Source organism: Wolffia australiana, chromosome 11 (genome assembly GCF_029677425.1).
Source record: "Wolffia australiana isolate 7733 chromosome 11, ASM2967742v1".
Classification (NCBI taxonomy): Eukaryota; Viridiplantae; Streptophyta; class Magnoliopsida; order Alismatales; family Araceae; genus Wolffia; species Wolffia australiana.
In genome coordinates, this window is record NC_135845.1 from 10,779,555 (window position 1) to 10,851,643 (window position 72,089).

The 72,089-nt window shown below is 38.9% G+C and overlaps 5 protein-coding genes and 1 long non-coding RNA gene across 8 annotated transcripts in view; 4 read left to right on the plus strand and 2 right to left on the minus strand.

The window, feature by feature from the left end:
- Positions 1 to 1,891, plus strand: part of LOC144709385 (uncharacterized) — a 5,383-nt gene extending 3,492 nt beyond the window's left edge. For 2 of the 3 annotated variants that reach the window (XM_078582933.1, XM_078582932.1), the window contains exons 3-7: positions 1 to 392; positions 472 to 645; positions 737 to 835; positions 913 to 1,059; positions 1,644 to 1,891. The exon at positions 1 to 392 is cut by the window's left edge. In XM_078582933.1, coding sequence (XP_078439059.1) covers positions 1 to 392; positions 472 to 645; positions 737 to 835; positions 913 to 1,059 — 812 coding nt within the window. In that variant the 3' untranslated portion in view covers positions 1,644 to 1,891. Of the gene's footprint in view, positions 393 to 471; positions 646 to 736; positions 836 to 912; positions 1,197 to 1,643 lie in introns of those variants that run through there. The other variant, XM_078582934.1, reaches the window with a different exon arrangement.
- An 11,581-nt stretch (positions 1,892 to 13,472) lies between these two features.
- Positions 13,473 to 14,965, plus strand: LOC144709075 (uncharacterized). Its single transcript, XM_078582479.1, is given in 3 exon segments — positions 13,473 to 13,604; positions 13,671 to 13,919; positions 14,957 to 14,965. Coding segments are annotated over 3 exon segments (390 nt in total).
- Positions 14,966 to 25,444: 10,479 nt separating this feature from the next.
- On the plus strand, positions 25,445 to 28,539 carry LOC144709704 (uncharacterized). Its single transcript, XR_013583093.1, has 3 exons — positions 25,445 to 25,773; positions 27,731 to 28,008; positions 28,486 to 28,539. It is a non-coding gene; the product is annotated as an uncharacterized LOC144709704 (long non-coding RNA).
- An 18,740-nt stretch (positions 28,540 to 47,279) lies between these two features.
- On the minus strand, positions 47,280 to 49,992 carry LOC144709652 (uncharacterized). Its single transcript, XM_078583247.1, has 5 exons — positions 49,725 to 49,992; positions 49,302 to 49,390; positions 49,079 to 49,188; positions 48,093 to 48,464; positions 47,280 to 47,755 (listed from the first exon to the last, which is right to left on the minus strand). Exons 2-5 carry the CDS (start codon positions 49,329 to 49,331, stop codon positions 47,341 to 47,343), a joined length of 927 nt encoding a protein of 308 aa, XP_078439373.1. The 5' UTR covers positions 49,332 to 49,390; positions 49,725 to 49,992; the 3' UTR covers positions 47,280 to 47,340.
- An 8,918-nt stretch (positions 49,993 to 58,910) lies between these two features.
- LOC144709219 (uncharacterized) lies at positions 58,911 to 66,064 on the minus strand. Its single transcript, XM_078582684.1, has 8 exons — positions 63,401 to 66,064; positions 62,173 to 62,562; positions 62,012 to 62,098; positions 61,209 to 61,279; positions 61,033 to 61,109; positions 60,805 to 60,952; positions 59,377 to 59,538; positions 58,911 to 59,202 (listed from the first exon to the last, which is right to left on the minus strand). Exons 1-8 carry the CDS (start codon positions 65,769 to 65,771, stop codon positions 59,017 to 59,019), a joined length of 3,492 nt encoding a protein of 1,163 aa, XP_078438810.1. The 5' UTR covers positions 65,772 to 66,064; the 3' UTR covers positions 58,911 to 59,016.
- Positions 66,065 to 70,965: 4,901 nt separating this feature from the next.
- Positions 70,966 to 72,089, plus strand: part of LOC144709677 (Radical SAM superfamily protein) — a 3,449-nt gene continuing 2,325 nt past the window's right edge. Inside the window, exons 1-5 of the mRNA XM_078583290.1 lie at positions 70,966 to 71,154; positions 71,250 to 71,314; positions 71,476 to 71,578; positions 71,852 to 71,949; positions 72,055 to 72,089. The exon at positions 72,055 to 72,089 is cut by the window's right edge and continues 96 nt beyond it. Coding sequence (XP_078439416.1) covers positions 71,007 to 71,154; positions 71,250 to 71,314; positions 71,476 to 71,578; positions 71,852 to 71,949; positions 72,055 to 72,089 — 449 coding nt within the window. The 5' untranslated portion in view covers positions 70,966 to 71,006. The remainder of the gene's footprint in view (positions 71,155 to 71,249; positions 71,315 to 71,475; positions 71,579 to 71,851; positions 71,950 to 72,054) is intronic.

Here is a 72,089-nt window from a genome sequence, read left to right on the forward strand (position 1 = left end):
CGCGGAAATGTAGCTGCAGATATTGGGCATTAAGGGGTATTCCTTGCCCCCATGCTATCGCTTGCATTCATTGGACCAAGGATGACCCTAAAAATTTTGTCTCCGACTGCTACAAGAGGGATATGTACCAGAGGGTGTATCATAATGGTATACCTCCGATGAATATGAGAAACATGTGGGACGAAGATGAGTTGACCTATGTATACCCTCCTCTTGTCAAGCGACAGCTTGGGAGGCCAAAGATGAGGAGAAGACGTGACACGATTGAGAATTTTAATCTTAATCGTCACGGATTCACGAGTAAAGGCATGCAGAAGCAGTGCTCTCTATGCCAAGGACTTGGTCACAATCGGAGGACGTGCAACCGAAGATGTAGTCAGGCTATAAACATGGTATGGAACGACTCTACCTTTATCCTCCTAGAATTTTAATCAACTGTGATAACTGAACATGTGTTAAACAAACATGCAGGGTTCACAGGACGTCATTGAAACTTCGCGCCTTGAGGTGGATGGTGGGGACCTCCAACTTCCTGAACTTAGCCAGCAGGTATTCCGACAGAATCCTAGCCCCATTACGCATGAAAGGGGAGAGGCTTCATCTTCCGCAACTAAAAATTTACGGAAAAGCGTCTGCAAGTTACTGGTATGATTCATTTTCTTTCATATGCATATATATATTCGGCGTACTTGTTCGTAAGTAGCCATATTCTAATCGGTTCTGTGTCCTCCTGTAGGGACGAAAGAAGCAAGTGGAACAAGTGCAAGGCGGGAACTCACTAGAACAACCAGTTTATGAGGCAATAATTGGAGCTAGTGGACCCATGTACAACTGCGTAAGTTTTTTTTTTCCCGTATGTAAGTTTGTTGTTTACATTAGTAACTAAATTGGGGCCCGTATCTCTCTACACAGACACCGGGTGTCCCGCGGAGGACCACATATTTGGGAAGTTACAGAGGCCAGTTTGTCACCATTGAACGAGGTGGGCGGGAGTGGCAAGAACAGTTCGGCAGTTCCTCCGGCATGAGCAGTTCAACCGCGGACAACGGCGACAAATAGGTTTGGAATATGAAAAATATAGTTCATTGTGTTTAGGAGAATCTAGATGCAGTGCAAATTAGATGCGGAAAAATATTCCAGAAATGTATTTCCATATCACAATCGTTACTTGCAGTTCAATTTCCACATTCCAGTGATTTTATGGCTTCACAATATCAAAGTTCAGAAGAAATTTAGATCAAATCAATCCATCAAATTGATATCTTTCCATCATACGTCCTATCTCGATCCAGAAGTCCTATTTCTCATCTATGGACATCAAAATTTTGTTGGGGAGACAGAGATTGTAGTCTCTCGATCTCGGTATCGATCTTCTCTTTCATTCAATAGTTGATGCGACAGGAATGCACCAACTATGGTTGTACACTATAGGTGTTTCTTATTCTATCTGACAAAGAATGCATATGATACATAAGGGTGGAAATTATCATAAAACGTGCGCAAGTTCTTTAGAATTTTATCCTTATCCCAAGGTAGGAGTTTCACATTCTAAACTCTCATGGAGAGGAATTGGAGAACTTTCGTTTTATTTCACACTTCTTAAGCCATTGACTGACTTACTTATGGTCAAATATTTTGTGCAGATGGATAAGGGAATAAAGGCACAAATGAAAGATATTTAAAAGCCAATTAATCTAAAGATCTTATGTGTGATTGAAGAGCACCATTTGCCTCAACGCTACGAGGTACCTGCACCAAAATAGCAGTAGCAATATTTCTAAATTTGTTTTGCTGCAGGATCAATGGAAATGGGTGATTGTATCTGAACGTTCTTCTTTTAAGAGAGAGAATGTGTAGTAGCAATAGCAATATTTCTAAAATTACTCGATAATTCAGGGACTTTTCAAGACAACTTTCTCTTTTAAACATTTTTCAACCAGTGGCCATTAAATTGACGGTCAACATTCAGCCTCGTCATCCATGATGACCACTTTTCTAGTTCACTTGAAATAAAGGCCGTGTTGCCACTCTTACAAAGGGCAATCATTTCGACCAAAGAGAACCGCAAGAAAGCATGCAAAAAATGATATATTTCGACACTCATTTGTACTAAAACATAAGGACCATTGACATATGGACATTCATGGCCGTCACGGCCGACGCCGTTCCCCATCCTGTGAAGCGCGTGAGAGAGCCTCTTCTCTGGGCTACCAGATGAACAACCTCTTCGGGCCCTTCGTAGGAGCAACCTCCTCCGCCTGCGTGCTCATTTTCCTGCTCATTCTGAGCTACGCCCGCTGGAAGAAGCTGATCGGCTAAAGCAAATCTTCACGACGCCAGGAAGGTCTTCCAACGGCTAAGGAACAAAGACTTCGTCTCCTGGAACACCATCCTCGCCGCCTGCGCGCAGCACGGGCTGGGAAGAGAAGCGGGGGATCTCCTGAAGAAGATGATACACGGCGGAATAACTCCAAACGAAGTCACCTTCCCCAACGCTTACACCCTCGCCAGTCTCGTCAAAGCTTGCGGAGCCACGGCAAACGCCCCCCCAGTTTGCACCCTCCACTGTTTCTGCGTTAAGTATGGATCTCCTGGAGGATATTCTCCTCCAGCCATTGCTTTGCAGGGCAGACGCTCGCCGAGACAATGACAAAATGCTCGGCACGTCACAGGATGCGGACGACCAGTGGCAATATAGACTACCAGACGAAGACAGATCGAGACAGCAGAGAGAGAGCGAGAGAGAGAGACAGAGAGAGCGACAGAGAGAGAGAGAGAGAGAGAGAGAGAGAGAGAGAGAGAGAGAGAGAGAGAGAGAGAGAGAGAGAGAGAGAGAGAGAGAGAGAGAGAGAGCGGAGAAGAGAGAGAGATCGCCGAGAGAGAGAGAGAGAGAACGCGGAGAACAGAGAGATAGCGCAGTTATCCCGTTCTACCCCCGCGTTTCCCGACGATGACGTGGCGTCCGGCTAGGATGCCACGTCTATTACGATCAGCCCTCTTGGATGCCGCGTCGGACGCCACGTCAACGTCGGGAAATATTGAGGATAGATCGCGGACATTTCAAAAAACCGGGATAGATCGCGGACGTCTTAAAAACCGTGGGATAGATCATGGTTAAATGATAGATAACGGACGTTTTAAAAAACCTGGGATAGAATGCGTACGTTTTTAGAAACCTGGGATATGTGAGACAATTTGCCCCAATTTAAATGCCTCTACATTAGCCAAATGTCCTGAATCGTGCTACTCTCAAAGGATTGAGTTTGAAAATTTATATCAATTTCATATATTCTTCAAAAATTACCATATTATGTATGTCTATTTTTCTGTTATAATTCCATTTTCACCTTGAATTCACTGAAAGCCAATGGGTAGGTCGAAGTCAATTTTTTCTATTGTCCGTTGATTTTGTTCTTATTTGAAACTTAAATTACTAGATGATATTATTTATAGTACTCATTCTAAAAATCAAATTTCCATCATTAAATTTAATGAATTGACTTGGTCACCGCATAGGCATGAATTGGCTTGCTCATTTCTTTCATCTGATTTAAAATTTGATTTTGATATTTTTATTCATATAGCTTAGAGTACTACATATATTTAATTACATAAATATTATTTTAATCCTTACCTCATTGATCATCTGGTTGGACCTAGTTTGACCAGACCATTTTAAAAGTCAACCCTAGCTTTGTGTGGATTTGACCCATACTCATCAGTGTAGTTGACTTTGTACATTGCAGTGAGTTCATTTTTATTTTTGATGAGCATATTATTTGTTAAAATGACTTCATATATATGAAGAAGGAAGATAATGCATGTTTAACAAGAATAAGATGAATATGAAATAGAGTGGTAGATAGAGGCGTAGACGAGTCTAGTGAAAATGAGGGAGTGAGACGGAGGAAGCTGTAGGAAGTGATGACAGAAAGTGAAGATAAATGAGGAAATAAGGTGAAGAAAGGTTTAAGTTAGGATTAAAGATGTAGAGATGGTGTGGTGGCAATGATGGAGATGATGGGATGAGATATAGTGAAACTGGTGAAATGAAATATGAAGAAGAAACATAATGGATCTAACTTAATATATGTGCTGCAGATGAATCAAACTTACCATAGGTCCTCATGTTATGGCAGGACTACAGTAACTTTCTGATGTAGACAAGCCTCACCACTTGTCGCTTGGTTTTCTCCAAGCACTCATGACACCAAGGGAATCTTGATGTATCTTAAAAACCTGACTCTCTTTCTATCAGCCTCTATAAGAAGAAGGCGAGTTCAAATAGATTTTTTACAAAAATAAGGGCCTCATCATATAGATCCAATCATGTGGATGGAAATAAGAGAGAGACAAAGGTTACCTTAAAATTTTATCTCAATTGACATTCTAAATCATTAGATAGCAATGTTTAAAGCTCGATGATTCATGGCTGTTGATTTCATCTAATATTTCTCTTTCGTCATCCTCTCCGCTTCTGTCACATCACTTCTAGGGTTTATTCTTTAAACATCACAAAGATTATTCAATGGTTATCCATGATTTTAAGATGCCATTCTCTGGAAAAGCTCATGACGTGTTACATGTCCTTGCATACAAAAGGATTTTTTTGATTTAGACTATTAAGGAGATGTGACATGGCAAAGCATCATCATGTGTGACATCCCTCCTCTTTTCTGCAAACCACTTGTGAATATATGTGGGATGCATACACATGGTGTCACATGTCCATGTGGCCATCCTCTACTCGAGCCACGTGGTCATCACCGTGATTGTTGACCCTTCAATGAAAAAAATCATATATTTTTATTATTTAAATGAAATTTAACGTTGACCCTTCAAAATTATATTTCTATGAGTTTAATCCTGTCTTTTTCTATTGGGACACGTCATCACCTACAATTAGAAAATTAAAGTGTTGGTAATGACTGGCCATTATGGCACCCTGAATTGTGATGCCGTAATGCACCTAGTCACATTGATTGGTTGCATTAGTTATTCACACTTTCTTTGCCGTAATTGCAAAGAAAGTGTTATTTCTTTGCCATTCAATCAATCAAACGGTAGGACATCACATGACTAAATGTTAAAGCATAAAATAAATTCATAGTAAATTATATAAGTTTGAAAATGTATACAATATATTTTCTGATCAATAAAAACATTACTTTCTTGAATTTACTGTCAAAATATTAGGAAAAATCATATTCTAACTCAAACAATTATTATGTTTATAGTATCATGTTAGATAAACCCCTAAAGCTGTCCAAAAATCTAAAACATTTGAAACAACATCATTAAAAAATTAATCATTTTAGCCTTCATAACACATGTATAAGTACTTTAATGCATACAAACATTTAAATATGGGCATATTAATCCACTATGACCTAGGAGTTCATATTCTTCGAATTCCAACAGTCCTAGATCAATAGTTGCAAGAAGATTACAGATATAATCAAGGGGTCAAGATAAATCATTTACCCTTTGTATAGGAGGAGAAAGCTCAAACAAAATGATGCCGTGGAATCCTTGGAAGAGTAGTGTAATATCATAGAAGAAGTTTTCAATAATTTTGCAATGCATGAGTATTAAACTGGGATGACCGATAAGGGTTTGATAATAGACCAGCCCAGTTCATCCTAGGAGTCCCTGAGATGAGGGAATACACATAAATTAATGAAAAAAAGGTTCCGTGAATGGGTTTTTACAGTCATTTGTATCTTCTAGGGCACAAGGGGTAGCTTGGCACCCCACTGGCTAGAAATCAACCTATAGGTTATATGTGTGATGCAGATAAACGATTAATCTCTAGGGTTGCTAACTCAATTGATGAATCTCCCTAGTGGATCACACACAAATAGTCTTTTGGACATCCAAATATATACTTATGGCTTGATGGCTTTTATAAAAAATTCTTGTTAAGCAGGAATAAGAGAAGGACCTTAAAGAAATTCATGAGGGATAGAAGCTCTTAGTTGATCCACCCTTCTTGTTCTTCTCCCTTCTCCACTTTGTTCCTCTCAACTCCCAATGCATCCACCAAGAACATTTCTTCCCTTAAGCGTAAGCGTCAAACTGAAGATTGTAAGGCATTTCCACTACATAATAAAAATTGGAATTAGATCTTGGAAATGATCGACTCCAACTCATTATAATTTGACTTTCTTTCAAAACCTCCTATTCCTATGGATCAGAAGCATCCAGCAGCGCCAAGCCAGAAGGACTAAGGGAACTCGTTAGAATCAATTTCACAGAAGCGACTTTAGGTGTGAATTTACGAGCAGATAAAAAAAACTGCAAGAAAGAACCTACTCCCAGTTGGCCAGCATCAAAACAGGAGCTTATCCCAATGACACTACTAATATGCAATCAGAATGCTGTAACAATGATGACGGAGTGATCACATTTCTCATCAAGATGAAGAATGTATATTAATTTGTCCGAGATCATGTTGATAATTCTAGAGGTTAGATACATGAACATATATGTGAACATATGATTTGATCATTGATTTTGTAAGGGTGTTGTAATTCCATTTACTATTTTTGATGCATGAGTTGTTTGAGTCTGGTCTCAATCAAACACCTATAAATCATCACCTTTTATCCAGTCAGTTGTCTTTAGTGCATTGTTCTACATTAACGAGGGCTCACCCTTACAACCTCTGAATATAATCTTTGACATCTTATATCTCTGAGTCCTACTCTGCTCGGAACATAAATCCACCATATGAATCATCATGGACATTGGCTTCATATCTTCATGTTGTCTTCACAACTAGGACATCTATACAGTCTTGTGTGTGGTATGTGTGTGTGATTAACTATCTTAGATAGTCAAACCAACAGCACAATCTTATCAGTGAACTACACTTAGGGACACCTACATCAGGTCCATCTAGGTTTCTCCACATATTACACTTGGTCATCAAACCATATAAAAATTGAACATAACAAATTTATTGTGATGCAAAATTTAATTTTTTTGAATTATGTTATATAAACATGAATATCGACTTAAAATTTTAGAATTAATAACATAAATGAATTTTACTATTTATTGAAGCTATTTTTTTCGAAACAAGGCTCTTAAGTTATTATATTTAATAAATATTTGAATATAAATTAAATAATTCTATAAACTACAAATAGTTTTTTAATTTAATTCATTTGAGTGAATAACATTATCATATGTTATTACCTAAAGTTTCATAATTTTATTTGATATATTATGCCCTTAACTAATTTATTTCTGAAATATTGAATTTAATAACTTATACAAAAAAGTATTTGAATATACTATATCTATATATGATATTAAAGATAAGAAAGATGTATAGTAGTAAATCTGCATAGGAGTCAAATGTGGGATATGGGTTCAAATCCTAAATCCTGTAATATTTCAAAGATTAAACTCTTTAGTGAGTCGATCAGATCTGATCAGATCAATTTGAATTGACTCTCTCATCTGATAAAATGATAAATGAACTGTTAATTGTATGCCTTTTATACGACTTTATACTCATTCATGATTAGCTTAGCATATTATACCATATTTATCTGAATATTCATACATCACTAGGAATTTTTCAATTTCTGTGCATTATGGGCACTTTTAGCTAACTCTTTGTTACTTCTTTGAAATTAAGGAATTTTTACAAATGAATATTTTCTAGCTCCATTGTGTAGAAATTTTCAGGGACTAACTGGCATAATTACCATTGGGCCGGAGCATTTCTTGAGTTAACTTAGAGGATGAAAAAGCCTAAAGAAGTCAAACATTGTTTTGGGCTTTCAAATGTTAATCGTAAGGAGTGTCTAGGCCATAGTCTTATGCATACATTTAAATTGAAATCACTGATTGAAAGAGGACAAAATGAAATTAGAAGGAGAAGCCACCAACCAATGGGAAAAATGAGGGCAAAATGCCAAAGAAATATAATAGAAAACCATGGAGAGGTATTTTAGTACTTATCCTAAATGTATAAATACTATTTTCCCCTTAATTTACCTCATTCTGGACGTCCTTTAGCAAGTGGCCAGCCAGCAGGACGAGGCCTTGTCTAGGATCTAGGTTGTTAAACCTACTTAATGTAATTTTTTTGACGTTTTCATGCAATCTCTTTTCTTGTTTGCATTGGAAAACACCTGATCCTAGCAAAGTATAAGGATCCAAATGTGAGAGGAATCATTGAGGGATCAGGAGGCATGCATTAATGTTGGTAAAACTTAGATTTCTATTTTCATATCATTTTCCCCTTTGATCTCCCATTTTCTCACTTCAAACACCTTTTCCCTTCTTTCTCTCTCAATAATTGCCCATTTCTCTCTCTAAATCTTTATCCTTGTTTTTTTTCCATAATGTTTCATGAAAAATATCAATTTTGTTTCAGCTTCAAAATCTATTCCCCACACCTCCCACACCATTTCAGTTTTTCTCTCTATCGCTTCATTTCAACTACTTCTTCTCTCTAAATCAATCCCTTTCTCTTTCTAGACCCTCAGCTAAATCTATTTGTTATCTCTCTAAAAAATGTCATTTAAATCATCCAGATCTATGGATTTCTTCTCACCGCTATTCCTTGGGACATCAATTTTTATATGGTTTGATGACCAAGTGTAATATGTGGAGAAACCTAGATGGACCTGATGTAGGTGTCCCTAAGTGTAGTTCACTGATAAGATTGGGCTGTTGGTTTGACTATCTAAGATAGTTAATCACACACACATATACCACACACAAGACTGTATAGATGTCCTAGTTAATCCAGGCCTCCCTTGCAGTAGGCCAGCCACATGCGCACCCATCTACCCACCAGTATGTGGGGAGAGCAGTGGGGCACCCAAAGGACCATATGGTGCTCGCTCTTTAGGACTTAGCCAAATTTTGGCTAAATCCAAAACAAGGTGAACTTTCCTGGACTGGGCTATCCAGCCCAACGGCTCATCCCCAACTGCCCACCACTAGACATCGCTCCGAGTGGCAAAAAAGGTAAAAGCGGATTTTTTATTTCTTTAAAATTTTAAAAAAAGGAAAAAATCTCTAAAAAAAGTTTATTCAAATCTGGTGATTCTAACCTCAAATTTAATTTATAAAAATTAACTAAGTTCCATATTTGTCATTTTTAGTGATAAAACAATTCTTAAAATGTATAAAAACCAAAAATATCTCAAATGTCATGAAAATTCTGAAATTTGAAGTGCTGCCTCCTTCTGGATTAGCGTCTTGCTTTCCGTCAGATAATATATAGTACTCAAGTGTAATTTTTATATAATATATTTGTTTAAGTCAAAATTGAAACAATGACCTAAAACTTTAAATTTGGACTTATCATTATTCTATTCAGATCGATATAAAATAGACCTCCAAAGTTGGGCCCCTTTAGGGGAAAACAGCACCCCAGAAATATATTTAAAAAAACATGAACATGTCATTTTTAACAATTGATCGCATTATCCTCCGAGCGATCAACAAAAGAGGAGGGTATTGCTATGAGCTCCCAGCGATTAACAAATTGGGAGGGATTAACTGTCTCAGAGAAAGCTTTTACAATAGATTTATAAGGGTGTGTAGTAAGGGAAATGGATTCATAGGAATAGGGATGAGAAAGGTGTTGATTGACTTGATGTTTCAGAGAAAGTGCATGACATTAAATATAAATAGAATCAATTCAGAAGGGCGTATTCTAATATGAGGAGGTTCTATTCTACTAATAATGATAATATCATCCATGACTTTTGGGACACATTTTATAAGGATATAGTTAAAAAGTTACCATATATTGTAGAAAAAGATAGATTTAATACACAAGTTTATAAGAAACTGAATGAATTCAAGAAGAATAAAATAAGTGATAAATTGAATGAGTCGGATTTAATCGAATTACAAATGGAGATTGAAGATATAACTATAAAATGCGATGAAAATACTATACTTACGGAAACTCCTAATTTAATCAAATGATTGATAGGTAAGAACCTTATAACGCTAAATACTATTGGAGAAAACAAATTCCTAAAGAACTTTATTATAGCACTATTGTTCAGTTTGGTGAATATACGCTAGAAGCTACCCTTATATATGCCCTAGGAGTTGCCTTCCACAGTATTCAAGAGCAAGTTGTGAGGGTGTCTACATTGTTGGGACTCAGATATAATTGTTATAACACAGACTAGTATAATTGATAAGAATAAAATGACAAGTAGTCGAGTCGATAGTAGAAAGGTGATATCAGTCATTAAAAAGGTAAAGAATTTGAAATAGGTAGAAGATTTCTTGATTTGATGATTGAAAGAAAATTGATCTCTCTTGAGTCCATTTCAGCTGATGATAATAAACCTGTAGTGAAAAAGAAAGGAAAGGCTTTTATAGAATAACATTTATTCATTGTATGCAACTTTGACTGTAGTATTCTTCCATTGAAACTCAATCTTCCAATGGTTTGCAAGCAGGAAGATTGGGAAAATCCATCTGAATATGATAATTATTTTCTATTTGAATTTGATAAAGAAATAAGTAAGCCTTTTGTGTTATCGGACCTGAAAGGTGGTTACCTAAGCAGTCCTTATACATTACGGTCTTCTATCATCCCATAACCTAACAGTCCTTCTATCATCCAATATAGAATTAGATGATTCTAAGTATAAGGAAATGTGCTCCATATTGAATGGGCTTCAGAACCAAGGATTTCAGATAAATAAAAAGGTATTGGAGTTCATTAAGAAGAATTGTCCCACTTTCGAAAAAATGGGTCTTCTTGTGCCTGGAATACTAGCCCGCGTGTACCTGAAAGAAGCCTTCGATCTTCTGAAGAAATCTTTTTACCAGAATAAGGCTATAAAGGGTACTTGTCGCCTTCATGCTCTCTTAAAAGAATTATCTATTAGGGTGCAAAAAATCTAGGTATGAGGATTTTATAATCATGCTAGTGTCTGCATACGAGGATTATGTCTTTTATCTGCCTGCATTTATGGAGTTCTGTGGTAGAGCTTTAACAGTCTTTTCCAACAATCTTCAAGAGGTAGAAGGGGGAAAAGAGTCGGTAGAGGACATAGTAGCCTCTTCAGCAGCCTTTAAGTATAAGAAAGTCTATCTTTATGATGATGCTCTTCAATGGTATAAGGAAAATCAGAGTTTGATCTATGCTTCTGATGAGAATTTAATAAAATTTGTGAAGGGTGCTAGCGATCCATTTCAGTTCATAGCCAACATCCTGTGTGACGATGTATTTCAAGAATATAATAAAATACCAATAACGGAAGATGCCTCTGCAAGTGCCTATCAGATCATGAGTTACTTATTACAAAGAAATGGCTATGAGAACTAATCTTATTCCTCACCCTGATGGTAAAATACAAGATGTACCTATTTGCACCAGGATTTAATGGAATTTATTCATCATCAAAAAAATGATAAGGAAAAGAAAGACATCATTGAATCTAAGTTAGATAGAAAGCTCATTAAGCTAATTTTTATGCCATTGATCCACGGGGAGACATTGATCGGCGTAGAAAAAGATATTAGGATAACATATGGGCAATTACTAAGTAGAAAGAATACCTGTAACCTTGCTAAACTTAGTGATGAATTTTGGATCCGTAAATATCAAGACATAGTCAATTTAATGAAATTGATTAAAATAGTTAGTTGGTTTTGTTCTGCAAAGGATAGAGCTCTTTTCTATAGTATACCTTTTTTCACTACAAAACAGGATTATATGGCTTTCAAAAAAGAAAGTATAAGTGTTTATGAGCGGAGTACAAAAAAGAGACGAAAAGCTACTTTAAGTATACCAACCACGATACGGGATAAGCAAAAAACACTATCAGCAATATTCGCAAACTTCATTCATCAAAAGGATGCATACATAGCCATGAAAGTGGTACAATCATTATTGAATCAGCACGTTGATATCTATACCGTACACGATGATTTTATTACAACACCTTACGTAAAAGTAGTACCTTATATCTATACCAAGTTCTTTATTAATATGGGTCATCAAATTAAAATCATTAATCATTTTATTAATTAAAATCTTATTATTCCAGAAGAAGGAAAAAACATAACTAATGAGTCTATACATTGACATCTGATTATCTTAAACATTTCTTTAATACCATTTCACCAGATAAAGATAAAAAGAAATGGAGTATAGTAGTATCAAAATTTATTAACTGTTACAAGAACGATGTTGATTCTGTGTGCGGTAACCAAGTGACTGATTCTGATGAGCCTTATAATGCTGTGAAGTGGAATCAATTTAAGAAATTTCTAGAGAACAAAAATCACAATTACAGCGTGCATTACTGATAACACCCTAATTTCAGTCTTTACTTCAAGCAACTTAGCACAATTTATGCATTTAACAATATTAAAAACACTTTTTATCATATATTTACATGAAAACAATGTTTTAAAATGATTTCTGATTTTTCCCTAAATTTTTGTTAATTTTATGAATTGTAAGGGATTTATTTGAGCTTGAAATAATTATTTTAAATGAAAATGGCAGGTTTAAAATTTAATCTCGATGTTAATTGTTATGGGGATAAATTACTGAATTTTCCAGAATTTTCTGGAATTTTTTAGGCTTTTTTGGGATTTATTTAAGCGAGAAATGAATTTTTCAAGAGGAAAAGGATATACTTATAAGGTGAAAATGAGTTTTAAACCAATTTTTACTCTTCCAGGGGCTTTTTGTAATTATGAGTTGCAATTATATCCCTAATGACAGCTCTCGGTAGTGGCATAGACACATTATGTAAATTTGGTAGGGACTTAAGTGAAAATGAGCATGGTATTTTTGTGATTTTAGGAAACATCAGAGGACAGAGAATGCGCAAGGCACATATACGCAATTACTTTTGGGTGGCGTCATGCGGCAATTTCTTGTTTTTAAGAAGGACGTTAATGCAAAATCGCTAGAGAAATTTTTGGGCGGTCGACGTGGCCTCAATTCGGCCGTCGGATTAGAATCCAACATCGCTTGATGATGGGCACCACCGGGAGGTAAGTTCACCGCCCGCGTGGCGCGTACAATGCGCTCACACGGGCGGTGATGTGGCGTTCTGTGATTGGTTTGCACAGTGACAGGAATGCACCTTACATGCATTGCACAATGTACCAAGCCGCTTTTTCTGATCTTTTCCTCTTTGTTTTTATTCTTCGCTAGGGGATACGTGGCGCTCAGAGATCAAACCCGAAAAAAGGAATTCAAAATGTGCCCACCAATGAGAAGACGACACATCATGGCGTGTTTCAAAAGAAAATATTTAAATAAATGGATTTAAATCCAACGGTTAAAATTGGTTTAAATTCATTTATTAATAACTTTTGATCCTGAAGTCCAATTGAGATGATTTTTTATGGATTTTCTCATCTTGATCCCCTCTTTCTATCTATTTAGTTGGATCATTCAGATCAGGCCTACATTGATGGATAAAAATTAATTACTAATTAGGGGTAAAATGATTCTTGTAACCGTCACCTGTAATCCGCGCAGGTGTGTCCGCACCCCCTGAAGTGGACGAGAAAGAAAGGATTTCTCGGAGTTATTGCGGAACCAGACCCAGGAGTTTACTTTCCCGTATGAGCATTCGGTACATGTATAAGTCCGTGGAAGAGTCAAAGGTTCCGATTTAAGGAAAACTCCCCCCTAATCTTAGATGGGTCGTCTGAGGGTTCGGCGCGGTTCATTGCTGTGCTTACACACTAGGCTACCCTTCTCCGAAAGCTCCGCGAGACCACCTATCACTAGTCTTCGGCCGGGAGGGGTTTATGGCACAAAAAGGCCGGGACGCTGGCTCCCGCAGAGGGAAGCCCAACGAATGTCAGATGCAAAGCCCCGCACCTCATTAAGATCATATTGGCATACTCTCCCAAAAAAGAAAGAGCAGACCCCATTGAAGACGAGAGTGAGGGGGTCATTTTTGATGGTTCTCTATTGCAGCTGCAAGACAGAGAGGAGCTCCAGCTTGGATCAACCTGTTTGGTACTTTTTCATTCTTTGTATTTGAATTTTTAGTGTATTTTGGATGTTGTTAGTTGAATCTCTTAATCGTTCATCCTGATTTTTGTCCAAACTTCTAAATGGCTTGGCTTGAGCGGCATGTACAAGCCCTGACTAGGATTGAGAGGATAAATTGAGAGATTTACCTATCTATTCCAAGTGCATAACAAGAAAACTATAAAAAAAACAAATAAAAGGGTTATTTTTATAGGAAATTAAACTTCGCATTTGATCATCAAGTAGAGTAGTCATTCCTGAATTATCAAACCTACAAACAAACCAAAAAAAAATCTAAATTTTCTTCTTAATCTCTTTAATTGAATTCTTGATCCTTTCCATTAGATCAATTAATTCAATTTAGAGCCCCTTATTTCTTCTACTCCTCTCATCTATTCTACCCCCCTTTTCGAATTTCTCCTCTAATTAGGGTAATTTTATCTCTGTGAATATTAAATTAACCCCTATTAGGTTCAAATTATTCAAGAAGAACATCAATTGGATTCCTTACAAGCTTCCCTTGGACGATACTCGTACTTATCACTACACATCTTAAGTAGGTTTTTATAAATTTTATTGTATAACCTAAAATTGACAATGACGAGGGTTTAAAATGTTATAAAATGCAGCCCTATTTTTGGCCTATCAATTACTAAAAGAAAGAGATACTAGGGAGTTATAGATGCGGTGCCTCTTAAGTAACTTAGTGCTATCTATATTGGATAATGAAATCGATAATGAACTACCTATGAAAGAATTAACCTTTTTTTCAATTGCAAGTAAATAATGATACATTAGTCAGAATATTAGGATTTGTTAAAATGAATGAAACAAGGGGAATAGGTCTACTCTATTTTGTATTAACAGATTTGTATTTAGAAGAAATGGACATCTTTTTTATATGACGTAATAGCTAAATCTGGATTAAACAGCTTTTTGGTGTAGATTCCTTAATACGATTATTCTAGGGTTTACAGAAAACTGTCCCCAAGTTAAATCAAATATTGAGATTAGACTGTGTTCTTCCTCATGGGGATTGACTGCTAAAGTGCATGCTGGAAGACGAGGAGGTTGAACTCTTAGGCCGTGGCGTGGTATGTTATTTATTAATATGGAGGGGCACCTATAGTGGGAAAGGCCCAAAAATATCATTAATTTGTAATGAAAATGGGTCTATGATTTGGGTGTGTCTGCTTATCATGTGTACGTGTGTATTTGAAGATATTATGTGACGTAGGACGACTACGGGTAGGCGAGGAAGGGCGGGACGACAGGACTAAGGGTAGGATGGGTGTGAGGGATAAAACAATCCAGAAATTCACGGTCGGCTTCGGACTTTAAAACCGATGAAAAATCTGGTGGTGCAGCTCCGACCCTTATCGAGGGCAGGAGTACTGTCTTCCCCCACCGCGACGATGCCTAAGCACCGAAATCAATAAGTCGGATTCGCGTCGCGAGGAAACACTCGAGAGGGAGGTAGAAGAAGCGGAGAATCCAAACCAATTCAGATTCCGACGGCGGTGAAACTTCCCGAGAAAGCACTAGACGGAGAACACTTCGACACCAAAGAGTTCAGGCGTACCTCGGCACCGTAGTGCGTGAAGAGGTTGTGGGCAATTCTGATCGTGATGAAGCTGGGCGAATCCGAGCGTTGAACGGCCCACTGAATGACGATGTGGCTGGACGTTCCGGGCATTGAACGGCCCTGGCTGAGTGCGGTTGTCGTGGGCAAAGCGTCAAGCATGGGCGAACACCCGCGCGCGCGAAGCGCATGCGGCTCGAAGCGCGGACGGCGCTCAGATGGCTCGAAGTGCGAATGGCGGGCGGGAGGCGCACGGATGGCGCACGGGCTGCGTGCAAGGGCGTGCGGACGTGCGCGGGCATGCGCGGGCGGCGCGCGGATGTGCGCGAGCCTGCGTGGGCAGTGCGTGGGCAGCGCGCTGGCGCGTCGTGGCGGCGCGCGGGCGCAGCGCGGGCGAAGCGCACGGGCGCAGCGGGGCGCGCGTGACGGCGCGGGCGGCGCGCGACGGCGCGGGCGCGCGCGGACGTCGCGGGCGGCGCGCGACGCAGGCGCGGCGCGCGGGCGGCCTGAGTGTCTCCTTGGCGGGGCAACCCTTGCAGCCTTGGGCGAGAGAGGGAGAGGGTGAGAGAAAGAGAGAGAAGAGGGGAGGCTGACGTCGCAAGGCCGCGGCCGTGACGGCAGCGGCGGCGATGACGGCGGCTGGGATTTGAAGGTGGAGGAGAGGGGAGGCTGGAATTAAACAAAAACTGAATTCTTGAATTATGACTGCCTAAGAGTTTCTTGAAAACAATGGCCTTTATATAGGCCTTGGAGGAAAGAGAAAATGACGAGAAAACAAAGACGTGCGCCGTGTCACGCCAAAGGGCAGTTTTGGATCTGCGTTTGGCGTCGTGTCATGATGCGCGTGGGGACGTGCACGGGTGGAGACGTGGTGGTCGACGGTTGCGGCGTGTTGACTCCTGTGTTGACTCCTGTTGACTGTGGTGGGTTGACTTTCGTTGATCGCGGTGACGTGTTTGACGCTGAAGTGTTGGCGTCCTCGCCATCATTATGGCAGATTATGTTCACCAATAAATGGGATCTTGGTCTATTTAAATCATAGATGTATTCTCCACTCTCATTTTTTTTATTCAATTGATTCATAGAAGAAAAAGGTAGAAGGAGGAGCTTGTGGTCATGCCACCCCGGATGTAGCCTACCCTCATTAGTCTTTCGTTGAGGATTTAGGCGAAGTGGGTTAACAAAAGTCACGATCGGTAGGTTGAAAGCCAGATGCTAGGGCACGCTGGTTCAGATCCAGCTCGTGACAAGAGCATGGCTATAGAGAGGGATGAACTCATCAGATAGCTGTCAGCTAGTCTTGCACTTCCTTATTCACTCTTGAACTACATGAATGCGCTTCAGAAGAGGGTTTAGGTTGATGGTGTGCTACTAGCCTAGTCTCTCCCATAGGAGGTTACCCTATGGGGCTCAACCTAGGCTTCAGAAGAGGGTTTAGGTTGATGGTGTGACAGGACCTCAAGGGAGAGTCTCTCCCACAAGAGGAAGACGCAACCCTCTTAAAGGCACAACCCCCACTTCCAAGCAACTCCTTAGCTCCGTTCATGCTACCCTTGGGGGGCATCGCTCAATTTAGCAAAGAGAAGGAAATCAGAGTGATGAAAGGGGCTAGTCCACCTTGTCGATCTTTCGGATTCAGTCTGAGTGGGGCTGTTCATTACAGTCTATTTTGAGCATTCGTCGGATTTTATTTATATCACTTGAAAGCATTTGTCGGATTAAGTTAAAGGCTAGATTTATCAGGGCTTCTTCTTAGTCAATAGCTCATATTTAAGAATAGTATCAGCATCTTGAGTTCCTAAGTCAACAACATTTCTAGAGCGTGTGCCTACCCAGTCCTCATTTGCATCATAGACATTATCTCTTTTCGAATTCTGTGGTAGTCCTAGTCTTATGTTTATATTTATCTTTCCAATCCATAGTTTTTTCCAATCTATTTGGAAATTAACTTCAGCGGATATATGCTTCGTTATAGATGGATCTGCATATTGCTTTTTAGCCCAGTCCGCTGTGATTAAATCTTTAGCAGGCCCCTTGTGTTTAAGAATAGTTCCCTCATCTTCTATTTTCAACATGCAGCTTTTAGGTGCTAAGAAGATACCTTTCTTGATATGCTTTTCTAGTTTAAACTTAACCAATTTGGTGGAAGAGACTAAATCGTCAGAAAGAGGATTTCATAGAACTATGGAGTCAGTATCAGTATAATAACAGTCTGATCTAGATATGTGTGGATACATATGAATACGAGCACGAGCTGTGATAGCAGCAACGAAGTGAACGGTCAACATCTTAGGAGCTTTCCAGTCATTGTCATCTATAGAGTAACAATTGGTAATGGAGTTAACAATATAGTAATGATCAGTAAGCTTCTCTGTAGATTGAATGTATCTTTTATCATCAATTCCTCGTATTATTTTTTATTGCACATCTCCATTACAGTACTTTCAGGATTTAAGTCTACCATAGAGCGAGTTCATTAGTATTTTATAAATATATGTCATTGGTGCATCACCTCTTTTCTTAGCACCGAGTCTGCTTTTATATAGGTCTGAGACGATACCTTCGAAAGGACTAGGTTTTTTCTCAAACAAATAGCCCCTAAGAGGAATTATATCGTAACCTAAATTACATGCGAACTTCAACTCTTCGCTATAAAAGACTCCAATGAATCTACCTGTAGGAAAGATTAAAGTACCAAACTTGTCCTTATATGGCATGAACGGATGTTCTATAGTACTTGGACATACAGCATAGGCTTCAACAAATCCAAATAAGTTCTCCAAATCAGACTCTTCCAAATTATTATGCCAGACAACGATCCCTGAAGGCATCGGATAGATTTCATAATATAAGGATAGAGAGATTTCACATCATAATAGTAAATATTTTCACCATATGGCTTATATACATCGACATGCCCTCCATAATAGCCTCATCTAATAAAGGTGTCTTTGTTTTTAGTAGGTATATTGATATGAAAGATTTTATCATCACAATATTTCTTATGAAAGATTTTAACGGAAAGGGCTGAGACTGTCATCACATCCTCGATATCAATCTCATTATTAGACCAATAAATATCTTGAGCATTTTTCATCACACCTCCTAAGATAAGAAATTCCTGACGAAGATTGTTAACTATAGCCTCTCTATGATCCTTAATATTATCGACACTCAAAGAAGAATATGGGATAGAACCTTTATAGCCTAATTCAGGGCATAAAGTTTTAGACAACGAGTCAAGAGTGCTAGTAAGCAATGTGTAAGTATCTCTAAAATGGATTAATAAATTATTGCCAACATAGACTTTCAACTCGTACAGTTTATGATTCCTCACCAAGGTTTTGATTTTATACTTATCACCACGATCCGTATCATAATTCATAATAAAAATGCCATCAAATCTTAAAAAATTGTGAAAATAAAAAGTGTGAAATTCCCTATTTGATTTCACATATTGTTCCAAATTAAGGATAAAATCAGATAACATTTTCTCACTCCTTTCTTCAAGCTTGCGATAAAAAAATATGTGATCCTCACTAAAGAATGTATTAATCGAATAGCAAGGGATGGAAGTCAGATCATCACCAGGATTCACGACTAAGTAACCCGCTGCATAAGGGACATGAAGGTCATCCAACATTACAGTCTCTATATTGGCAACAATGAAAGGACTACATTTATGTTTATATTCGGCTTTAAGTGCGTTTATCTTATATGATATACGACACTTTTTATACTTAAGTGATTTAACATCAGGTAGACTAGCATTTCTAATATCAGAATACATAACTTTGATAATATCTCCAATCAAATTATCATATATAGTAGTAATAGGAAAAAAGTCTGATTTAAGAGGTTTGGTTTTATCAAATTCATAGGGTATATTTATGAAGATACCTTTGATCACTGCATTCTGATATTTTTTGCCGTATAACCTCACATGTTGTTCATCATTAAAATAGATCAAATTAAAATAGAACATTACCTAAAGTTTCATACAATGGAATAGCCTTCCCTAAAGTACATATTTAATCAATATTAGGTAATTTCATGATATAACCGATAGTAAATTTGACGTACTTAGACTCAATATTGTAAGCGTACTGCTCTAGTAAGAGTAGAAAGCCATATGTGAGCACTTCAAAATCTGTAATTTGAGGGTAGGGTTCTATGAAGTGCATGTAGGCATATATCTTACCAGGAAAGCAATTCTTCCATCTTGAAGTCCCAATAGAATTTAGTAATCGTTCCTAGTAACCATAATTTTGGATAGTCGAATAGGCCCTTCTGAATTGATTTCTATTTAAATTTAATGTCATGCACTTTCTCTGCAACATCAAGTCAATCAACACCTTTCTCAGCCCTATTCCTATGTATTCATTTTCCTTCTTGCTACACACCCTTATAAATCTATTGTAAAATCTTTCTTTGCAATAGTTAATCCGTCCCCACTTGTTAATCGCTGGGAGTGCATAGCGATACCCTCCTCTTTTGTTGATCGCTCAGAGGTTAATGCGATTAATTGTGAAAAATGACATGCTCATGTTTTTTTTTTTTAATATATTTCTGGGGAGCTATTTTCCCCTAAAGGGGCCCAACTTTGGAGGTGTATTTTAACCCTGTTTAACCCTGTTTAACCCTGTTTAAAACTGAATCATCTAATCAACATGGTTATATAATCATCTCAGTCAACCCAATCTGGTTGAAGACCTGCCCTTAGATGATTGATTCTGAGCTGATCCATGGCCGCCATCATGCAACAGAGGTGTCTGTCTTGGGGTTTGAACCAATCTACATGGACGTTGGTGTTTTCTCAGTGCAGGAGTGCTTGGATTGTATGAGCACCTTTTATCATTATTGGTTTAAACCTGGCTCCAATACCACTATTGGGTTCTATTGACTTGATTGATCATCTAAAGAAGATATACACAGGGAAAGCATTGAAATTGAATCATATTTAAGTCATAAAATCTAATATGATCACATCACCTTAAATGGAACAAATTCTGATCTCAATCTACGCTCTGGAAGAGTCTCTCCAAGCAATTTATGTTTCCGGCCTCTAGATGTATCCACACAATTGATGCAATGATGGATCTTCCCTTTAACTTGTAAAATCCTCCTTGAAGATCTGGTAGATCTTCTCACCATTTATTCACACTTGAGGAAGTGAGATTCTAAGAAGGTGAGAAAAAAGGGGGGAGTCACATCTGGGTAAGATGGGCACCTAAAATGGATTTACCCCTCCACTTATACTTAATATGAATCCTTTCATGAAGCGCTTATAATTTAAGAATATCTGCCGACTTCCATACAAATAAATGAAAATGTAAAAATACATAAAAATATATTTAATATATTAATATATCAATACATATTTAAATATTATCTGCCTTTTTTCTTTATTTCAAATATATTAACTCAGACAATGTGGTTGTAAAGTTGTGGCCCTTGACTTTGAATTTAAAAGTATGTTTGAACATATAAATTTTAAATATCTCTTTGGTTACACCATACGGTAGTATGTACAATCTTACATCATCTATTTAAGTAAACCTCTTCATCTACTTACTAATTCATTTTAATGAATTAGTAAAGAGAAATTATTGATAAAAGAGTGAATTCTACGGGTGGGCAACCTGCGCAGCAGGCGAGGGCACCTTCAACCAGAGTTGGATAGGCATAGGATCACGCACGGAGGGTACAAGGGTGGTCCTTCTTCGACGACGGCGGTGGTGGCTGCAAGAGGCGGCGGCAGCGGCGACGGCTCGGGAGGGGATCACTAAGGCAAACTTTCTTTTTGAAGAAGAAGACTTCAATTCAAAAGAAAATTCACCAAGTGTTTCTTACTACATTGGCCTATGTATAGGCCTTGGAGGAAAGCAAAAATAACATAAAAAAATAACTGTCAAGTCGACGTAGGTGACGTGTCAACTTGTCACGTCACAGGGTGGCTCTACAGTTGGTGTTGATGACGTGTCATGATGCGGGACATCTCGTGTGTAAGTGGAGGTGCGTCTGATGCCGTTGTGTTGACGTGGTTGCCATCAGGACAGTTCTGCAGTTGGCGTTGACGACGTGTCATGACGCGGAACATCTCCTGCGTAAGTGGGGTGCATCCGATGCCGGTGTGTTGACGTAGTCACCATCAGGACAGTTCTACAGTTGGTGTTGATGACGAGTCATGATGCGGGATGTCTCAGGTGACGATGGAGGCGCGTCCAAAGATGATCATTCAGGGAATTCTCTTTTCCTATGGGTTTTCTCAAAATATTATGAAAATGAAATACAATAAGAGCTTATAAATAATTTCCATAAAACATTGAATAAATTAATTTCCATCCTCAATATTCAAATGTTTAGGGCACGTTCAAGATTTAGGTCTGGTATCATCAGTATAGGAGGATTTCACACGATTTGATGGAGGTGATCAGATGAATACCTGGTTAAAAGTGACTATTTGTAAGGTTAAATCTTTAACTAGTGCCATTTTGGTATAGATGTGAGTTATCTTAACCAGTGAGCGCTAAGGCTAGTTCTCTTAAAGTTGTGAGTTATTCTTGGTATATTGAGTAACTAATAAGCCACCAGGTGGGAGAATAAATGATCTAACACTCTCTACAAATAAAGTTTGTGTTACATTTTTTTGTTGAGAATAACTTACCTCAAGTAAATTTTTTAATCTTGACATGGGGTTTGAGGCACAATATTAAATCTCTTCCAGGAATAACAAAAAACTATTGAGAAACTTGGGGATAGGTTCCTCTCAAAAGTGTTTTAAGTGATTCCAAATTTATTCATAGGATATGACCAAATTGAAAAAATGCTCAGAATTTTATCTTTAATTTATATTTGGTGGTGAAAAATTATGTGTTCCCATGCATCAACAACAGAACTTCAGTTATTTGTGAATGATCTTAATGGCAAAAAAAGTTTTTTATCAATACTGGCACCTGATTAATTTATCTAAAATATACCCTAATTCATGATGTAAAAAACTTTTTAATTCTCTACATTCATTTTCACCCATTTTCTGCTTGGGTTAATATTATAAATGTAAATCATGGGAATAATAAGCCAGTGAACATGTTCAAACTATAAATCAATGAGATATTTATTGGGAGGATATATTTGAAACACAGTTGAGAGACTAATATTCAGAGATATCTTTGAAGAACATATTAGGCGTATGTTTCCTTCTTGAGGTAAAATACTGTAAAATCCTAAATGGATCTAAGGTAAATCATACAAACCGGTGTATCGATTTGAATTTATTTACTATTTATAGTGTTTTGAAGATCAGTTTGTTATTGGCGTTGTGTCTAGAAAATATATCAATTTTTAAAAACTTAGATATTTCTCGAAGTCTATGAGTAAGATAACTTATCTTCCTGTATCTTAATCTTGGTGGACATAAGAAGTTAAAGTAGTTGTTATTTGGTGGAAAGATGTAGCCACCGACCTACAGTTATCCTTAAACTTAAGTGCTTGGTGGAGAACAAGCGAAAGATCCTTTAGAGAATATTTATTTAAATAGAAAACTGTGATATGTGCATGTCATGAAACCACACAAAATTATTATTACATATTCACTTGAATTTACTGCATGCTAGATTCAACACAAGTTACTTTATAATTTACATCAGATTATCTAATCCTCGAGATAATTTCACTCAAATATCATGTCAGAAAGAAAGATCATAAGTGAGATAATATGCTTCCATGTCATGTCGACATAATTTGTGAGCTGATGGGAAATGAGCTACTTGTGCCAGAATGAATAAAGCAAAGCTAATGAGAAATGGGCGAAACTCTATCATGCTGCCTTTTATTGTTCCGTTTGGTCATTCAGGACCTGTTATTTTAATACTTTAAGTCATTATTCATGATAACTATAATTTAATTGCTTAAAGGATAACCAGTTTTTCTAATAATGCCTGAGGGTACCGGATTAGGTTTTTCTCTTCAATCAATTTATCCAAATTAAATATTGGAACAATATTTAATTATAAAATTATAATTAAATAATTCTTTTTCAATGAATGGATTTATTTTTCATTATAAAAAGCCATGCTCCACATGCAAAACTTTGGTCAATGCGTCTGGCATGCCCACGGAATGGCACCAAATCCAAGTTATTTTCCCAGATCAAAGTCAACGCTCTAATACGAGCTCTGGCCCACCCTACACAAAGAATTGGTGAGATCCAACGTGCGCACTACGCGTCTCTCTCTATAAAACAACGCTTTGTCCGTTGCCAAGCTTTTAAAATTGTTAACTTGTTGAAATATATATACACATATATAAATATATGTCCTGTTCCGCTCTCTAGCTGTTTCTCTCTCTACATCTATTTCGCTCTCTTTCTCTCTCTCTCTTCCTGTTCCAATCCTTCTGTTTCTCTCTCTATCTCCCTCTCTCTTTCTTCCTCGCTCTCTCTTGTCCAACTCTCTTCCTAGCTCCCTCAATCTCTCTCTTTCTCTCTCTTGTCCAACTCTCTATCTTCCTCGTTCTCTCAATCTCTCTCTTCTCCAACTCTCTATCTTCCTCGCTCTTCCAATCTCTCTCTCTCTCTTGTCCAACTCTCTTCCTCGCTCTCTCAATCTCTCTCTTGTCCAACTCTCTATCTTCCTGGCTCTCTCAATCTCCTTTCTCTTGTCCAACTCTCTCTCTATCTTCCTTGCTCTCTCAATCTCCCTCTCTCTCTTGTCCAACTCTATCTCTCTATTTTCCTCTGTCTCGTGTCCCACACACTCTATCTCCCTCTCTGTCTTGTCCCACGCTCACCCTCCATTTTCCACTGTTGTCCCACACTCCATCTAACTTTTTCTCTCTCTGTCGCTCTCTCTCTTTCTCTCTATCTCCCTCTTTCTCTCTCTGCTACTCTCTCTCTGCGGCGCTCTCCTCTCTCTACCTCCCGTTTTCTATCTTTCTCCCTCATTTCTCTATCGCTCTCTCTATCTCCCTCTTTCCCTCTGTGTCATTCTCTCTCCTTCTATCTCCCTCATTCTCTCTGTCGCTCTCTCCCAATCTCCCTCTTTCTCTCTCTGTTACTCAGTTTATCTCCTTTTTTCTCTATCTATCTCGCTCTTTCTCTCTCTGTTACTCTTTTTAGCTCCTTCTCTCTCTATCTATCTCCCTCTTTCTCTCTCTATCGCTCTCTCTCTTTCCATCTATGTCTCTCTCTCTCTGTCGAACTCTCTCTTTCCACCTCTGTCTCTCTCTCTCTGTCGAAGTCTCTCTTGCCATCTCTGTCTCTCTCTCTCTCTCTCTGTCGAACTCTCTCTTTCCATCTCTGTCTCTCTCTCTCTCTCTGTCGAACTCTCTCTTTCCATCTCTGTCTCTCTCTCTCTGTCGAACTCTCTCTTTCCATCTCTGTCTCTCTCTCTCTGTCGAACTCTCTCTTTCCATCTCTGTCTCTCTCTGTCGAACTCTCTCTTTCCATCTCTGTCTCTCTCTCTCTGTCGAACTCTCTCTTTCCATCTCTGTCTCTCTCTCTCTCTCTGTCGAACTCTCTCTTTCCATCTCTATCTCTCTCTCTCTGTCGCTTTCGCTCTTCTATCTCCCACTGTCTCTCTATCTTCCTCTCTCTCACTCTCTGTCCCTCTGTTTCTCTCTCTCTCACTCTCTCTATCTTCCTCGCTCTAACTCTCCGTCCCCTCTCTTTCTCTCTCTCTCACTCTCTCTCTATCTTCCTCTCTTTCACTCTCTCTTCCTCTCTTTCTCTCTTTCTCTCTGTCGCTCTATTTTTCTATCTCTCTCACTCTCCCTTTCTCTATCAATAAGATTACACGACCTCTCTCCACAACTAATTACAATATTGTCTACCCTGGAAAGTCGTCGTTGGCGGTATCCTTCTCCTCGAGGAATCAAACAAACTCACCACAGAGGAGGATAATCATCCTGATTTTCCGACTACAGTCTGATAACTTCAGCCACCGGATAACTTTCCAACCTCGTTGCTGCCAAAAGGAACGAGAAGATCAGTGGGAACTTGTATTCCAGACGACAAAGCGAGCACCTCATGGAGTTGCCAACTCCTCCGCCGGCAATTGAGATTCTTCCTAGCCATGAATTTCATCCAATTCCCAGGTCTGAATTGGGCTCATTCCCTTCCTCTGATCTTGATAGAGGGAAGCAGGAATCAACGATCGATATCTCTCACTTCGGCGTTCGGGTAACAGTCTTTTCTCTCGTCTCTACGCATTTACTTGGTGGGATTTTCTTTCTTTCGCTGTCTGGGCAAATATCGAAGCAATGGATCTTGTCAGCGGAATGAACTACAGAGTTCATCGAGAGTTCATCCACTTACGGGTATATGTTTAATGTATGCGAGTTCAAATCCATATTCAATTTATCTCTCCGACCTGAAGAAGAGATTTTCTTGCATTTATATGATGATCCGATGAGTTGCCTGTAGCTCTTTATTAAGATTCGTTTGTACTCGGGTAATTCGTCGTGTTTTGGTTTGCAATTTAAGATTTGCGTTTGAAAAGACGTTTGCATCGCCATGGGAATACTGTTACCGATGAGCGCTTGAAGTCGTTTCATTTTCCTTCGTCTAGTTTTCTTCTTTCATCATTCATCGGTTAAGTCCGTTACTTTTAACGCCGAACGAATTTCTATATTCCAAGGATAAAGCTTTCAACATGCCGTAGAAAGAAACGCTTGCATGTCATTAAAATAAACGATGACCTCTTCGGTAGCATATCTTCGGTAAGAATTTTTTCAGAGAACTGGTTCATATTTTTTCTTTGAAACTGATGTTGAATTCCAAAATTCTCTCTCTCGTAAAGGATGTTGAAATTCACATGAGCTTGTATATGTTTTATTTGGGAAGGAGATCTGAACTTGGAGAAGCTCCTTTGATTTTCCTTTGAGTGGAGCGTAGGGAACAAAATCCTGATTGAGACCTGTATATTGTAGAAAAAATCTTGCTTTTTACGCGTGCGAAGTGTTGATGATCAAAATATGTATCCAACCAAGCTCAAGAATCTACCAAGAGTATAGGGATGAGAGTAAATAAAACCCGCACACTGATTGGAGAGAACAACCTTCTTGAATGGGATGATAAATGTTCACAATAGAGGTCCAAAATAGCTGGTACAAAAGGAGAAAAGAGAACAAGTTTATCAAAGGGACTGACCAATAAGAAGATACACACTTGGTATCCCCTTCCCACAAAAGCCTCTTTGCAAGGCGTTATAATGTCTCCAACTCTTCTCCAACTCTCCAATTAGCTAGGCTTGAACCCTCCAAGGTTGCTCACATGATACTCTCAAGAATTACTTCCAGAATTCCTCTAGACTTCCACCTCAAGATGAGGCAGATACGTCATTTTAGAGAGCTCCTCGGAAGCTTCAAGAGAGCTCCCTCTCCAGAGGATTTCCACTATTTCCAAGAACATATATTAAGAACCACAAGCTTCTAGAAGAATCCATTAGTTTCTAGAATAGTCTAGAGGATTGCATAAAACTCTAGAAACATCTAGAAGGCTCTTGAAGAATCTCAAAGGTTCTCTAAGCATCTATTATATCTTAGAAGAGTCTATAAAAATCTAGATCATTAAGGAAGCTTCTAGAACATGAGAGTTAAAAAGTCAACCCTCACATGATGAATTCAACTGCATCAAATATTTACTACCCAATAGAACATTATTTTTTTCATTCAACTTCCCATACTAAATATGGCCTCAAGCGGCTACAAATCCAGCGCCTACAATGGGGATCCCTTGCAACAAAAAAAAACTCAGAAGGCCCCAACTAAAATGTTTAAACTATCGGTATAGAATCACATGAGGTGATTAATAACACCCTTTTCATTGAAATGTGTGGTCACTTTAAATTTACACTTTGCATGTAAGTGATGAGACATACTAGTGGATTTTATTTTACAAAATGAAACATAAATTTTCTCACACTATATATTAGGTTTTATCTCTGTGGTAGTGTCCTTGTTCCTTAGACATGCAACATCCCCCAATTAGTAAATTATTTATTCACAGATGGTTTTCCTGATTAAAAAAGTTACCGTCAGAAAATAGAAGTAGAATGAACATAATTAGTCAGCCTTAACTTCTGCCTCATTTACAATATCCTATTCATGTTGACCAAGAAAGCTAAGTTTTATGGCAGGAAAATGAGTATACTGGACTGGAATCATCAAAGCCTCTTCTCAATGGAAGCGGAGTCCCCCATGAGACTCTTACGATAGATAAATAATTGATAATACAGTGAAAAAATATGCTGATATTATCCTTCTTGCTGTTGAAGGTTTCATTTCAAGATTATCACTGCTTGAGAGTAGAACCCAGAACATCGAACATGGCTTGAATGAACTGAAAGCATCAATTGTGTCCATACATGTCCGAAAAAATGGCAAGCTTCCACAATTGGGCTATGTTCTACCGGAGGTATCCCTTGCCTGTTTCAATGCTTCATTTTAGGCTGAATGTTTTTTACTTTAGCATAATATATTCAATTTCTATGAGCAATATAAGGTCATTTTCTCTCAGACTTCTTTTGTCTATTTTTTCCCCATCATTCTATTGGTCATTCAAGTTCATGGGTTACCGTCTACTTCTACTTTTTTCTCCCCTCGCATTTAATTATTGCTTTAGCCAGTTTTCACGAGCTGCTCTTGCTTCAACGGTTTGTCAATTCCCTTAAACAAATGAATGGATGACAATACTTGTGCTGATATTAATCTCCTTCATCTTCATTGTGGTAAATATTTCATATATTGTTCTACATTTCGATATTTTTTATAGAAATATGCATGCTAAGATTCCTTGCATCCTAATATATTTTGTGTTTTAACTTTGTTCACCTTTCCCCACATTAAAGTGTCAAATATTATCTCCTTATGACATAAAATTCTCAATGTTCAGTTCAAGACTGGATCTCAAGTTATCCCAAACAAAGAAGAGATATGTGAAACTCAGAACCTAAAGTCAAAGTTACCAAAAGCAGTAGATGATTCCCATATTTTAGACAAAAGTCTCTTGCCCAGTTCTCTACACCACCTCAGCTCCCAGCTCAGCCCTCATCCAAAGCTCATATGCTAGCTCACTCAGCAGCTCTTTCTGATCTTCCAACTCCAAATGCTCCTCCACGAACACATGCCCACCAAAATGCACCAGTTAGGTTGTCTGATGCACAACCACCCCAAATCTCATGTTTTCATTGCCCTAACCAAGCCCTTCGAGATTCGCCAAATCAACACTATTCTCAACCACTACAGTTACACAATATGCTAACTAAGCCTTACACTGTGTCATCTCAACAAACCCAAATGCATCATGAGCTGCCACCAGCAATGCCAACTCAATACTACCCAACTCCACCACAACAAACCTATAAGCCAATTAAATTGGCACCAGCCATCACAGCTAAGCACTATCCACCCCATCAGCAAACTCTAACACCACAAGAGCTTCCACTTCCACCTCAGCACCACATCCCAACCGAGCTATCACTCAGCACGCCAACCAAGTACTATCCACTTCCATCTCAGCAGACTCAAACTCCACCTCTTCTATCCTCAAACTTGCCATTTCACCGTTACCCCACTGGACCCTACCATGGCAGACAACCACCATTTCAGGAAGCTTATGCTCTGCCTCCTGTAGCTCAGCCAATCAACCTATCGTCTTAAACGTAGATCAGGCATGGGTTGCCCATCATGCTTGTGGGTCTGGCCTAATTCACTCTCCAGGTATGCAGTAATTTCCTGAACTCTTCAGAAAACAACAGTTTCTGACGCATCCCATGTTCTCCCACAGGTCCAGAAAATGGACCATAAAGGAAGATGGTTTCAGTTGTGGACATGGTGGCTACCATGGCTACCAGATTACATGTCATGAAAGAATTTATTTAAGTGTATTTTGACATTATAATTTCATGAGTATTTATGGCTCAATATATTCATTCTCAAAATATATATGTGCGTAAAAATGTGCGCTTATTTTTTAAATATATGAGTCTATTTAAGTATCGTTTCATTATTTTTGTGCATCTACGCAAGCCATTAAGGCTTGAGAAAATACCAAGGGATCTATGAAGGAAATGTGTTGAAATTTCTAAAATATTGATTAGACAGCTAAGTAATTAGTATAGAGACTCGATTAAAAAACTAATCAAAAGCATTTTATTGCATCTCTATCTATGAAAATCTATTGTAGTCAGTGATGCATTAATGAACTATTTTCTACATTCACATATTCTCAGAAGAAATAAATATTTTGGAATATCATGGTTCTTTTCCATCATAATCAATCATTCATTCATTCATTGTGTAGATATCATAATATCTACAGTGCTATTTTTATTTATTATGTTCTTTTAGATTTGGTTAATGTTATGGTAATAAAATAAAAATACTTTTACATATTACCTGATGTATCACATTTAGTTTATATTCATCGTAATTATGATGCATGTCACTACAAACCCAGCAAAGTAGAATGTTGGAAATTTTTATTTAATCATGTCATAAGTGTTTTATGTTCAAGTGTTTTGAAATGTTTTCACACCGGGCATATTTGACTTCATACTTCTGCCCCTTCAAATGGGATGACTAAAAGGAGAGAGCATATAAGGGAATTTATTTTCCTCTCTCTCTTATCTCTCCATCCTTTATTACAACTCATGTATAGAGCCTTACATCTGTACTGGATATTTCCCTGTCCTATAACCTCTGGTACTATCTCCCTTTCAAGAATATTCACCCCCAACACTAGCCCATAAACTAAATCTTCAAGTTTAACCACAAAGAATTATCTTTCAGTCATAGAGCATCAACACCTCAACAATCAAAATAGAGTATCCTATTTGTTCACCCCAAAAGCCTTAAAGGAGATTAATCACATTCTTCTAAATGTATTATTTGAAATAAATATATGAAATACTGAATCAGATTTCCTAAAAAAATGATTTCCTGATCAAATAAAACGCACCTATTAGACATCCTCTAATCAATATTAATGGGTCTTTTTTAATCCAATCCGTAAAGTACATAGGATTCACATATGCAGAAACCTCTCATTTCATCACAAAAATCCACCCAATAAAACTTTCTAATTTATTCTAAAATAAGTTTATATTTCATTTTCAGGCAAAATAAATAATTACAACCAATTTAATCTAATTTTATCAAAATTCAACCATCCTCACATTTTTCTCTTATTTATAAAAACTTATTTTATCTAAATGTGATCTATGAAGCTAAATATGATATATTATTCACTTAAACAAGAAATAATAAATATTTAATCTTATAAGTTAATATTTCACCAATATATCTCAAAACATATTTCATAATCTGACAATATGAACTTAAAAAACAAGTATATCTAAGCATTTTATGCTTAAAAGTTCTCCTCAATTTAGAGTCACTTTGTCCTTCAATAATCACTTCAATACAACATTTTGAAGTCCTGAAATATTTACAATTGAAACTTAAATGTATGTTAATTCATCTTGAAGTTTTAAAACTCAATTTAAATATTTACACATTTTGAATCTGTTTTAAAAAATTTTAGTCATTTTCTTTTACTTGATTTATGATATTTTTTAGTTCCTGATGTATTTTAAGTACCTTGAATTTTAAGTCAATCAGATATATTCTCTACTGTTTTCTTCCAATACCTGATTTGGGGTATTTGTTTGGAGGTTGTAATGTATCTGATCTGTTAACTTTCATGTCTAATGTTAAATATTATTAAGAGGGATAAATTAATCTGCATTGTTTTATTAACTTTTCTTATTGCCTCATTATTTTTTCATTCCTTCAATAAACTTGTCGTTGTCTTTTGATCATGTAGCAAAGAATTTCATCAAACATGAAATTGAGCATACAGGTAGGTATCTATCTTATGAAAATTGTGATAATACTGAAACTGTGAAAATAGAATATTCAAATTCAAGGAAAAATATCAAAGAACATATTTATTTTACTTTGATATATTCAATGCATGAATATAGAATCACAAAATGATTCTAAAAATATCTTCCAGGGAATATTTTTTCTCTCTTACTTTATGAAAACAGCTGATTCACAATTTTTTTTGCTATATGATCAAAAGACAACGACGAGTTTATTTGTGCCTACACTTTTTCAGGGAAGGAATGTAGAGGCCTTATTATTTTCTTAAGATACACATACACATATATTGTAGTAACGTTTAAATCTTAGGTAAAATATGATGAGGCAGTGCTGAAGATATTTCATGAAAATGGTTTGGGTATTTCAGTGAAAATGCCCAATTTCATGTTTGATGAGAATATATAGTCTCACATGACCATATGTGATGGAAATATGCTGAAATACCCAGTTGTGTATTCGATGTTCCATTCAATATTTATTGATAAAACATATATTCATTTAATGCATGTGTGATGCTTATAATGAAGTCCATGAATATATGCAATGACTAAGTGATTTAATATTAGATCATAATACATAAATCACTAGTCTTTAAACATGTGTTCTAACTATTCAAAATTCAAAGGATAGTCAAGAAGGACATTGAAATATATAGGTATAAAATTGCCTAATCATATGCTCATATGGTGGGTATGACCAATCTAGTAACCAATGGAGTGGAGACAGTAAGAAACAAAATAGTGGTTTCTCTTTGGGAAAATATTTAACTAAATTGATCTATATGAATCTCTCAATGGTATTATACCTAACTATAAGTCAGGTTGATCAGTGTCATGTTTTAATAACCGGTCATCAGACCTGACACTTAAGACATCTTGTCAATTGACGGGTGTATTTGGCAATGACCCAATACTTCCTAATCATGGAATTGAAAATTTTCTTAGCTCAGATTTGCAAGAGGTTAATGAAGGAGATTGAGTCGTCAAGATGAGATCATCCACCCTTTGTATAGGAAGAGACATCTCAGGAAGATAATGTGATGAAGTCCTTCACCAAGGTAGTGGAATATCACAATATGAATGTATTATTGCTAAATGGGATTCTTGATTAGGTTTTGACAATTGACCATAAACTTTCATCTTAATGGGAGTCAAGATAATGATGGTTTACACATACACTAGAACTGATGATAGTAAGCTTCAATGAGAGTTTTGGTATACGCTTTGTATCTTCTATAGTGCACGGACGTGAAAGGGATGTTTTATTCATCCAGCATGAAAACATTGTCCCGTCTGCAAGACCAGACGAGGGACGGTCAGAGTAGGATTCTTTTTTTCGTCCCTCCTCAGAGAGAGGGACAAAAAAAATCATCCTACTCTCTGTCTCTCTCTCTCTCTTTTTCTCTCTGTTTCTTGTCTCTTGCTGGAGTATTTTTCTCTCTATCTCACTCTCCATCTCTTTTTAGCTCTTTTTGTCTGTGCCTCTGTGATTGTATCTCCATTTTCCTCTCTCTATGTCTATCTTTCTCTCCTCGTATATCTATTTTTCTCTCTATATATATCTTTATAAACTTATATTTCTCTCTCTTTATCATGGTCTTGCTTTCGTCCGCAATGGTTTTATGTGCTACATTCAGAGCAAAATAAAAATTTAAATGGTTAAATATTTAGTAATGGAAAATTGTACACATTTGTTTCACAGATATTGTAAATGTCCATATGGCCCAATATGAGAATGCACGTACGCATAATTGACGTAAAATGAGAGTTTTTGTGGGGGAAAAGTTACTCGTTCATCCAGCACATCAGAGAAGGACGAGACATAGGCGAGTTCATGAAGAATCTAAGGCAAAATGTACTCTTAGTTGTCCATCCTACTCGCACAATTTTTTCTTCACCGTGACGTAGAATGGTGGTGTTGAAATTGTATTGTCATCTCTCAAAGTTTGAGGCAGTTATAGACGACACATGAAAAACAGCATATCTGCAGAAAAGAAAATTGTTTAATTTTTTTTTGTTGAAAGAAAATCCATGTATAAGGCCCAACGTGTTGAGTTCGGGGTTACAACGAGTGCCTGCTCATTGATTAGACACATAAAATAGTAATAAAAACTACAAAAGAGTACAATTAAGGAATTTATGAGGGATTTTATGAAAAATATCCAAAAGATACAAGGGGGAACACATTTTCAATGGTCCATGTGGACCAGGCCTGGGAATGTGTGCTAACTTACCATCTACGGTAAGAGAGACATTGTGGATGTTAGCAAACATATCCAACAATTTTCCTTGCACTTCTCTATACATCCTTTTCAGTGTCGCTTTCATAATATGTGCACCCGGGACCTCCCCAACCACTTGGGTTCCATAGAACCATAGTCTTTGGAATGACTTCTTCTTGACGAATTTCTCAGTCTACTCCATGGTGAGGCTGCATAGATACAACTCGTTTGATTGTAAGTCATATTAGAGAAGAGTTCTCTACTTTGTCGGGCCTCCCTTGACGCCATCCTGTAATTTACAATGGGTCTCTAGATGTCTCCAAAAGATGTTTATGCTCTTTTCATTATTCCTCCTGATGACGACTTTATGGGTGGTGTTTTGCACTGGACAAAACATACACTAGTACTCATCCAGGCCAACTTCAACAAATCGATCTAAAATTTTGGACCGATTGCATCTTTTGCTTTGAGATGAGACGTTGTCATCAACCTCTTATTGGTTTCTAGAGGCCTAGATCTGGATGAAGAAATCAAAATGATCCGCAGTGGAAGACTTAAGCAAAATCAAATGGCATTGATAAAATTATTGAAATGAAGTACCTTTGCATGGATTATCCGTGATTTCTTGGATCCAAGAACGAGACGAGTCGAGTCGCTCAAATGTGCAACCTCTATACGTATCCACGTGGTCCTTGGCACATCGGATCTCCTCCTTCTCTTGACAAGCCCCGCCCAATATCTGTTGTTGTCCTTACGTCGTCCCGATAACATAGGGGAAGGAGAAAGGGTGTGGCGAGAAGGGAGAAGAAGGGGAGGGCCGCTGAAAAATTATGGCATGGGTGAATTTTGTTCAAGGCCTTCCCCTATTTATACTAAGTGAGCATTTTTCATAAAACCCCTAAAACTTAAATATATCTTTTGACGTCCAAAAGACCTTTTGCATGTGACCCTCTAGGCCCATGTATCAGTCTAGTTAATGACTCTAGTGGCCCAATAACCTTTATTGCCCTTCCAAATTAATTAACTGTATCATCATATAGATTAATTAACATCAGATCAATTTAACCCAATCGATAGGTTGGGTCTTCAACACGTGGGGTGACAAGCTACACCTCATGCTCTAGAAGATACAAAGGAGTGTGTATCGACTCACTCATGGAACCTGTTCATCATCGGTTGCAATGTACATATAATCCCTCATCCACTTGACGCTCCTAGATGGCTTAGGGTATGGTCAACTGTCAAACCCTAATAGGTCATCTGAGTTAGTACTGATGCATTTGGAAATCATCTGAGAACTCTTCTCCCGTTATTTCACTCCATTAGCCAAGGACTTCATCGCATTGTCTTCCTTCAGTTGTCACCTCTTATTCCGAGGGTGGAATATCCGATCTTAGCCACACAATCATCTTCGTGAACTTCTTGATGCACCCAAACTAAAACCGTTTGGAATCCCATGATTAGAGACACGTACGCCATAGTCAAAGTACAATTGTCCGTCCACAAGACATCTTTGGTTCTCAGGTATAAGGACCACTTACACAACTGTGACGTGAATCAACCTGATTAATAATTTGGTATAATACAATTCACGGATTCATATGGATCAATTCAATGAACTCTTTCCACTAAAGAGCAACTACTATCTATCATATGATGGGTATGCACACTAATAGCTATGGGAACGACCATACATATCATGAGCAATGCTAGATAGTGCTACTCTATACGGATACTTTGATGTCCTTCTCGCGTATCCTTCAAATAGGAATATTTAGAATACATGCTTAAAGACTAGTGATCTCCGGATTACGATCTCATCATTATTCTCTAAGTTAGATTGTATATTCATGGACTTCATTATAAGCATCACACGTGCATTATAATTAATATATTTTATCAATGAACATGGAACGAGACATGAACTGTACAATTGGCTAGCCGGCCACATATATTTCCATCACCTCTATCTTGGGGGATTCAGCAGACACTTCCGGCATAGCCCTAGTAGTCGAATACGGAGTTGTAGCAGATGTTGAATCCCTTATTCTTCCAGATTAATTCAAAACATTCATTCATTTATAGAATGCATCTAAAGCATAAATAGGAGAAATATTAGAAGCACAATTAAAAATAGAAAAACCATGCTGGAGATTCAAATAATTTTATTTCAAACTCTAAGATCATAAAAATAATGATCACCAAAAAAATCTATTACTAACATTTTTATTTAATTTATCCATCAGAAAAAATATTAAATCAATTGGATCAAACCATTAATCAATCGGATCTACTCAATGGACTGATCGAATCTAAGTCCATTGAGTCGAATGGACTGATGGATCCATTACGGTAGTGCCATGTGGCAAGCCGGATAAATCTCAATTTCACAGTTAATCAATGTATAATCATTACTCATGGATCAGGGTCATTTGTGACTGCTAGGTAGAGGGGTTGAAAGAGTTAATTACTTCTGTTGAAAGAGTTAATTACTTATGATTGATAATCAATCATAAGTTTTTGACCGATTGCACTATCTATAGATCGACAGATCCAAAAAAGGTCTAACTGACTCTTACACATTAATCACCTCTACACAGATGGCTAATTGAGAAATATGTGAGCCATTCAGTGTAACTTTTCTGGGTCAGTGATGAAAATGCGCGAGATCAGGTGCCTACACTTGAGTGATATTTTGACGTGCTCAGTAATGGCATAACTGACGTGCTCAGTGATGATGCTCAAAATTCTCTAAAATTGAAAAAACTGAGGTTAGACAAGGGTAAAAAAGGATATGCATAATTCTTGTGCTAGCACAAAATATCAAATTTGCATCAATGGAATGCGTGCGATGATGCCATAAACTATATATGAGAAAATTGAGATAAATGTGGTAGGAGAGAAAGAAATATGTTGGGGTAGATGAAGGATGATTGATTAAGAGAGATAACTATTAAATGGATAGATCATTTCCAATAAAAAGGCATGAGTGGAATACAACATAGGTCATTTCCATGGCGCAGCACATCTACGACTGATTCAAATAAACTAGCAATGAATTTGTTCGTGATGCATTTCTAGATAAACATAGAGAAATATGTCTGGTTTAAGCATAGTCACTTGGCATAGTGCAAATATAGTCATTCTGTAAAAGGAGATGCTAATCAATCAATTTCCTAGACAAATGGTGGCAAGCTTAAAGAGGGCTAAGTGACATTAATAATGCTCCAAAGGAGCCAACGGCCACGGCGTGGCCCCCAATCTTATCCCTGAATTTAACTCATGTACCCAGCAAAAAGACATTAATGTGAGTAATTCTGAGCATGCATAGACGGCCCTTGTTGAAATGTTGTTTCCGGAAAAGCAAACATAGATATGACTAAGATCCAAACAGCTTTTCCTAGAACACTATGTCATCTGCAGGGTAAGATTTTGTTTCTGATAATCACATCCACAGACAGTATCCTGACATAAAATGCACCAATCTGACAACTTAGATCAGATGATACTTTCTTTGTGAGAAATATTTTAAAGGAAATTATCCCTAGTTTGCATTTCGTCAAGGAGAAGCACCAAGATTTTAGATTTTAGACATATAATAGTCCATATAAATGATATTCATAGTATTTCAACAGTTTCAGGAGATGTTAAAGTGTATGATCCTACTTATTGAGCTTTTGTATCAAAATTTCAAACTAGTTTTCCAAAGTGGCATACTGATAGATGTCAGATTATTTTTTTTACTAAAACATAGTTAAGCCTGTGAATGGTGTGAATGGATATGAAGAAATATGGGTCTATAATCCACATTTTTTTACTGGAGAAAATTCCTCAAATACCTTAGTGAATGTCCATAAGTAAAATAAACTATTTTGGCCACCCAAGGCTATTGGTTTGTGATAATATTAAACATGATTTAAAATGCACGATACCAAGCCAATAGCAAACACATCAACATATCATTTTCACTATTGAATATTGTTGGATATAAGGAAATGGCAATGTAATTTTCCATAAATTTGAGCTGTTTGGATCTTGTTTATAGATAAACGGCGATCTCTTCGAAATTCCGCAGAACTGGACAAAACCAATGATCAATGGAAAAATGGTAGTGGAATTCAACCACTCTTATAGAAAAATGGTGAGATTAGGGGAGTGCTTGGAGAATCCAAACATAAGTTTAGAAATAAAAACCAACAGATTAGAAAAAAAAAACATTCTAAACTTACCTCGATTGTCTTAGAGGCGTCAGATGAGAATGGGAGCGGTGATTGTCAAGGGAGCAAACTTTGACAATGAGGATGGGAGGGGCACAGAAAGGGGGCCAGCGGCAGTGCACAGGAGGGGGTGGAAGAGGGGGAGGGGCAGAGAGCCAGAGGGGTAGTTTAGGGCATGCGAACACTACGACTCGCTGAAAGACATTCATACTATGACTGGCCTGCGTTGTTTAAAACACATTAAAAAATTATGAATTTTTTTTCATCTAGGACAAGGGATAGGACAATTTTTTATAAGATGGGACAAATCGGGCAGACTTGAGACGCAGACATATAGTTGTGTAGGTTGGAACCCTATAGGCTAGATGATGGGGCTCATCTAGGATGAGTCGGATGAAGCTCAAATTTTTGGGACATCAGACGGGATGATCTTCATCCCGTCCTGTCCACCGTCCACGTCCCAGACCATCCCGAAGTATAGTTGTATAGGTTGGAACCCTATAGGCTAGATGATGGGGCCCATCTAGCACCGGAGACCCCTCTCAACTAGCTCGAGAGCTAGGGTGGAGCTGAAAGGCCCAGCTTTCAAGTATTCAGCCCAATCAACAGGCCCTGGAGTCTGACATTATCCTCATTCTATTTTTTGGCCTGTTTTGTCAATTTGTGGACCTATGTGTTTGGGCCTATGTCCTTGTGTCTGGACTTCGATATGTGGACCCCAAGTGTGGGCCTTCTAGAGGCCCATTAGTACCCCGATGAATGAAGAGGGGGGGGAGTGTAACCTCTCACTTGTTCGAGAAGAAAAAGAATGAATCTCTGTTTTTATTTTATTTTTATTGCTGTTTTTTTATTTTTCAGTCACTACTTACGATCTTGCCATTCCATGTTTGGCCCCCCTTATGAAATCGTATTGTTGTCGCCGCCATCACCGCCGCCACCGCAACAGTCACATGCCTTGCCATCACCCTGGCGGCCACTGTCGTGTGCGCGACACTATCACCACATTGCGTGTACTGCAGTGACGCTACTCCCAACCCCTACACAGTCCCTGCCGTAGTGCCCCCCTTCGCCGACCCTGACTGCATCACTACTGCTGAACCATGCCACCACGTTGCACGCTACTACTACATGCCACCACCCACATCGCAATGCTACCTCCACCATGCCATTGTGTCGCTGCCTTCACGCTGCTCGCACCGCGGCATGGCTGACCCTTCAAGCCGCTACTGCACCCCACTACTCGCCATCACCAATGCCATCGCTGCCTCTGTACACTACCACACACAGTCCCCATAATTACACACCGCTGCACACCACCAGCATCACCGACATCACACTGCAAGTGCAGCCACTGCCACTGACCATGCAGTTGTCACGTCGCTTGCACCACGCCACTACCGTCTACGCTGCACCGTTGCCGCCTGTGTTGTGCCGTTGCCACCTGTGTTGCACCGCTGCCACCAATGCCGTATCACGCAGTACCCAATCGTGCGCCACCTAATGCTGATTGTGCCACCACCTATCGCTGATTGTGCCACCACCTACTTTTGACCTCATTAATATTGAGCCATCATCTTGCCACTACATGCTCTACTTGGCTGTCGCATGCGTCCCCATTGGCCTCCGCTCACACCTCCGCTTGCACTATCAACAATGTGTGGTCCTTGGCACTACCAGCACCCAAAAATGTCGTCGACCATACGCCGTCCATGTCGCTACTTGCATCGTTGACCATTCATTGTATGAGCCATCACCTTGTCATTGCCAAGTGCCACCACCCGCTGAAGTCGATTGTCTGACACCATCCTCATGCTGCAATCAATGACACCATCAACCCCGCTGGGACGCAGACCAAACCCTCGTTGGGACCATCATGGCAAACCAGACTTCACCTTTAGGTACGCTCACCACCACCCCTTTAAAATGTTTTATTACTTCTTTCAATATCTCCCTAGCGTTTCTCCAGCGATGGGGTTAGGATAGAGTTAGATTTGGTTGTTTACTTGAGAAATAGGATTCCTGTTGGTATGTCCTTGGTTGGACCCATTGGGAGATTGCACAGTGGGGGCAGTAGCCATGGTCGCACCATTAATCTTCAACCCAACGTCTGGGTCATTGGGAGTCTAGTGTCATAACAGGAACCTCTTATCTTGATTTAGTGGTTGTTGACTTTCCATGTCTTCTTGTTGACTTTCCACGTGCATTGATGACCTGTTTTTGCTTCTCATTGACTTTCCATGTGCATTCGCATCGGTATTCCATACAGAAATAATAGTATTGTGGAGTCCCACTCATTTCATGAGTATGGTTGATCCCATAGCCGTTAGTGTGGAGTCATTCAAGGAAATATAGTAGATGCTCTTTGGGGAAAAAGACCATTGAATTGATGTGTATGAATACATGAAATGATTATAGTAGCATCAATCTAGTAAAGTCATGTCACAGTTGTGTAAGTGGTCCTTTGACTTGAGACACTAAATATGCCTTATGGATGGACATTTGTGTTTTGATTATGACCTATGAGTAATAATAAGGGTATTCTAAACCATCCTAGCTAAGATGTAGCTACAAGTTTACGAAGGTGATCGTATGAACAAGATGGGATCATCTGTAATCATCAAAATATCATACAAGGTGTTCTTCGATGATTTTCCCATGCATTAGTACTCAGTAGAAAGGGTCTGAAGATTAAACATACCCAAAGTCATTTGGGTGTTTTGTGCAGATGAAGGATTGTACATACCCTATAACCAATGGTGGTAAAAGTCACATGAGAGAGTTGGCATCCCGTTCTATATTCTATGACAGAATGTTTAGCTTGGCACCCACATGCTGTCAACTTAACCAATTGTTAGGATATAATTGATAATTAATTAATCTATAAATGATATAATTAGTTAATAAGGTCAACCATTAAAGGCTTTTTCCATTTAAGTTATCAACTAGATTAGCGGATGGACCTCCAGACGCACAAAATATTTTTAAAATTTGGTAGATATCCTCTAAGTTTGGGACTTCAATTAAATGTTTCCAAAGATGGGAGAAACTGAGAAAATTTTCCAGAGACTTTTCTGATAATTTCCCTAAACAGCGTAATAGGGAGGGTGCCCTCGTTAGATACCCATGGAAGTCAGTTTTGAGTGCCCCCTTTCTTCTCTTCCTCTTCCCAATTGTTGCCTCTTGTGAATATAGATGGAGAAGAAATATTATTTCAGGCACCATGTATTGAGGGGAAGAAGGGGAGATCCAGTGCTCTGGATATTGCATGGATGTGTCTGGAGATAGACATTAAATGATTTGAAAATGTTTACTGAAATAACCAATAACTCATGGATTTCATCCATGCTAATGTGATTTTTGTAAATTTATATATTTTTGGTTTTTCAGATTTTTCATCGATTCGATATCCCATATCATAGTTGATTAAGGCCCTGGAAACCCAGCACTACCTTCTATCTTTACTACCCCTTCTCTTCCTTCTTTCCATTGTCTCCTTTGGTACCCTCCCCTCCCGATGAGATTAGAATGTTGCAATGATGATGGTGGATCAATCACCAGGCTCGTCAAGATGAACTGAGTTCGTTGAGTAGCATCACCTTACGGAACCTACGGCATGAAGAGGTTGAACATGTCAAGGGTCGTATGGACATATTTAAAGGTCAGACACTTGAATGGCCCAACACGACTTGCGTGGGGACTTGACAAATTCAAGATTTGATTCGTACAAAGGTGATTCAATCATCATGTTAAGATTTTTCAAAGGTTCTTTATGATTCAATTTTATCCTCCCCTTTGTGAATTATATTTGGATCATGTCAATCGTTGTCTTAGAAATCAAAAGTGATATCCAATTTCATTGTGCAAAAGCCATTGGGAGTTACTCTTGGAGTGTTCAGGATTTTTTTCTCAAGTTGCCTAGAATTTTTGAATGTCATTGTTCAGTAGTTTTGGTGTGGTAAAATATTAAAACATTAACATGAAGATATCGGCACGTCAACTTCAATGATCATTACTTCTTGATAATTTGAAAAATCTTCTAGCTCTGCAATATCTTTTCTGAGATATGAAAATATGAAATATGAAATATGAAATATGAAATATGAAATATGAAATATGAAATAAATTGGGCGACAAATAAGTCACAAGATTTCAAGATATAAGACAGAAATGAAGAGGAACGATATGGATAATATCCAGTGCTTCACTTTTACCATTTTCTTCAGAGTTTTTTACAGGTATTAAGCTAAAAGTGGAAGAACAAAAAATATGAAAATTAGAGGAAAGTACCAGAAGGTATAGGAACTATACAAAAAGTAAAATTTAAAATATCTAATATTTAGTTCTTCTGTTGTTCTTGATGGTTCCCTTTGCATGGAAGCACCAGGTGGATATTTGAACCAAGGTTGGTCAAACAAAGGAAAAGATAAATATAAAAAGAATAAAGACCTCATCTATATTTTATTAACTATATGTGCTGGTATGGCTGTGGGGAGCACTCCATATTTAAAATTGAACTTGATTAAATTTATTTAAGATGTTTGACATGATTGGACTTTCCAAAGAGTGCATTTAATTAAACTTGCTTCATTGTTTACTTTCACCTAACATGTCAACATAGAATTTAGTGATTTTCTCTGAGGATTTCAAAGTTACCAGGAGATATGATTTATTTTTTCCCAATGAATGTCATTGGGTTTTCCCTTGATGGATGTTACCTTAGATTAATTTTATTTTGTTATTTTATTTATTTTTCCAAATTTTCTATGGTTTTTGGCCTTGGGGGCCAAGACGCATGAATGGGGACCTAATGATAGATGTGCTGTTAGAGTATCCTTTCAAGAGATAAATCCATCTCTAATTCTCCCTTACCTAGGTAGTATAAATACTTAAATAGGAGACAATTGACTCATATTTAGTCAGTAAATAATTTATTGATCTAATTCACCCCACATCTTAGGTTTTTTTCTTATCCATAGAAACCAAAATTCAATTATACATCTTATTCACTTCATTCAATGTGCAGTAAAAACATGTCCTGAAAGAAATTTTTTTCCATCATTGGTTGTCCAATTGCTGATCTGCATCAAGAACCATTACAGAATCAGTTGATCTTCCATTATAAAAGCTAAAATCCCATCAAAGACAAATTTCCCTTAAGATGTGAAACACAATATTACATCTAGACATAAGAATTTTGGTATTTCGTGCGTAAATGACTAATTCAAGCATTGACATCAGCAGGAAATATTAAAATTTATTTTTTGAACTTTATATTTATTCTTAAAAAATTTAATTGAATAGAGTAGTGATATCAATTCCCCTTGAATTAAGTGCTTATAACATCCATTCTTAGGTACAAACCATGTTAGATCACATTTATTTGAAACCAAAAAATATATTTTCATATTTTATCCTCCAGAAAACATTTCAATATTTGAGCATTTTCAAAATCATATGTTTGAGTGGTGAAATTTTCATTTGGTGGTAAAAAAGTTTGTTAAATAGAAGGCCATCTCCATTTGTAGAGAACTTACATATCTTAATGGCATTGAATTTCATATTAAAGTTCAAATATTTGACCCATTGACTGTATGATCAAAAGCCAAGGTTTAGCTCCCTTCATATGAATGAAGATATTTTTAGTAACATCATTTTTCGATTCTACATTTGTTACTTCATGATTAAAATTACTCATATGTTTGGGACTTGTTCCAATGTTATACCACTATTTTAATTTAGCCAAATTGGGCTGAACAAGGTTTACCCATGTGTTTTCAGCTTTGTGCATTTGAACATTCATGAAGACAGTAATTTGGGCATTCAAGAAATATATTGATGATCACTCCCAAATCCATGAAAGCATTTCTCTCTTACTACCCTATTCTCTTTTTGAATCTTTCTGGTCTATATTTATTTCTCACTTTATCTTAATCCGATATTCACATTTCCTTCATATTTTCAGGTATTTTTCACTATTAATAAGTACCACATTCAGTTTAGTGTTATATAAAATTGGTTTTATTTTAGCATAATTAGTGAAAAAAAATATAATATCTAACTAGGACCTTGGGTTCATATCAACCACATAAGGGGCATCATGGAAGTTTCAGTCTTACAGATGTTTCAATAGTTTCATAACGACATCGTTTAGTCTCAACAATTTATACAAGTTAAGGTTATTAAAATCAACTTTTGAATAATTTCTGGGAAATCATATTTTCTTAAAGGATATTATAAAATAATCAGCAATGAAATGGTGCATAAATAATTCAAACTCCTCCATTTTCCTAATAGATTCAAGTGCTTTAACTTACTTAGATCAGTGCATCACCAAAGTTCATGTTTCATTATCAATCTTAATAAAATTTATGAGACTCTAATGTAACATATAGTTTCTTCCCAATACTACTTATAACTCAGTCTAATTATTATTCCATGTCTTAATTTATTTGGTCAAACATTAGTGAAACTGTTTAGTGTACAAATACATAGGCTATTAACAGTATATTTAATGTATTTTCATCCTGATTCTGTATAATTTGCATGTCGGTTATGTTTATGAGCATTATATTTCCTAGTTTTACAAAGTATATAATATGAATATAGCGCAATCTTAGAAATTTATCAAAAAATTATACAAATACTATAAATTCTGAAGTTAAAATATTGTTATCCTGCACTCTTGTTTGACCATTCAACACCAAAAGTTGTCCAATTAGCAAGTGATCAACAGTTTCTTTTTATGCAAAAGCCAAGTGAATCACTTCAGGAACTTCCTCATAACTCTTCATTTAAAATTAAAAAAATATGGGAAATTCAGGAGAAATTTATAAGACCTGAAAATTATATTGTAACAACGCTATGTTAGAAGTTTTGTTCTGTTGAAAACCACACATTAATCAATGGAGTTTCCAACAATTTTGATAAAAATGAATTGTGGATTTGATGATTATTCATCTCATCATCCGATAATTAAGTACGTAGGATGTTATAAGCAGAATACTCTACATGGTGATACATAATTCTTAAAGATTCATGAGACATAATTGTAATAATTTTACACTTTGTTTGAAAATTGAGAAAAAAACTAAGCTATAAGTAGCAAAGGACAGGGTTTGACCAAAATTCGGTCAGCCTTTTTAGGGCTGACTGAACGTTCAGTCCCAGTTCTGGTTCGCATGTCAAAACAGACTGAAGACTTCCCCCTTTCCCTCTCTCCCTCTCTCAAGTCTCAATCTCTCCCTTGTGCACTCTTGCTCTCGTTCTCTCTCCCTCTCTCGCTCACCCTCTCTTCCTCTCCTTCTCATTATCTCACCCGCTCTTCCTCTTCCCCCTCTCTCTCTCCTTCTCCCCCTCTCCCCCTCTCCCTCTCTCTCTCTCGCCTTCTCTCCACTTATCTCTCTTGAACTCTCGCCTTCTCTCCACTTATCTCTCTTGAACTCTCTCCTCTCACCTGCCCCTTCTCCCTCTCTCACTCTCTCCCTCTCCCCTCCCTCTCTCTCTTTCTCATTCTCTCTCCCTCTCTCACTCTCTCCATTCCTCCCTCTCCTAGTTCCTCCTTTTGTACTCTCTCCCTGTCCCTCCCACTTCCGGCTCTTCCTCTCTCACTCTTGCACTCTCTCTCTAAGTTTCTCCCTCTCACTCACCCTCTCGCCCTCACGCATTCTCTCCATCTTGCACTATCTCAGTCTTACTCTGTCATTCTCCCCATCTCTTTCTCCCACTCTCTCATTTTCTCACTCTCATTCTCTCCCTGTTTCACTCTCTCACTCTCTCATTATCTCCCTGTCCCTTTCTCCCCCTCTTATTCTGTCCCCCTTTTACTGTCTTACTCTCTCTCTCTCTCTCTCTCTCTCTCTCTCTCTCTCTCTCTCTCTCTCTCTCTCTCTCTCTCTCTCTCTCTCTCTCTCTCTCTCTCTCTCTCTCTCTCTCTCTCTCTCTCTCTCTCTCTCTCTCTCTCTCTCTCTCTCTCTCTCTCTCTCTCTCTCTCTCTCTCTCTCTCTCTCTCTCTCTCTCTCTCTCCCTCTCTCTCTCTCTCTCTCTCTCTCTCTCTCTCTCTCTCTCTCTCTCTCTCTCTCTCTCTCTCTCTCTCTCTCTCTCTCTCTCTCTCTCTCTCTCTCTCTCTCTCTCTCTCTCTCTCTCTCTCTCTCTCTCTCTCTCTCTCCTTCTCACACTCTTTCATTCTCTAATTATATTCCTGTCATTTTTTCTCTCTCCCTCTTTCACTCTCTCATTATCAAACACTACTTCGGCACCCGAGGTGAGATTGAAATGACGTCTAGTTAAATGCAGTGAGTAGACCAACTCAACCTGACATTGGCTTTCACATTGACTAATCTACATGACCAACCGAGACCGGACCGAGATTGAGAGTGGACCAAACTTCAGGTCTAGGTTTAGGTTTTCGGTAAAACCAGATGGAGACCAGACCTTGTCCTTCCCTGTTCATAAGTGATACAGAAAATGACTCCATGGGTGTTCGATAAATGAAAGTACTATTCGAACTACTGAGTTTTGCAGGTTTCTTTTCACTACAAAAAGAAACCAACTTTCTGATTGAAAGTATTGAGCCTTGTCTTTATGATAACTAACTGTAGTGGATTCAATAAACATTCAGATTAAGATGAAGATAACTCAACAATCAACCCTATTACAAAGAAAATCTACATTAATTTTATGTTAATTCTAATTAATTAATTGTCACAAAAATGAAACTTTCAGCTTCTACAGAAATAATAATAATGAACATTATATTAACCACCGGTTTTTGACAGTAGTCCTGTCAAAATACTAATTCTAAAAGTTGTGTTCAGAGGCAGTAAGTAGGAAACAAGTTACATCAACTTGGCCACCCTCCTTTCAGTAAGAGCAGGAGAAAAAAAGCAGGAACACGCATTTATCAAAATTATGATTGTGACACAAAAAAATATCGGATGAACATATTTGGCAGCTGGTCCATCAAGGTAGACGTATCAACTGAACCTTAGAATGGTAAATAGAAACAATAACAGCTCAGTCCTCCAAAATTTTCCTTAAGTGCATGGGAGACTAAGATTTGAACATAAATCTAGTATCTATGAAATTTAATTCATGTATTAAAAACAAAAGACAAAGCCTCTCCCAGAAAAAAACCACATGGAATTAAATTACAACCGGAGATTCAAATATTACTCACTTATCTGGCCTCTTCAAACAAAAGTAAGAGTTTTCATGTCAACAATTTCATGGAAAAATCATCCCTTGAAAAAAATTGGATTCCATATAGTTTACCTCGAGCATAAGACAAAACCTTTTCACAGCTCCCACTAAACTTTCAGCATCATTTGATATGATATGTAGACTGCATCATAGGATTCCATAAAAGTAAACTCATGGTTCTCAAAGAAACTCATTGGTAGGAAATATCTTCGTACCAAAGCGCTTAAAGAAGATTCGCCCTCTTGAGAAACCTTATTGTTCTGCAATAGTAAGGCCATACTGATTCAACATAATCCAAGTAACTTTCAACTACCCAATGTTTAATTTGCTTCAATTTCTGCTGCCCAAGAGCATGATAGTCCGCGTTAATGACATCAACAATGGGTTGGCAGAGGCAAGCATAGAGAAATGCTTGAATTCTTCTCTCCATGATGAAATTGTAAGCCGACACAGAGTAACTGGGTACATTTTGTAAGACTCTGATGACTAGTTTGAGCGAGAAAACATAAAGAAAAAAAATCCCTTGAATTAGCTTGACGTAGATGGCAGTGATAACTGGCCCAAGAACCCACAATGGGGTCAATTCGTTCGTGACTTCAAGCCCATAAATCACTCTGGTACAAAAGTACCACGGGACACTGCATCAAGTAAGCACACTTGTTACTTCTGTATTTTCTTCAATATAATCAAACTTTGATCTACAAAACTCGACAAAAGTCTATTTTCGACATGGACCGTCTCACTTACAGGAAAAATAAGCATGTTAGAAATCAATGAGATCATTTCATTGTCCTATCACACAAGTTATGGGATTTTCATATTTTTAGCGTTTAACACATCTAGATAATCAGAGGCCATGATTTCTTCAAAATGATGTTTACAGCCCACGAATATTTTCCAAAAACAGCCAGATTATTAAGTTTCACGAGGAATCTGTTTAATATAAGCAAAAGGGAAAACGTGGACAGAACTTACAATATCAGCAATGGAAGTTTAATTGTGACATTCAAACGCAGGAAACAGAGAAATGCAGCCTTTAATCCAATTTCATATTTATCTCCATCGGAGACTTTGCGTAAACTTTCTGCACGATCTTCATCCGCGGAAACTTTCAAAGTATGAGAGTCTCGTATGATTGGCAACTTCAGCAACAAATTTTTCGTAGGTTGATCCACAACTTTTTTACCTGATGCTAAATCAGGAGCAGTAGTAAACAATTCCTCCCTTGGGTTTCTACTTGACGCTATTGATGCTCTGTCAGACTCAGTACTTTCATCTTCATGACCATTACTTTTGAAGGATAAAACCTTGAAAAGTTTTTGATTTGGCAATGTGTAATCTTTTCCCCTGAAGAAACACCAAGATATTTAAAAGTGTAGAAATATGAAGCATGAAAGATGGGAAACTTCGGAAAATTTACTCTGAATAAATAATTTTGAGTGTCATAGACATGCAGTCTCACTAGATAAGAAGGATCATCAAATCTGGTAAAATATTGATAGAAACAATAACTCGGAGACCTATTTAATTGTCAAACACTAACAGAACTTGGAGAATTGGGGCAAGAAAATATATTGGGTTTGAAAGATTTTTTTTCAGAATAAATTTAGGGAACTCAGCATCCAGAAATTAAAGGTGTCAAACAAGTAATATGTCTAACAAGGGATTATGATCAACTAAACGTGACGCCTACTATAATGGAAAGTCTCGGGTTTTCCAGGATTTAAGAGAAATAAAGTACTCACAATAAAGGTTTGACACATTTAGCAGCGAAGAAAGACAACAGTGCTTCTCAAGAGTAACCTATGATTCTTAAAATAATGTACAAAAAGAAAATAATATAAATAGATTTCTTTATAAGATCTTAGACCAGAGATGGATAGACAAAATAACAAATCCGAGCAGGAATATGAAAATTTTACATGGAACAGCATAGTTCTAACCTGAAGTAGGAACAATACCTCAGATATGCTATTTTATTGGAATCTCGAACTTGCTGGAAAGCAGCAGAATAATGAGAGCTTCCCCTCACTGAACAAGACTTTGTTCTTGCAGTCAATGCAGAATAACCCTATTAAAGCCAAAAAGAAAACAGAAAATTGCAAACTTAATTGATCCAGTAATAACAGAGCAATCACAAACGAAGAAAATAACAATCCTTAATCAAAAACTGTTATGCCCTACCAATTCCATCGCTTGGGTTTGTAGTTTCATCACTCAAACAACAAGTCGCTGGGCACGAAAGAGAAGAAAAATAGATGCATCAACGATATCTGGAAGCAAATGAAGAAATAATTGAATCAATATCCCAAATAACAAATCGAAAACATTTTCCAGAGAGGCGATGGAAAAGCGGGTACTTTCAAAGAACAGTAGCCGAACTATTTCTTATTCGGTATACAAAACCGGGGATTTTCCAAACAGTATTATCATCGCGTCTCAAACAAGATAACTTATCCGATTTTCAAAACTCGCGCTTTTCTACCTGGGAATATGATATGAAATAAAATATGAAAGAAATCGTGGTCATTGATAGAGAGGAAGCAAGAAGAGGCGATCGATGAACGAAGAAGAAACAAGAAGGAAGGCTGATCAACCGGATCTTACCAGTAAACGCATCAAAACCATGAAAATTAACGAGGGGTGATGATCAAACTACGGGCGAGAGAATACTCTCCTTTGAAGACGCGATGGTAGCCCGAATCATCCGCAGAGATTATTGATGAGCGCAGAGATTTGCATGGAATTGCAACTGATTCTGTACTATTTATACTCCCAATTTTGTATTTCTTCTTGAGATTCGAAACAAGACATCATGCAGAAACACAAATTCTACTGTGACCCACGTAAACAATTAATCTTCCGAATAGGGAAGGTCGTGCGGTCCGATTTTTTCGGACGGCGTGCGATTTTCCAATCGCACAGAAGCACGGATCGATGTGCGGTCCGAATTTATGCGACAAAATCGGACCGCACATCGCACAAAATCGGTCATTTAGAACGTAAAGGGACGGTGCGCGATTTTATTTAAAGATATGCCCCTCCGTTTCTATCTCCACTATATTTCCATAAGAAAAGCCATTGGAAAAAGGAGATTAATCCGATAAGACCCTTTAAATATTTTTATCAGATTTATACGCCTGCAACAGGCAACCTAGAGCTATTTTGAGGGTATATTTGCAACGCAAATTTAAAAAGAACCCCTCCAACTTTATAAATTACTCTAAACTCCTATATCCTTAGAATTATAACTTTTAAAAAAAAATCATTTTTTCTCCGAATAAATCCAAAATAAGTAAAATAAAATTTAAGAAAAATCAAAAAAATTCAGTAATTTATCCCCACATTATTTAAATTTTTTTTTTTTTGAAACTGTCATTTGCATTTAAATAGAGTTATTCCAAGCTTAAAAAAATTCCATAAAATTCATAAAAGAACATAAAATTATAATAAAACCTGAATTTACTTGGAATAATGATTAACATGTAACTAAAATCCATAAAATGGATAAATTGCGCTAATTACTTGAATTAACCACTGAACTTAGGTAGTTATCAGCTTTACACTCACTGAATTGATAAGACCCTTCAAATAATGAATTGATAAGACACTGAAATTTGATAATTCATTAATTCTATTTGAAACTAGATAAAAATTATCTTGGGGGTAAAGATAAGGACATTATGTTAAGAATTTTAGGAACATTATTCATTGGGTGTTGGGTGTGCTTATTATTAAGAAAAGTAAGTTGTTTTCGAGATTAAATTGATCATTAATCAATTGGATCTGAAAGCAGATAAATTATAATGATTGTAAATTTTAGTCCATTATGTTAATATTTTAATAATTATCCTCCCTGTAAATCTAAGGAAATTATGTGAATAATTTAGGAACATTACGTGTTAGGTGGATTATTATTAGAAAGGAAATTATGATTTAGTGATTAAGGTAAAGTATATGTTAATTTTATCTGAAACTAGATAACAATTATCATGGGTGTAAAGGTAACGACATTACATAATGAATTCCAGGAACATTATTCATTAGGTGTAATTGGGATTATTACTAGGAAAAATAATTTGATTTCAAGATTAAATTGCTATTATGAGAAAGAGAGTGAGAGAGAGAGAGGAGTAAGAGAGTAATTGAGAGAAAGAAAGTGAGGGAGAGAGGAGTAAGAGAGTCATTGACCGAAAGGGAGTGAGAGAGAGACAGGAGTAAGAGAGTAATTGAGAGAAAGAAAGTGAGAAATAGGGGTAAGAGAGTAGGGAGTAATTGAGAGAAAGAGAGTGAGAGAGAGAGAGAGAGTAAGAGAGTAATTGATAGAAATAAAGTGAGAAATAGGGGTAAAAGAGAGTAGGGAGTAATTGAGAGAAAGAGAGTGAGAGGGAGAGAGAGTAAGAGAGTAATTGATAGAAAGAAAGTGAGAAATAGGGGTAAGAGAGTAGGGAGTAATTGAGAGAAAGAGAGTGAGAGAGAGAGAGAGAGTAAGAGAGTAATTTGATAGAAAGAAAGTGAGAAATAGGGGTAAAAGAGAGTAGGGAGTAATTGAAATTTGAGAGAAAGAGAGTAAGAAGCCAAGAGATAAAATGAAACTAATCTCGAGTACTTTGCAGAAACTAATCTCCAATTATCCATGATGAACCCAATAATAATGAAAAAACATGGTAATTTACCATTGAGGCATTAGTGAATCCTGAAACTAATCTCCATGATGTACCCAATACTTATGCAAAAACATGATACTTTACCAATTACCATTGAAACGTCTATGCTTGACTGAGAAGCCAAGAGATAAAATTAAAATGATAGATGTTTTTCTCACACAATTATGTGATCTAAATCATTATCATGATCAAATAAATATCTGATCTAGTATGAGATAGCTGGATTGTGTAATGTATATACATGATACCTTGCAATGGAGGCAATTTGGGGAGTGAAGAGGGAAGAGCTTCAATCTTCAGTCCTCAGCCAGAGGCCCAGAGCAACGGTCAGAAACTCTGAATGAGTGTGAGAGAGAGAGAGAGAGAGTAGGGAGTAATTGAGAGAAAGAGAGTGAGAAAGGGAGGAGGCCGGAGCTTCAGCCGGAGGCCCGACGGAGCCCAATGAGGGGAATTCATCAATGTTCATGTTGGGTTCTAGAGGCCTTGACTTGGATGAATAATATCAAAAGGATTCAAAGCGGAAGACTTGAACGAATCGAATGGCATCAATAAAAGCATTGAAACGAGTACCTTTCCACAGATCGCATTCGTGATTCTTGGGTCCCGGAGTGAGAAGCGTCAAGCTGCTCACGTGTGCAGCCTCTAAACGTATCCACGCAGTCCTTGTCACGTCAGATCTCCTCCTCGTTAACGAGCCCCATTCTTTCTTCGTCAGCGTCGTTACGTCATCCCGATCACATCGGGGAGGGAGAGGGGGTGTTGGGAAATGGGAGAAGAAGGGGAAAGGCCCCTGAACAATTTTGGCTTGGGTGAATTTTGTTCAAGGCCTTCCCCTATTTATACTAAGTGGGTATTTTTCATAAAAACCCCCAAAACTTAAGTATATCTTCAAACGTCCAAAAGACCATTTGCGTGTGACCCTCTAGGCCCATGTATCAGTCTAGTTAACGACTCCAGCGGCAGCCCAATAACCTTTATTGGTCTTCCAAATTAATTAACTATATCATCATATAGATTAATTAATGTCGGATCGATTTAACCCAATCGATAGGTCGAGACTCCGACACGTGGGGTGCCAAGCTATACCTCGTGTCCTAGAAGATACAAAGGAGTGTGTATCGACTCACTCATAGAACCTGTTCATTATCAGTTACCGTGTATTTATAATCCATCATCCACTCGACGCTCCTTGGATGACTTAGGGTATGGTCAAACCCTAATCGATCATCCGAGTTAGTACTGATGCATTCAAAAATCATCAGAGAACTCTTCTCTGATATTTCACTGCCTTGGCCAAGGACTTCATCACATCATCTTCCTTGAGTTGTCACCTCTTATACCGAGGGTGGACGATCCCATCTTGACCACTCGATCGCCTTCGTGAACTTCTTGACGCACCCGAACTAAGACCATTTAGAATCCCATGATTAGAGACTCGTTGGCCATCGCCAAAGTACAACCATCCGTCCACAAGTCTTTGTTGTCTCAGGTCAAAGGACCACTTACACAACCGTGACGTGAATCAACCTGATTGACAGTTCAGTATAATACAATTTAGGGATTCGTACGGATTAATTCAGTGAACTCTTTCCACTAAAGAGCACCCACTATCTATCCTTAGTGTCGCCACACTAATGGCTACGAGACCAGCCATACTCATCATATGAATGAGGCTAGATAGTGCTATTCTATCTAGATATTTCGATGTCCTTCTCCCGTATCCTTCGAATATGAATGTTTAGAACACATGCTTAAAGACTAGTGATCTCCGTATTACGATCTCATCTTAATTCATTAAGTCTGATCATGTATTCGTGGACTTCATTATACGCATCACACGTGCACTATAATGACTATGTTATATTAATGAACATGGAACTAGATGTGGAATGTGTGATTGGCTTGCTGGCCAGATATATTTCCATCAGTTCAGCTGGAGGCCCGACAAAGCCTGACGGGGGGAAATCTTGAAGCTTTAATCTTCAGTAACTGAAGCTTGCAATGGGGGAACTCTTAAGTCTTCACTCTTCAGCCCGAATGTTCGAGTGCCCGATGGCCGCTGCAAACCCATATTCAAAATTTAAAAAAAAAAACCGAACACAATCGCACAATCATACCGCACACGACCGCGACCGATGTGTTGTGTGATTTACTATAGAGTTGTCCGATGCATAGTCCAAAACATTGAATCGGACCGCACATCGGCTTAAATTTGCACCGCGCACCAAAGGACCACCCTACTTCCAAAGATTTTGATTTAGTCGAAATGGTGATCATGGAAGCATCTGTAAATATACTTATCAAATATATGTAGACATATTTTTCTAAGTTACTGATACTTTGAGATTTATAGACAAATTTCCTTCTAAATGGCCTATAGTTGCCTTCTTTACGATCCGTCAGGCATATTTATTGAATGCATGAATTACCTAACATGAACCAAACTTCTTCTTTGTTATCCACAAATTAGTCATAAATATTAGTAGGTTTGCCTTTTGAAATTCTACTGTGGCCCAATACTTATTAAGATATACAAAAGTAAGTAAACTAACACATCTGGACATCTAATATCAAATTAAAATCTGTACAGAGATAAACACTCAACGGAGGAGCATTCAAGCATAATGAAAAACAGAGAATAAACAACATAGCATTCATCATAATCTCTCCTAGTTATGGGGGTTGTTTCAAGGGAATGGCCATAGCTCTTAACCTTGAGTTGATAAACCATTTTTTTATCCCTCTCTCATCTGATTTTCACACCATTTAAATTTTCAGAAAATGAACAAGAGTAAAAAGAGTGATATTATGAAAGTTCATCTCCTGTATCTATCTTGTATTGATTTCCCTAGATGTGACTTATATTCTTCGAAGGAGTCTTATCTTCTGATAACATAATTGACCTGTAATTTTATTTCTACCAGACACGGTCTGCTAGAATGATACCTGATCTCCGTATGTTTTTGTGAAGTTGTGATGTAATCTTATTCTTACTCAAAAAAGTTGTTGATTTATTATCCACCAGTTCCTTCACAGGCTTGATTCATTTTCTCCCGTCAACTCGTTATTTAGTCAAGCTTACCAAATCTATTGATCATGAGGATATGGTACATCACTTCTGAATGATAAACATTCTACTCCATTGGAGGAAAAGGCTTCAGTTTTCTACTTTTGTGAGATTTGGGTAATTATCATAGAGCTGAGGAAGAACACTCTCTGTTACCTGTAAATGGGGGCCTGTCTGTGGGTCACAAATAAGGTTGAACTTCTCTCAGAGTACCCATTACTATTGCAAGATTGAGCAATATCCTACCTGTTGACTTAAAAGACAACCCCTCAAGATCAACCTACGCTAAAGGATTCAGGTATAATCTTATTTTACCTCTAGCTTATGTCAACTAATTGATACATCATTAAGAACACAATGCTATAAGATCTTTAAGTTTATTTCAGTTCTTTGCCATATAAGTATGGATGTTATAGCATAGATGTGAGAAAGATTTTATACCCCAAAAGTCTGAGCCTTGTTTGTCTCTGTAGAAATGTGAGGTGCACATGGTTCAAGGAATGGAGGTACATCACTTAGTGGGGGCCTACAAACCCTCAACTAGCAATAGGGTAACTTGACTATGGTTTATGCCGATACGTATATGCCTCATGAGGAAAGACTTATGTTAATAGGCAACGCTTCTCCAATATCATCATCTTCTTCATTCTTGTTCTTCTTGCTCTAGTTGGGTATTTATTGTTTCTCATTCCTGTGCTATCTTCAAAATTGTCATATTTTGTGAGCTCATGTTGACTGTTGTGGGTCCTTCTCATTATGGGTGTTCCCTTGTGGTATTATGGCGGTAAGAGGAATTTTTTGGCCTCTACACTCCTCTTATTTCTCCCTTTGTACTTCTCTTTCCTTTCCATCTCAAGACATCACAGTCCACATCTCCTCCCTCTCTTCCCTTCTCCTTCTATTCTTCCAATATGGAATCAGAGCTAGTCAGCTTGATCTCCAACATAGCTTCTCTCTTTAAGCCATTTGTTTCAGTCTTTCCCTCTCTCTTTGTGTCTCTGTCTAGTCCGCTCTGTACCCCTTTCTATTTCTCACTCTGTTTTCTCTCTTCTTACACGTTCTCCCTCCCTCTCTCTATCTCTCTCTTTCTCTACCTCAACACTCACTTTCTCACTTCCTCTCTCTCTCTTATTCTCCCTTTGCTCTCTCTCTCTCTCTCTCTCTCTCTCTCTCTCTCTCTCTCTCTCTCTCTCTCTCTCTCTCTCTCTCTTATTCTCCCTTTGCTCTCTCCCTCTCTCTTGAGTATCTCTTATTCTCCCTTTACTCTCTCTCTCTCTTGAGTATCTCTTATTCTCCCTTCGTTCTCTCTCTCTTGAGTCTGTCTTATTCTCCCTTTGCTCTCTCTCTCTCTCTCTCTCTCTCTCTCTCTCTCTCTCTCTCTCTCTCTCTCTCTCTCAAGTATCTCTTACTCTCCCTTTGCTTTCTCTCTCTTGAGTCTGTCTTATTCTCCCTTTGATCCCTCTCTCTTTACTCTCCCTTTGCTCTCTTTCTCTCTCTTGAGTCCCTCTTTACTCTCCCTTTGCTCTCTCTCTCCCTCTCTCTCTCGAGTATCTCGTACTCTCCCTTTGCTTTCTCTCTCTTGAGTCTGTCTTATTCTCTCTTTGATCCCTCTCTTTTTACTCTCCCTTTGTTCTCTCTCTCTCTTAAGTCCGTCTTTACTCTCCCTTTGATCTCTCTCTCTTTACTCTCCCTTTGCTCTCTCTCTCTCTCTCTTATCTCTTCTTCTCCCTTTGCTCTCTCTCTCTTGAGTATATCTTATTCTCCCTTTGCTCTCTCTTCCTTGAGTCCTCTTTACTCTCCCTTTTCTCTCTCCATCTTTCTCTTGAGTCTCTCTTATTTTCCCTTTGCTTTCTCTCTCTCGTCCCTCTTTACTCTCCCTTAGCTCTCTCTCTCTCTCTCTCTCTCTCTCTCTCTCTCTCTCTCTCTCTCTCTCTCTCTCTCTCTCTCTCTCTCTCTCTCTCTCTCTCTCTCTCTCTCTCTCTCTCTCTCTCTCTCTCTGTGTTTTAGGATTGGACATTTAGGACCAAGGACTGGATTGACCGGACCTAACTGGGACCGTAGGTCCTCCATTTGAGAGTGGACCGGTTGGTCAAACTGGTTTAGGTCCAAGGGAGGAACAGGTCCAGACTGGAACTTAATTATTAGAATGGTTTCTATTGCAAGAATGGTTTCTATTGAGCTCAGGATAACTATCATATATTTGACCATACATGGGTACCCTCTTGATGTAAATGATATTTAACATAACCATAAACATAAATTGTATACTTTGAGTTTGACATTGACTAGTCAACCTGAAAAGACTGCGACCGGTCCGGACAAGATTGGGACTGAACAAGAATGGACCAGAACCGAACCGAATTATGGGTAAGGTTTAGGTCTTTGTTAAAAACCCAGACTGGATCAGGACCGTCAATCCCTACTCTCTTAAATGCCCCTTTGCTCTCTCTCTCTCTCTCCCCCCCCCTCTCTCTCTCTCTCTCTGTACACTACCTGAACTCTATCTCTCTGTCTACAATCTCTTAACTCTCATCCTCTCTCAAAACACACACTTTCTCAGCACTCTCTTAACCTTCTTTCCTTTATGTTTGGTCTCTTTCTCTTGACTCTCTCTTTACTCCCCCTTTGGTGTGTCTCTCTCTTGACTCTCTCTTTGATCTCCCTTTGTTTTCCCTCTCTATCTCTTAACATCCACACACACATTCTAGAATGTCTCCTATTTATCTCACTATATCTTAACACTCTCTTAACTCTCTCTCTCTCTATTCTATCTTAGCACTCCCTATCTATCTACACTCTCTCTGAACTCTCTCTTTCTCTGCACGTTCGTGACTCTCTCTCTCTTTGCTCTCTCTTGATCTCTTCACTATATTTTTGCTCTCTCTCTCAACTCTATTTGGTCTCTTTCTTTTTCTTATCTCTCTCTATATTTTCTCTTCAGTCGCTCTCCCACTCTCTCTTTGAACTCTTTAACTCCCTCTCTCTCTGAACTCTGTCACTTTCTCACTCTATGAATTCTGTAACTCTCTTCTCTCTCTTTGTGTACTCTGTAACTCTCTCTTCTCTCTCTTTGTGTACTCTGTAACTCTCTCTTCTCTCTCGCTCTCTGAACTATATCTCTCTATCTGCTCAATCTCTCTGAACTCGATAACACTCTTCTCTCTCTCTGAACTCTGTAACTCTCTCCTCTCTCTCTATGGACTCTGTAACTCTCTGTTCTCTCTCTCTCTCTGAAATCTTGTAACTCTCTCTTCTTTCTCTCTCTGAACTCTTGTAACTCTCTCTTCTTTCTCTCTCTATGAACTCTTGTAACTATCTCTTCTCTCTTCTCTCTGAACTCTTATAACAATCCCTTCTTTTTCTCTCTCTGAAGTCTGTAACTCTCTCTTCATTCTCTCTTTCTGAAGTCTATAACTCTCTCTACATTCTCTCTCTATGAACTCTGTAACTCTCTCCAAACTCTGTGACTCTCTCTTCTTTCTCTCTCCAAACTCTGTGACTCTCTCTCTTCGTTCCCTCTCCAAACTCTGTAACTCTCTTCTTTCTCTCTTTCTGAACTCTTTAACTCTCCCTTCTTTCTCTCTTCAAACTTTCCAACTCTCTCTTATTTCTCTCTCTGAACTCTATAACTCTCTCTTTGATCTCTCTCTCTCTCTTTGAACTCTATTAACTCTCTCTTTGATCTCTCTCTCTCTCTCTCTTTGAACTATATTAACTCTCTCTTTGATCTCTCTCTCTCTTTGAACTCTATTAACTCTCTCTTTACTCTCTCTCTGAACTCTGTAACTCTCTCTTTGCTCTCTCTCTCTCTCTCTGAACTTTGTAGCTCTCTCTCTCTCTCTGCCTCCCGCCCTCTCTCTCCCTCCCGCTCTCTCTCTCTCTCTCTCTCTCTCTCTCTCTCTCTCTCTCTCTCTCTCTTTCTCTCTCTCTCTCTCTCTGCGAACTCCGAAACGCACGAGGTAACTATGTTGTTCTCTTTGCTTTCTCTCTCTCTCTTTCCCATCTCCACGTAAACATCCATCTGTTTCTCTCAGTCTCTCTTCATCAGCCCACGCACGCTGACGCCAAGCGCTGATCTCCCCCTTCAACTTCAACCAAGACTGACAATCTTGCAAGAGAAAGAGAACAAAATATAACACAAAAAATAAAAACAACAGAGCAACTCCTATCGACGCTCCATAGAAGACTGCGATCCATCTGGGTCTAGACTTCCGCTGTGATCAAATGCCATCTGCTGGAATAATCTAATCTCCCCGGACGGCCAGGATGAGCCCAAAATATTGCTGTGTCCCGGCCTAACTCCGTTGCTTAGATCCACAGGATCATCAAAATCATCTAGAGCTCTGACGACCTGAGAAATCCAATTTTAATGGGTTCATTGAATTTCCCTTCTTTTAAGCTGGAATTCAAATATTTCAACTCTACCGGCCTTATTATTTGTGTTTGAAGATATAAAAATGAAGTTTATCAAGAAACTAGACTAAAAAATAAATAAATAAATAACTATGAAAAAGTATATGATTACCTGACCCATTTTAGGCCTCATGGGTGCAGAATTACGTATACAGGAGGCAGCAATTTCAATCATGCGGAGTGCTTCGTTTGGTTTATATTTCTTTTTAAGCTTGGGGTCTGGCAGCTGTCCTAGCTCTCCAGTTTCAAGGGCCTGGGCCAAAAGAGGCCGGGCCTGAAACGCCATAAAAATATCAGAAAATTAATTTTACCGAGAAAAAACCATATAAAAGTGCAGCATAATTTTATGTGATTTCATGTCCTCAGTTTTACCCCCTTTTCTATAGAATAAAACAAAAATAGTTATTAGTTTTTCTCCTCATCCATGGGTGTTAGGCTAGGGGATGCAATCAGATCGTTCGAATGGTTGATCAGATCGAGCAGCCGATCGACCAAACCAAGGCAATTCTTTTTTTTAAAGAACCCAAACCAAGAATATTTGATCTATGAGGTTCCAAACTTTTAGGATTTAATTACCCTATCCAAAAATTAAAATAAATATCACGCTTTATTTTGTAAAAAATAGGACTTCAATGAGAGAAAACCATCTGTTGATGGCAATTTCCAGCACATTGGCCACAGAAATAAAAACTTATCCATGGGTTAACCTTAAAAAATTTAAAATGCTTTTTGCTTTCTATCTCTTTCAAGATAGGATAGATAAAAAAAACTGAAAAATGTTTTTACTGGGTAGATCATATCGAGTTAGTCCATGCCACTAAATGGGCCTACAGATCGGCAATCAATTGCCAATTGTTTACCTGTTTGGATTAGTCTTCTAATTCAATCTGATTCGATCCTCGAGGTTTACATGGGTGGTTGAATTAATGATGATGATGATGATGATGAAAGACTCATCAAGGTTTAGATGACGAGAATAAAGAAGATGTGAAGTCACCGTCAATATTAGTAGGGTTGGCAGATGATGACGAATTCATCAACCTTTTTCGTCATCACCAACCACATTTGGACTTGGACGAATGAATTATCACCAACCGATGCAAGGAAGATGGCCATTCTTCTATGTCATCATCATCATCCAATGATTTTGAGGGACTGAGCAAAGAAATACAAAATGAACGTGATTTCGGGGTGCTGTCCAAAGATTATTATGATGAAAAAATACATAATTGAACGATAATCATTTCTTTCCTCGGTACCCAAAATCATTGGATGATGATGACGATGACATGAATAATGGTCATCTTCCTTGTCATCATCATTCATCAGTTGATGACGAATTTATCACCATTTTCGTCATCATCAACCGCATTTGGCTTGGACGAATGAATTAATCATCAACAAATGCATAATGATGACAAGGAAGATGACCATTCTTCATGTCATCATCATCATCATCCAATAATTTTGGGGTATTTTCCAAAGATTATTATAATGAAAAAACACATGAATAATCATTTCTGGGATTGAAATTTCTTACCCATTCGACGAGACTCTCAGTGCCCAGTGGCCTGGAGGAATCAACAGGCTCTCTGCCGGTTAGAAGCTCCAAGATAACAACGCCAAAAGAGAAAACATCAGACTTGGCGCTTAGTTTCCCACTGGAGACGTATTCTGGAGCCAAATATCTGTCCAAATCGTTCAAATTCAACAGAAATTAATCAGTGAGACTTTGATATATTTAAATTCTCAACTTAGATCCACGTACCCAAATGTCCCCACCAGGCGAGTCGTCACATGAACAGAGGCGTCCTCGGATAACTTGGCCAGTCCAAAATCTGAAACCTGAGAACCTCAAAACCCATAGAATTTGACTTAGAATCATACCTTCAAATGAACCTGTAAGAGAAAAAAACCAAAATAACGAGAGATTTTTGCAATCACCCGTGCTTCAAAGTTCTCGTCGAGCAGAATATTTGATGATTTTATGTCCCGGTGAATGATTTGGGGATGACCTGAGATAAGTGAAAAAAACTTAAAAGATCACAGTTTTTACAAATAAAAGCAAAAAAAGTTAAAAGATTTTAAGTTTCTGCTACTTCCCCAACTCTTATTTTTCCACAAAAAAGAAGATGGTTTCCAAAATATCTTAATTTTTCCAAAATAGGAAGAAATTCTAATTATAACATTATTCGAAATACAAGTAAAAAATCTAGGAATTTTCCATCATTAGAGTTCTTCCCAAAATTTTCAATTTTTTGCGAAGAAAGAAGATGGCATCCAAAACGTTTTTATTTTTTTCCAAGAAAGAGGAGAAAATTCCATTTTCCACATAAAAGTTAAAAATCAAAAAACTTCCAAAAAGTCGAGTTCCTCCCAAAACTCTCATTTTTTAGCAAAAAGCCAGATGACTTCCAAATATTATATTTTTTTCCAAAAATAGAAAAAAATCTAAATATCATCATTTTGTCAATATACAAATTAGTAAAAAATCTTTAAAAATTCCAAGAACTCGAGTCCTCCAAAAACTCTACTTTTTTGGGGAAAAAAAGAGATGACTGCCAACAATTTTATTTTCCAAAATAGGTAAAAACTCTAAATATCACAAATTTCCAAATAAAAGTTCAAAATCTAATAAAATCCAACAATCGAGTTCTTCCCAAAAAATTATCATTTTTCCACAAAAATGATGAAGCCTTTCAAAGTATTTTATTTTTTCCCAAAAAACAATGATAGCCAGAACTCACAATCCTCATGCAAGTAAGCCACCCCACGAGCCGCCCCCAAAGCAATCTTCAGCCTCGTTGGCCAGTCCATGACAGGCTTCCCTTTAACTGAAAAATCAATCATGAACAATCCTGACCGTCCAAACTGAAAAATCACCATCATCACAAGGATCATCACATACCATGAAGATGATAGTGGAGAGTCTTGTTAGGCATGTAATCATAGACCAGCAATCCAACATCATCAGAGATGCAGCACCCAACAAGAGAGACCAGATGTCGGTGATGAATTTGGCTGATGATCTCAATCTCGCCATGGAATTCTCTCTCTACTCTTCCACTCTCTACTTTGAGTTGTTTAACAGCAACTGCGCGACCGTTTGGAAGCCAACCCTTGTAAACAGCCCCAAATCCGCCTTCCCCGAGGATGTTCTTTGAAGAGAATCCGTTTGTGGCCTGAGAAAGCTCAGGATAAGAAAACCATGGCGTGGGCTGCCACAGGCCGTCGGATGGGACCAAGCGATGGAACCCGAAGCCTTGGGATCTCTTCTTGGCCGTAGATGTTGGGCTTCCTGGGAGAGAGTTTAGATTGGATTGATCAGCTTGAAGAAGAAAAAAAATCTACAGAACTCGTGTTTTTTTTTGGCTGGAACGGAAAATAAAACTTAAATTTCTTTAGATCTTGAATGATCCGGCTTGAGATATGCAAAGAAGGAAACTTTGAAACAAAGAAGACCAAAAACAGATATGAGTTGCGAAGAAGGAAACTCTGAACTCTGGAAGAGCAATAACGGAGATGGGTTCCAAAGAAGGAAACTTTGAACCCAAGAAGAGTGCAAAATAATGATGGGTCTTCACGGATAGCAAAAATGAGAGATGGGTGGCAAAGAAGGAGACTTTGAACCCGAGAAGAGCAGAAACAAAGTCGAGTTGCAAAGGAAGCTCTGAACTGTAATAGAGCAATAACGGAGATGGGTCTTCTTGGATAGCAAAAATAAGAGATGGGTCGCAATGTAGGAAACTTTCTGAACCCAAGAAGAGCCAACGCAAAGATGATTTTCAAAGAAAGGAAACTGTGTGAACCAAAGAAGAGCAAAAACAAAGACGAATTGCAAAGAAGGAAACTTTTTGAACCCAGGAAGCCCAAAAACAAAGCCGAGTATCAAAGAAGGCAACTCTAACTCTGGAAAACCAATAACAGAGGTGGGTCTCATAGGATCGCAAAAATAAGAGATTGGGTCGTAGAGTAGGAAACTCTGTGAACCCATGAAGAGCAAAGACAAATTGCAAAGAATGAAACTTTGAATCCTAGATGAGCAAAAACAGACATGGGTCTTCTCGGATCGCAAAAATAAGAGATGGGTAGCAGAGAAAGAGGACGAAACTGAAAGAGCAAAGCTTCTTCATCACCTGACACGCCCGAAGAGTTAAACGGAGAAGGTCTCAAGTATCCCTCAGCAAACGCAGACTGCTTCCTCCACTTCCTCGCAGACCAAACAACAACGCCAACCACACCGAGCACGACGAGAGCGACGATAATGGCGATTCCAGCAGCCACTCCAGACTTCCCCGCGCCTCTTCCTATTGTCTGAACAGCCACCGGCAAACCAGAAGTAATAATCGGATTTCGAACGGGATTGGAGTCGATTGGAACGTCAGAAACGATCGGAAGCGCTGGAAAACTTCCATTTGGGGATACCGGCGTTGAACCCGGAGATGGGTTCGTGTTAATTGCCCGAGTTTCGTTCGACGGCGAGCTCCGAGACGGAGTAGACGGAGAAGAAGGGTCTAACGATGGCGGCGAAGGAGAAGAATCTCGCGGCGATGGCGGAGAAGAAGGGTCTAAAGATGGGGGAGAAGGTTGAAGAATTGGGTTTTTCACCGGCGGTGAAGAAGGGTGATTCCTCGGCGAAGTGGGAGAATAGATTGACGGCGATGGCGGAGAAGAAGAACTTCCCGGCAATGGTTGAAGAAATGGGTCTTTCTCAAACGGCGTAGGAGGAGAACTTGCCGGAGACGGCGGAGCAGATGGGTCTATCGCCGGTGGAGTAGGAGAAGAACTTGGCGGAGACAGCGGAGCAGATGGGTCTATCGCCGGCGGCGAAATAGAAGAACTTGGCGGAGATGGCGGAGGTAATGTGTATATTGGCGTAGGAGAAGGATTTGCCGGAGATGGCGGTAGAAATGGGGATTTTTTCGGCGGAGAAGGAGCAGGATTCGCCGGAGATGGCGGAAGAAATGGGTCTTTGAGCGGCGGAGAAGGAGAAGAATTTGCCGGAGATGGCGGTAGAAATGGGGATTTTTTCGGAGGAGATGGAGCAGGATTCGCCGGAGATGGCGGAAGAAATGGGTCTTTGAGCGGCGGAGAAGGAGAAGGATTTGCCGGAGATGGCGGTAAAAATGGGGATTTTTCCGGCGGAGAAGGAGCAGGATTTGCTGGAGATGGCGGAAGAAATGGGGATTTTGCCGGCGGAGAAGGAGCAGAATTTACCGGAGATGGCGGAAGAAATGGGTCTTTGAGCGGCGGAGAAGGAGAAGAATTTGGGGGCGACGGCGGAGGAAACGGGTCTTCCGCCGGTGGCGACGGAGGAGAATTCGTCGGGGTAATCGGCGGCGAAAGAATCGGACTTTCCGCCGGCGGAGAAGACGGCATCTCCGTCGCAGGCGGCGGCGAAGAAGGAATCTCCGTCGCAGGCGGCGGAGAAGAAGGAATCTCCGTTACAGGCGGCGGAGAAGAAGGAATCTCCGTCGCCGGCGGCGGAGTAGAGGGAATCTCCGTTACAGGCGGCGGCGAAGAAGGAATCTCCGTCACGGGCGGCGGAGAAGAAGGAATCTCCGTCACAGGCGGCGGAGAAGAAGGAATCTCCTGCAGCGGCGGTGAAGAAGGAACCTCCGTCGCAAGCGGCGGAGAAGAGGGAATCTCCGTCGCAGGCGGCGGAGAAGAAGGAATCTCCTGCAGCGGCGGTGAAGAAGGAACCTCCGTCGCAAGCGGCGGAGAAAAAGGAATCTCCTGCGTCGGCGGCGGTGAAGAAGGAGTCTCCGTCGCAGGCGGCGAAGAAGAAGGAATCTCCGTCGCAGGCGGCGGCGAAGGAGTCTCCGTCGCAGGCGGCGCAGATGAAGGAATCTCCGTCGCAGGCGGCGCAGATGAAGGAATCTCCGTCGCAGGCGGCGGCGAAGAAGGAATGTCCGTCACAGGCGGCGGAGAAGAAGGAATCTCCGTCACAGGCGGCGGAGAAGAAGGAATCTCCGGCGGCGACGGAGATGGGTTCTCCGGCGGCGACTGAGAAGAAGGAATCTCCGTCGCAGGCGGCGCAGAAGAAGGAATCTCCGGCGGCGATGGAGATGGGTTCTCCGGAGATGAACTTTCCGGCGGCGGCGGAGAAGAAGGAATCTCCGTCGCAGGCGGCGGAGTAGAGGGAATCTCCGTTACAAGGGGCGGAGAAGAAGGAATCAGAGGCGGCGAAGGAGAAGAAGGGCCCTCGGGAGTCACAGGAGAAGAAGAAGACAGATCGGACGGCGGAGAAGAAGGATCAGGAAGAGGAAGGTCCGCGGGGGGTGATGATTTCTCCAATGGCGGTGGCAGAATGGCAGGTGGAGGCGCGTCTGCAGAAGAAGACGACGAAGCCGGAGAAGGCGCAGACTTCGTATCATCATCATCAGAAGAAGAAGATGCTGATGATGAAGAAGAAGGGGGAGAAGAGGGAAAAGGAGAAGATGGGTCTTCGAAAGACGGCATTTTTGGAGGTGGGTCGAGGTCTGATCGGTCGTCGTCGAGGTTCATCGCTGGGAGTTGGTCGCCATGGAAGGCAGCTCCGTGAGCTCGGCCCGTGGGAGGGGGAGATGTGATCGGATAGCCTTTGTCGTGTCGTCTGAGCTCGAATCGTCTCCTCTTCTGTCGTTGCCATCCGTGACCACCTCGCCCTGCTATCCGGCGATGATCATGATCATGAGGATGATGATTATCGTCCCATGAAACTTCCTGTACAGGTTTCTCTCTCTCTCTCTCAGTCTCTCTCAGTCTCTCTCTGTGTCTCTGTATTTCTCTCTATCATGGTCATTTCCTCTCTCACTCTCTCTGTCTTTCTCTCTCTATCATGGACAGTTTCTCTCTCTCTCTCAGTCTTTCTCTCGATCATGGACTCTTTCTCTCTCACTCTCTCTGTCTTTCTCTCTCTATCATGGACAGTTTCTCTCTCACTCTCTCTCTCTCTCTCTCTATCATGATGGACAGTTTCTCTCTCACTCTCCCTGTATTTCTCCCTCTATCATGGACACTTTCTCTCTTACTCTCTATCGTGGTCACTTTCTCTCTCAATATCTCTATCTCTCTCTATCATGGACAGTTTCTCTCTCACTCTGTACTTCTCTCTCTATCATGGACGCTTTCTCTCTCCCTCTCTATTATGGTCACTTTCTCTCTCAATAGCTCTGTCTCTCTCTATCATGTTCATTTTTTCTGTCTCTCACTCTTTTGCTGATTCTGTCACTCTCTCTAGCTTAATCCGAGGCTCTCTCTCTCTCTCACTCTGTCATTTTCTCTCACTTAAGTCTCCATTCCACTTTCTCTCACTTGTTCTGTCTCACGGTCTCTCACTTAACTCCTCTTTTCATTCTCTCTCTCTCCCTGACTCTCTCTTGTGCCCTCTCCTTCCTCTCTTCTCTTATCTCTCTCTCTCACACATGCACACTCTTTCTTTCTCTCTCTCTTTCATACGCTATCTCTCTCCCTTTTCACCACAGACACACTCTATCTCCTCTCTCTCTCTTTCACTGGCACGCACTCTCTCTCCTCTCTCTCTCTCTTTCACTGGCACGTACTCTCTCTCCCCTTTCTACTTCACACACTCTCTCGTCTCTCTTTCACCCATACCCTCTCTCTCTCTCTTTCACACACTCTCTCTTTGACAGACACGTATCCCTCTCTCTCTCTCTCTCTTTCTCAGACTCTCTCTTTGACAGACACGTACTTCCTCTCTCTCTCACCCTTTGACGCACACTCTCTCTCTCTTTCATACACAGTCTCACTCTCTCTATCTCTTTCATACACACTCTCACTCTCTGTCATTCATACACACATTCACTCTCTCTATCTCTTTCATACGCACTCTCACTCTCTCTCTTTCATACACACTCTTACTCTCTCTATCTCTTTCATACACATTCACTCTCTCTATCTCTTTCATACACACTCTCTCTCTATCTCTTTCATACACACTCTCTCTCTATCTCTTTCACACACTCTCACTCTCTCTATCTCTTTCACACACACACACAATCTTTCTCCCTCTATCATATACTCTTATCTCTTTCACACACACACACTCTTTCTCCCTCTATCATATACTCTCTCTATCTCTTTCACACACACACACTCTTTATCCCTCTATCATATACTCTATCTCTTTCACACGCACTCTTTCTCCCTCTATCGTATACTCTCTCTATCTCTTTCACACACACACACACACACTCTTTCTCCCTCTATCATATACTCTCTCTATCTCTTTCACAAACACACTCTTTCTCCCTCTATCATATGCTCTCTCTATCTCTTTCACACACACCCTCACTCTCTCTCTTTCAAACACACACACTTTCTCTTTCAAACACATACTCTCTTTATCTCTTTCACACACACCCTCTCTCTCTCTCTCATAGACACTCTCTCTCTCTCTCTTTCAAACACACACTCTCTTTCAAATACTCTCAATCTCTCTTCACTCTCTCTCTCTCTTCAAACTCTCCTTCAAACACTCTCAATCTCTCTTCACACTCTCCTTCAAACACTCTCTCTCTCTCTTCACACTCTCCTTCAAACACTCTCTCTCTCTCTCTTGACACACTTTATCTCTCTCTTTCAAACAACGCACACTCTCTCTCTTCCCCTTTTCACCGCTTTCTCTCTCTCTCTCTATCTGTGGCACAGGTCAAAGTTTCTGATTTTCTCAGACACATGTCCCCTTGCCGTTGATTTCTGTCAGAAGTCAGAACTTTGCAGATCTATAGCAGGCCTCCACTATCGGGTGACTCGGGTCGGATCTGGTCCATTCGGGCCCATTCTCTTCCTCTACTCGACCCGATCGACCCTTATATACAACATGATTCACCTATCATTTTTAATGTGTCTATGTTACTGGTAATATTAATTTTCCTTAATTTCTAAAAAACTATAATACTTTTTGTTCCATTGATTTGAGTGATCGAGGAAGTTCATCCAAAGATATAATAATAGATGGATGAAAAATCTCAACCAAAAAAACACCGTATCCGTCTGAAATAAAATAATGCACATTCTGAGTATTTATTCCTAAATTCATTTCTTATTTTATAATGTCTTACCGGGTTTCCTTCATTCCCATAAGCTGTGTCCTTTCTCCTCTGAGTAACTTTTATTTTAGCTTTTATTTACAATACATTTATTTCATTCTGAAATTCTTCCGATTTCTTATTGTACGTTGACTGTCAGGCAAAATGATAGATGGGGTGTGTCAGCAGTGAAAAACATCATAAATGAGCATGGTGGTAAATAACCTTCTGTCAACATTCGATTTCCCCCTAGTGGTCAATATTTCATGTCTGCTCAGTAATAAATGAAGAAAAAATAAAGTTCATGAGCAAAGTTGTCTTCTCATATTTAATAGAGAGAGATACATGGACAGATATTCAGAGTGACAGCTAGAGAGAGAGATAAAGATGGACTCTTTTCCTTTAATTACTGTTCTATGCATTGTATACTTGTAGTAAAGATTAGTTTCTGAGATTCTGACCTTCTGGTCAAACTGATGGTAAAGGCGTGGAAATATCGGTGAAAAAGCTATACTGATGAAAATATTTGAAAAAAAAAAGCTCAAAACTTTAATAGCTGCGGTTTGAGCATTTAAAAAATTGAAACAATCAACTTATTCCAAACGCTATCTGAGCTTGTGATCTCCGGGTCAAACTGATGCTAAATGCGTGGAAAAATCAGTAAAAAGTCTAATGGGATGAAAATATTAAAAATAAATATCAAAAATTCAATTGCGGCTTGAATATTTTTTAAACTTAGTCAACTTATTCTAAGTCATGTTTAGATTACAATTTGTTCTTCCCAACTCGTTCATCATCCATCATCTATTCAATTTCCAAGCCTCGAACAGTTGCCGATGACAAAATTATCCTGCTGGTTAGAGGACAGATGATGAGAAGAACATGACATGATCTAATTGGTCATAGGTCATCCATCCTGATATATGTATATCAAATGTGTCCATCCAGTCTGTCTGATATCCAGTATTGAGTGGAATCAATACAGCTTCAGATACATGATATCAAATGTCAGACTTATATCAAATATCCATCTGGTACCAGATTTTGGGGACAGATTGTATAGGTAAGGGCATGAGGATGCAGAAACATTATATCTGATCTGATATCCATATTTTTTAAAAAAATCAAAACCCAGTCCCATTTGAAAAAATAAAAACTAAAAAAGAGTATACATACTTTCAAAGTATAGAGTAGTGAATAAGAATTATGTTCACTGCATCGAGCTATAAATGTTGTTGACCTAGCAGCATTAGACCTCTTATGTGTGCGACAACTCAGGCACAAGGAATCATTAACTATTTTAATTTCAACCTGTTAACTTAATTGAATAATAATAAAATCCATAAACAACTGTTAATTCTACTGGCATAGGGCCTACATATAATTTGTACTACTTGATTTTGCTTACATATGTTTCCTAGTAAAAAATATGTTAAGGAGATATATTTCAATGTACGTGTCAGATATAAAAAAAAATGATATCCAATTTTGTTATCCAACCCCTGAGATGAAGACAGATGTCAATATCAGGACGAAGAACAATATTATTGTGACCACTATCCAATGTCATCATCGAGTATCCAGATATCGGTAAAAACAGATATTGGATATCTTATTTCCGGTACCCAGTTCAGAATCTGTTTGGGTATCAGCCCAGAAGGGGCGACCAATACTCCCCACTATGTAGGCCCCAAAATCTCATAAACTCCTCACTCCCAATCCCAAAGATTTTTTTCACTCTCAGCCCTGCTAGTTGGCATTGACATTGACATTGTCAAATCAATCTGACTGAACCGAGACGCGATCGAGAACTGCCCAGACCGGATAGGGACCGAACCAAACTTCACATAAGGTGTAGGTCTTTGCTAAACACTGGAACCGAGACCTGCCTAGACACAGGACCAAGGTCGTACTAAACTTTAGGTATATTGCAGGGACACGGACGGGATGATTTTTTCGTCCTGGAGAGGTTGGACGAACATCGGGACGGAAATTCGTCCCGAGACCTCCGGAAGGGATGGTTTTCGTCTGGACAGGACGAAAAAATCGCCCCGTCCGTAGGTCTCAGACAAAAAAACCGTCCCATCGGCGTCCCTGCACTGATTCCAGATTTCGGAAGGGACAATCTTTATCCCGTCCATCGTCCACGTCCCTGACGATCCAGAACTGTAGGTGTAGGCCCTTGCTAAACACTGGGACTGAGACCTGCCCAGACACGGGACCAAGGTCGTACTAAACTTTAAGTAAGTTGTAGGTACAGCGCAGGGGTGCGGACGGGACCGTTTTTTCGTCCTAGGACGAAAAGTCGAACCCTCCACGAGGTTGGATGGAAACCCGTCCCGAGACCTCCGGACGGGGCGAAAGAATCGCCCCGTCCGTAGGTCTCGGACGAAAAGACCATCCCATCCGCGTCCCTGCACTGATTCCGGATGTTGGATGGGACGATCTTCGTCCCGTCGCGTCCATCGTCCACGTCCCGGACGATCCGGAACTATATGTGTAGGTCTTTGCTAAACACTGGGACCGAGACCTGCCCAAACACGGGATGAGGTAGGACTAAACTTTAGGTAAGGTGTAAGTCTTTGCTAAAAATTGAGATCATGACAATTTTTAACTGATTTTGGGAATGATTTTGATGAGAATGACAATTTTTTATCTTTAAAGTTGGGGAGCAAATCTAATTTAGTTATTGCACTGCAGGGCGACGAACATGGCCGCGATTGCTCGATTATCGCCTGCGACTCTCCCTTATCCTCGGATTTCCATCTCCTCGAGATTCCGCGTGCTGCGACGGCATCAGTCGGCGTCCGTCTCGTGCGCAGCTTCGTCCAAAACGGCGGGTTGCGGCTCGAATCTAGGTTTTTTTTTATTGATTTCCGGGGAATAACATGTTTCGAAGCTTTTTTATATCTGGGTTGTGCGCCATCTTGATTGAAATTGTTTTACTTTTCAGGGCTCGATGTTACATCTACTGGGTCGAAGGTTTTTATCAAGGGGATGGACTTCCCCGAGCTCGAAGTAAGCGTATAAGAACTTCCCGCAATCTGATTATCCATGTCGTTTCGTGATCTACAAAGTCTTTAGGAAAATGCGTTGGGAACTGGGTTCTCGTTGATAAATTTAACGTGGTGGTTGGTTCTTCTGATTCTTCCTGATTTTTATTTGTTTTTCCTTCACAGACGTGGGCTCAGTCCCATGGTTTTAGGCCTGGGCAGGCAATGATGCTTTGGAAACTTCTATATGGAAACAATGTCTGGGCTGATTCGATCGATGAATTGAACGGTTCGTAATCTCTCTCTCGAATGCCTAAGTTTCCATATTTTTTCTGTGAAATACAGTTTTCTGAAGCTCAATTACAGTTCTCTAGATTTTCGTAGATACAGTTTTATGAATCCTGAATTCTGTCACCGAACAAAATCAAAGCAGTGTGATCTCTGTTATTTTGTCTGATCTTTTGTAAATTATGTATTCTTATTTGATTTACAGTATACTCTGATTCGATTTAGAAGTTTTGTATTTATTTTTTAATTTTTTTATTATTTAACCATACTGCAGGTCTAAATAAGGACTTTAAAAGAATGATCAGTGACAATGTGATTTTTAGTTCCATATCCCTGAAAAGTATTTTCACCGCATCAGACGGAACTAGAAAGGTCCTTCTCAGTCATCCTATACATCACTCTCTAAAAGTGGCATTTTGAAGATTATTCATATTTTTAGTTGAAATTTTGACAGATGTAAACTTTAGAGATGTACAGATATTATTCTCATTGGAAGACGGATCAGTGATAGA

What these genes read in the sequence shown, in the direction of transcription:
- LOC144709652 (XM_078583247.1), bottom strand. Translation starts at nt 49,331, where the DNA reads ATGAAACTACAAACCCAAGCGATGGAATTG. An exon ending in AATAAAATAGCATATCTGAG is followed by an intron (nt 48,465 to 49,078) that starts GTATTGTTCCTA and finishes GTGTTTCTTCAG; the next exon opens with GGGAAAAGATTACACATTGC. An exon ending in AAACTTCCATTGCTGATATT is followed by an intron (nt 47,756 to 48,092) that starts GTAAGTTCTGTC and finishes TACTTGATGCAG; the next exon opens with TGTCCCGTGGTACTTTTGTA.
- LOC144709219 (XM_078582684.1), bottom strand. Translation starts at nt 65,771, where the DNA reads ATGAACCTCGACGACGACCGATCAGACCTCGACCCACCTCCAAAAATG. An exon ending in TAACTCTTCGGGCGTGTCAG is followed by an intron (nt 62,563 to 63,400) that starts GTGATGAAGAAG and finishes ACTCTCTCCCAG; the next exon opens with GAAGCCCAACATCTACGGCC. An exon ending in ACGAGAACTTTGAAGCACGG is followed by an intron (nt 61,110 to 61,208) that starts GTGATTGCAAAA and finishes TGAGGTTCTCAG; the next exon opens with GTTTCAGATTTTGGACTGGC.